Raw genomic sequence first — 72,089 nt, 5'->3', positions numbered from 1 at the left:
TGATTTATCTTGTACAACAACATTTATGCTTCTTGGTAACATACTTTCCTTGCTTTTGTTGTTATATGTTCATTTATGTTTCATTTTTCATTATGTGTAATTCACTTTTCTTCCCTATTTGCTTGGAACATGGGTCTATTAGCTTCCTAAGATGAGGTAGAATACACTCAATTGAAGGTTCTTGTACTTTCTCTTTTCTAGTAGTTTATTTTTGAGATGTACATCTTTTTCATTTCTATCTTGTTGGGTGAATGAGATTGAAGCTAGTTAGAGTGTTGGCATTCTTTGTCATCTACTTTTGGTGTTTTAATTTTAATGTTATTGGGTTGACTTGTTCTACCTTGATTTATCTCATAGAACAATCTTGATGCTTCTTGGTAACTTACTTTCCTTGTTTCTGTTGTTATATGTTCATTTACGTTTCCTTTTCCATTATGTGTAATTAAATTTGCTTCCCTATTTGTTTGGAACATGTGTCTATTAGCTTCGTAAGATGAGGTAGAATACACAAAATTGAAGGTTGTTGTACTTGCTCTTTTCAAGTAGTAGTTTCTTTTTTAGATGTACATATTTTTCATTTTTATTTTTTTGGGTGCATGAGATTGAAGCTAATTAGAGTGTTGGCATTGCTTTGTCATCTATTTTTGGTGTTTTAATTTTAATGTTAGTGTTCTAATTTTAATAAGGCCACATAGATATTGAATTTATTAGAATAAAATTGGGTCTATCATTTTTCATTTTTTTTTCTTTAACTATAGTTTTTAAAGAAGCATATAAATAGACCCATGTATGGCATATAAATAAACATGTATTATAACTTTAATAAACAAAATTTATAACAAGGCATGAATAAGTGTTAAATTTTCAAGAATGAAAATAAAAATAAATTAAGAAATACTTTCAAATTTGGATGATTTGAAGCTAAGTTGAATTAGAAATATTTTTATCTATGGAATGAACATAAAAATAAATTAATAAATACTTTAAACCTTCAGTTGAGTTGAAGCTAAGTTGAATGAATTAGAGGATTCGACTTAGAGATTTGTAGTTGAGTTCAATTAGAGATCTCTAGTTGTTTTCTTCTTACAACTTTCTAACCATCCAACCAAGTAGAAACAACGTTTCTTGCTACCTAGCCTTCCAACAAATTTGTCTAAACAATAATCCTTTGAACAACCTAACAATACCTCTATAAATATATTAAATTCGTTTTATTGAATTTGTTTTTTACAGGGATCAGAAAACCCATTAATCATGGTTGAAAAATGGACATTACGCATAGAAATTTCTTGTTATCCTAATCCAGGGCAAGCAATGATTACTTATTTTCTATGCAATATTGTGATGAACAAATTCCTCCAAAGGAAAAGGAATGTACTTGGAAGAACTAAAAACAATGAAGCATATTATATTGCATTGATAGAAGGCTTACGAAAAGCTAAGGAGTATGGATCCAATGGAATTGTAGTCTTCACCAATTCTGAACTTGTGTGCAACCAGATGAAAGGTGTGTACTAAATTAAAAAGGAGAGGTTAAAACAACTGCATGGAGAAGAAAAAAATATTGTGAGTCAATTTCAATCATTTAGCATACGACATTGTGCAAATGTTAATAGGATGTCTAGCGGTCTATTGTATGGGGCAATGCCAAATCAAGATTTGTGTGTGAAAGATGAATTACTATTAAGAAGTTCTCCATCAATATTTATTGATCGACATTATAAGATATTTTTGTTATGTGTGTGTTTTTTAGTTATTAATGTGTCATTTTTAATGACCATGTGTTTTTTTCAATTCTATACCAAGTGTGCCCCCACTATGTAAGCACAACATGATTAAATTGACATATTTTAGAAAATTTTGTATTAATTTTCAAAATGTGCATGCTTCAACATTTGTGTTTGTAGTCTTGACTATATTTTAAATGAAGAGCTTCAGATAGTTACATTAATTTTCTGAATTCTTAAGATCTTAAAATGCATGATGTAATTTCAAGGGTTAAATCAATTAAATGCATGAGGTAAATTCAAAGGTTATCTCAATTTTCTGAATTCTTAATCTTTTTAAATAACATTTTTAAAAAGAATTGTAAATCCACGAGGTAACTTTTTAAATATCATGCATGTATATATATATATATATATATATATATATATCATGGATGAGCATTTGTCACATGATTCTTCTAGGTGAACATCAATAGAGTTTCATGCATCTACTAGAGAAGGAGGTTGAGGTAGTGGATCAAAGAGAATATCAAATGAATCAAGGGAGGTCCATCGTTCACATCGTGGTGTGTGTGTGTGTGTGTGTGTGTAATAAATAAGTAGAATCATATGTATGTGGACATAAATATTGAAAATTGATTTTCTAGTTTTTTAGATGCTTCGCTCACAGTGTTGTCACATAACGATGGTCAACATTCTCCTGGTGGTCATCAATGTTAGGGTGGTCAACATTCTCTGGTTGGTCAACCTTCTCCAGGTGGTCAACATCATTTTTGTAAATTATACATGTATATATTGCATACATGTATGAATACATTTATTCACATGCTTTTATATTTATGTAATTTTATATATTGATCAAGAGGGTGAAAATGTTGGTCCAAGTTGACTTAAATGAAGTTGGACAGGTCAAGAAGAACATCAGACACCAACTACTTTTTATCCATCTGATATTCTGAATGAGCTTCCTTGGTAGACAAACCTCCAACAATGCACATTACAAAAGCGCAAAACTCATTATTCTAAATTGACGAAAGATCTTGGGAATTTGGAGCTCCGTGCAGAGAGTAGAGAAAGCTTAGAAATAGTTACATAGTCTCTAAGATCATTTCATGATGTTTACGAGAAGCTTGGTCCAACCATGAATTCATTTATAAATATGATGAGGCATAGAAAGGAAGCAGTGATGGGTCCTGATAAATGGGTCGAGGTTAATAAAAGGGTTACAAAAGAAGATGTAAAATCTATGTTTAATTTCAAAGAAGGGCCAAAAAGAAAGATGCTCAATGTTGGCTGCGTGGGGCCTGACCGATGTTCAGCGTTAGTTAGCCAAACAAATCCCTACACTAGTGGCCCTTTTGGCATCAGCCCGAGGAGCGTGGACCGAAGTCTCAACCGAAGCAGTATGGGGGGATGTTGGAACCAAGTTTCCGCACCCTAAGATGATCGTGATGTCGGTTTACTCCTTCTGTTCCTACTAAATTCGCACAGGTCGTTAAGTTCTAGGGCTCTGTCTGTCTAGCACTTTATTCCACCCTTCAGTACCTCCGCGAAGGGGTACGATTGACCTTCGCGTAGCCATAACCTTTAGTTCAGGTACTTTCGCACTGCTAGGGTAGTGTATTGTGTAGATTCCCAAATCACCTTAAGTGTCTTACTTATCTTATTAAACGATCACGGTTAGCACCGCATAAACATATATTCTTACTTGCATTCAATTAACCAATGTAATTACATACATTCGTGCATCACATAAGCATTGTAAATGAAATTCATACACAATATGGCAAGATGCATTAACAGGAAGCAAAGATATAGAATTTGTAGAATGCTTCTATTTATAGATATCTTCAGACGATTACAGACTCTATCGACCCTGCGCACACAGCTGCAGGGTTCTGCACACTCAGCTGCAGACTTCCACCCTAGGCCTTTGTGCACTCAGTTGCAGAGCCTCTACCTACACTAAGACCTGAAAATTAGACTTCTCTAAAGACTTCCTCCTTATTTCTCAATACTTCTTCTTCTCTAAAGCTACTTAGAGCTTACTTACTTAGCTCTTTTTATACAATCACATGGTATGTGGAAAATGGGTAGATCTTTACAGCCAACTTTACACTTTACAAAATAAGAGTAGACAACCCTTTATGACTCATGACACCTTCGCGCTCCGCGACCACAAAATGCGAAGACTTTACAATTTTATTTCAAAAATTGACCCAAAACATGGGATTTTAGCCCCAAAACTATCCTTGGGGAATCTCGTTCCCAACAAGCCCCCAACACAAACATCATGACTCACCCTTGAGTCACTCTGTGGGCATGGAGATCTTAGCATGAAGACCTCCCAACTCAACTTGTATGACCGGAACCTCCGCAGTGCATTGTGTAGCTGCCTGCTTTGCTTCTTCAACCATTTGCTCAGTCACTACTCCTGAATTTTCGCCCTAAAACTTTTGCTGATTTTCTTGCATAGTCGCAAGCTTTCCTTCAATAGAGGTCGTAACCACATAAGCCTCATCCAGCCAGGGCTTCAGTCATGCCTTCAGCAGTGCTTCCTTGTGATGCGCTGCATCCACATGTTCTTTCAACTGCTTGGCCTCATGCAACTTTGCCAGCCTCTGTGTGAGCACGGCGGTTCGCGTTGTGCCTTTGACCTCATCATAGCACTACTGCAACTTGTGCGCTTCTTTCTCTAGTCGTTGTACATTAGGGTCCTCCTCCAAGCTCGTCAGGACCTCAAACGACTTCTCAAAAAGTTGTGTACAGTCTGCTACTGCACTGTCAACTGCTGCTATTGCCTTTGTGACAGTGGTTGTACGCTACTCCTTTTCAGCTATAATTCAGTGATCTACAGGTTCAACTCCAACTGAACCCTTACCATTTCTATACGAGTGTCGCGCACCCCTATAGCCAACCTGCGAACATGCACCTCGACTGGTTCTTTCTCGGGAATTGCCAACTCTAGGACCATTTAGGATGCCTCCTCCACAACCTGAAGTATACACTTGTTTTGGTCAGTCGCCTTGGTCATGGCGGTGATGGCAGAGTCTCGTTGTAGTGCCATCTACTCATTGTTAATCCGCTGCTCGCTGATCACCTGTAGAGCGTGGTGCTCACGGGCCCTCAACTCCACAATCACTCCATCCTACAATAGGTGGAGCACCTTGCCATGGAGCACTACCATATTCAACTCTACTCCCTTGAGGGTGCTGACAGTTGGTTTTTTAGATTCAATATCTGTGGTCAATGCTCCATCAGGCAGCACTATCGCGCTGGAGACCTTTGCTCGTAGCATCTCAAGAGTTTTTGAAGTGCTAATGGCAAGGCTGGTGGACACCGTGCCAGTTTGTGATGCGTGGGTCTGTAGCTCCTGTAGACCTATTTGGATGGCCACCAATATTAGTTATTTTTGTTGCTCAAACTGTAGGGCCTCCATGGTGACATCGCGCACCATGTCTCCAATGTCGTTCAAGTCACCCTTTATGAGGGTGATTGGGTCCAAAGACATCTTAGTGGCCTTGGGCTTCTTCCTCGACCCTCCTTTCTCTTGTTCCCTTGGACGCTTGATGCAGGTGGACGTCACCTGTGGGTCCACATTGTGCTGCTCTATCTGCTCGTCCGTCTCTTTCTCTGTCTCGGGTGAAGGAAACCTCGTGCCTTTGTCAGAGCCCTGCTCTGTTCCACCTGTTTGCTTCTCCGTCTTCTAAGCAGCATCATGCTTCACCTGGGCCTTGTTAGTGGCCTCCTTATTTCTCTTTTTAGCTAGCTGCATCATCTTGAGCTTGGCCTCCTCCTTCTTCCGTTGCATGGTGGACTTTCTCCCTCCCACCGCCAAGTCTATTGTAGTGCATAACTCTTCCGGCCAACGATCAAGTACTACGTCAATGGTGTCATATGTTTCTAGGTAAGGCAAGTCATATCATGTCTGCGCAAGGTCCTTTCATGCCCTGATGGACACATGGTGAAAATCGGCCTTAAACTCCACGCAGCCCTGCAAGTTGGCAAACACCGTAGGCAACAACCACGGTTTGTGATTGATGGCCATGCGGATGTTCATCTCCATCAAGATCTATAATATCTTGTTGTCCTTGATGCACTGCACATCCTTGGTCACCCACAGTGAAGCGTACATCACTGCTTCTGGTAGGTCTGGCGCGACCAAAGGGAATTGATTGTCCTCTGGAAACTCCCATGCTACCAGCACAATAGACAGCAAGGGCCATGCATAGTGGAACGTCTTCCTAAGATCCTGTGCCTCGCAGCAGTTTGCAAGGAACTCACTACATAGATAGTCCACCCAATTGAACTGGACTCCTTCGACGCATTGGGCTGCTAGCGTGACGACAGGCGTCGACACCTCATCGGTGCGAGACTTCCTCATCACCTTCCCTACCAAAATTTGTGTAGCCACCTTTACAGCAGGGTCACTAATGCTTGATATGGCATATCCACGCGGCTTCTTCACCAGCTTAAACTTCTCCTTCATGGTCTCTGCAAGGACCTACTCACCACCTTTTCCACCAAACATCATGGCTGGATTTTCTCCTGTGTAGGGAAACCGCGTGATCCTGTGGATCAATCTGTAAGTGATGGGTATTGGCCCCTCCGGCCACAGACACCCATCATGCACCAATCATAGTAGCATCTTGATGACTAAGACTGCAATCGAGGTGTGGTTGTAGTGCGGCACCCATAGCAGGTTGAGAAGACCTGCCTTGTCCACTCCTCTGAGCCACCTCCGTGGCTCCAATGCGGTCATCCCGGTGGTTGCATCGATAATGTGGCACATCAGTTGCCCAGTCGCCAAGTGTGGGAACTTTTCATGGTCAGCCAAGTCCCAGTCTTCGAGTTTTAATAGAGTAACCTGCCCCAAGTGCGGTCCTTCGAAGAAAATCTCATCCAACAACAGAGGGGTTTGCAAGGTTACCTTGCTCTCATCAATATCTTTTGGCACCTTGGTCTTGCCTTTGCACGGAGGGACATACTCAGGAAACCGAGCAATAGGGTCAGCACCCTGGACTTCAAATTCCTCCATGTCTATCACCACATCCTCATCATCCATCGGGATGACTTTGATTTCTTCCTCCTCCAGCTCCAGATTGATGGCTTTTCCCTTTTCCTGTGTGGTGGGCTTGTCCTTCGGTGGGTTTCTTCTTGCCAATGTGTGCACTGGTATTGTAGGCTGCTTGCCCTTCTTGTCCTTCATGCTCTCCTTGGTTGGTGTCAGCTTTGGTCTCAGTGTCCTTGGTGATTTGGGGACTTCTGCTAATACTTTGGCAAGCTCTGGAGCAGCTTCTTCTACCTCCATAACAATTTCCATCACCAACTCCTCTACTATGACTGCTTCGGTGTCCATATCTATTATAGGTGTCAACTTAACGTTATCCAAAAGTGCTTGTGTCATCTCTAGTAAGTTCTCAAACATTGAACTCGCTATCAGAGCCTCGAACAATTCTTAGTTCAAGTGCGCCTAAGAGCTCAACAACTCAATTCTCAAAATGCCAAGTATTTTTTGCTAGGCATCCACCTATAATTTATAGGGCATTTTGAATTCAAATCCAACTGTTCCCCCCACATTCAGTTCATTAATGTCGGATTGGCGACATATTTTCAAGCATTTGACCCATAAATTTGTCTTAAATGTCGTCCACCCGCTCCATTTGGCTGCATTTCTACCGTCAAATCATGAACAGTGACTTTAACAGTCACTTTCCAGCCGACCTACATGATTTCGCCCTAGGTAGCACAGCTCCCTTCGCACTACCATGAATCTTGTGACACTTCCTTGCTTCACACAATCCTCCAATCGTGCTCCCCAACCCGAGTAGTGTCGTTTATAGTCTCGCGCCTCCTTTCAGTTGCCTGGAGCGCTAAGACTGTGCTACCTTCATATAGTCACATGGCCGAACCACCGGTGTATGGCTTCAATCGACTACCATTCACCTTTCCTAGGAAGGGATCTCCATTCAATTTGACCAACTAAACTGATCCTCCATCGGTAATCTCCTTAATGACATAGGGCCCTAACCAATGCATGCTGAATTTTCCTGGAAATTTATCAAACTTGTTCTTATATAATAGAACTAGGTCATTTACCTTAAAGGTGCGTAGCTTAATGTGTCGATCATGTCATGGTTTTTTGCGCTGCTTTTGGACCTATTAGTGAAATCCAGATAGAAATCTCTCTTCCTCAAGCTCAGTCAGCTGCACGAGCCTCTCTTCCAAGGCTCGATGATCCATCATACTTGTGAGTGTAGTTATGCGTAGACTAGGCACAATGTATTCCATGGGCATCACTACTTGAAAACCACATACAAGCCTAAAGGGTGTTTGTCCAGTCAACTTTTTGCATGTCGTCCGATAGGCCCATAGTACTGTGGGTATGCGCAAGTTCCAATCACTTCGATGAGCATTGCAAACCTTGGTCAGTTTGTTCTCCAGCAAATTATTGAATGCTTCCACTGTCCTGTTAGCCTGTGGGTGATAAGGCGTGCTCTTCTGGTGATATACCTGAAGTTCCTCTGTTAGTGCGCTGATTGTCTCATTTAGAAAGTGTGTACCACGATCACTCATCAAAATCTTGGGACACCCAAATCACATCAGTACATACTCAAAGAGGAACTTTGCAACAGTCGCACCTATCTAATCCTTTACAGGTTGTGCCTCCACCCATCGAGTCAAATACTCCGTCGTGGTGATACTGTACCTCGCTCCCATCTTCTTTCCTTGGGGCTGAATGAGTCCCACAAAATCTATTGCCCATTTCTCAAAGGGTTGTAACATCATCTATGGATTCATATGCAGCTCATCCTTCCGCGACAGCCTGCCAGTCCTTTGACACACATCACACGCTTTGCAATACGCTTTTGAATCCTCATGGAGGGTTGGCCACCACAATCCTGCGTGTAGAATCTTCTGCGCATTCCCTCTCCCTGCATAAAGTCGTCCCGTGGTGCCCCCATGAGCATCCGCAAGGATACTACTCCTTTCAAACTTCGGTACATATCATCACAATATCTCATCAGACCCCATTTTATACAGATGCTCGGAAATGATAGAAAAGTCTACTGCACACACCACTAACTCCTTCTTCTACTGGACGGTGTAACCTTTCGAGGCAGTTCTTGTCATTAGGAAGTGTATGATATCTTCAAAATGACCATCCGCGACATGCACTGCAAATAGCTACGTGTCAGGCAATCCCTCCTCCAAATTAGTGGGCTCTTCCCCTGTTTCAATGCACAACAGATGGTTTGGTCCCACACTCAGTCATCCAAGCTTCACAATAACATCAAAATCATACTCCTGGAACAATAACAATCACCCGCAGATTCTCCCCCCCCCCCACCAACACAGGCTTATTGACCAAGTATTTCATTGCGGAATGATCCGTATAAATCTTAAAATGGCCACCCAGCAAATAGTGTCTAAACTTTTGTAGCGCATATACCATGGCTAACCCTTCGCTCTCGGTGGTGGAATAGTTCTTCTCCACCTTGGATAACCTTCTTCTTACGAACGCTATAGGATGGTCCAAATCTGCTCCACCAGCCTGTGTCAGTACCATTCCCAGTGCTATACATGACGAGTCGACATGTACATAAAACTCCTTCTTCCAATCCAGGAAGACTAAAATCAGCGCGGTGACCATATTTTCTTTCAATACATCCAAGCTTTTCTTACAATCCTCATTCCAACAGAATGTGACATCCTTTTTCAACAACTTCTCCATAGGCGCGGTGATCTGGGCATAGCCTTTGATAAACTTTATGTAATATCCAGTATGTCCTAGGGTAGCGCACAGCTGTTTCACACTCCTCGGTGCTTCTAAGTTAAGTATCATCACGATCTTTGCGGGATCTACCATCAGTCCTTGTCTACAAACCACATGACCCAGCAGGGTCCCAAAAGGAACACAAAATAGGCATTTCTTCAGATTGAGCGCGATCTAGTATCTTCAACAGGTATCTAGCATTAGGCACAAACTTGCCACATGGAATTTCACTAGCCCAAACACAGTCTAGTCATCAAAGTACACTTCCAGGAACTTATGAATAAATTCCTTGAACGCAGCAATGACTACGCGCAAAAAAATCGCAGGCACATTCTTCAATCCAAAAGGCATTACAGTGTACTAAAAACACCCCCACTCAGTCGTGAAGGTCATCTTGCTCCTATCCTCCGGCACGATTTTGATCTAAAGGTAACTAGAGAACCCATCAATGAAGGAATATGATTCCTAGCCACTTACATTGTCTAACACTTCATCAGTGAACGGAGTCGGGAAAGGATCATGTACACAAGCATCATTCAACTTCCTGAGATCTACACATATCCTTATTTCATCCTTCTGCTTCTTTTCCTGTACCACCATTGGGCTTACCCAATCAGATTCTTCTATGGGCTTAATGATGCCTACCATGAGCATCTTGTCTAGCTCTAGGCAGACCTTCTCCTTATACTTCGGATTGAGACCGTAAGGCCTTTCCTTAACTGGTTTTGCGTCGGGCTTCAACGTGATCTTCATAACACCTAGGTCTCCTATTATCCATTTTAGATCTGTAAACTTGTTAGGGAACAAATCCTAGTATTCACAGAGCAATTCAGTGACCTTATCCACCATCGTGTCATCCCAGTAATCTCCAATCTTCGCGAATTTGGGCTTTGCCTCCATACCAATATTTACCTGTTTCATTTTTAGTGGCGCGGTTATATCAGGATTATCAATCTGTGGTCCCCCAACCTCGCGGTGACCTTCTATTTTAGGGATGTTAATCTTTCGTGGATCCTCATCTTCTTCTTTAGCGGTCACGTTATAACATTCCAGCGCGTGACTCAACTAGTAGTCGAATCGGGTTAAATCAGGTCCAAAGGATCCTACGGTATCCTAAATATTGCTACTTTTACTTCTTGTAGCACCTCGTCAATATAGTCAAACCCGTCTTCAAAGCTGAATGTCATTATGAATCCTTCGCGCAGAATATCCCATTCAACTGTACCATGATGAATCTCTATTTCTAGGTACCAGTTCATCGGGATGATATCCAGGGTGTGACAGAACAAGTGCACCCATTCAAGTGGGGCTTCGCTCCATAAGCTTCGGCCCACTTGGCCAAGTGTGTACGCGGATCGTCCTTCCCGTCATACTTGTCTGTCATTCATACCTTTGGCTTCCCAATGCATGTTCTCATCATCCTCCTACATTTGTGTTAATCATCAAAGATACCCTTGTGCGTAACCCACCATCTTGCGAGCGTAGAACGCAGTGCCCAGTCCAAAGCCTGGAAGCGCTGCTTCTCTGGTACCTCCCTCTCAAATGCATCCAAAAATATATCTACATCATTCAGGCCATCATAAGTGGGCAGATTTCTTACCTCTGATGACACACAGCATAGCGACCGGGTCATCATGTTACAGCTCAGTGTGGTTACTTCATGTAACCGATTCTGTCAGCGCTCTAATTCTTCATCAAATTCCGAGGTGCAGGAACTCTCGTGATCCCATGTAATTCATCCATCCATTGTTGGATTCACCCAATATTGTTCTTGCACTGTTATCTTATACATACAGTCCATATCATCATCGCTTTCATAGTCGCATACTAGTTCAATGTAGCACGATCCCTCAGCACGATCTAGGGGGTACTATTACATAGAGCAGTTTCTTCTCAAATATCATCTTTCGCTTCTTTAGGTTGATTACCCCGTTCATATCAGTAGCCTAATCAATACCAAGCAGCGCAGGGTAGGGGTTGTTTTCATCCACAATTTCTATTACCTAAAGTCACCCAACGTGCTTTTGCCTTCAATATCTATAGTCACCCCTTGCAACCACCCCATGGGGATGATCTTTTGCCGATTTTCCATGCTTAACTAAATCGGAGATCACTACAAAGCGTCTTCCCATATGTTCCAAAGTCTGCTTTGGTAGGGCGTTCGTGTCTGACCCCAGATCCAAAATAACCTGATCCATCTCATATTCTCATATCTATGTGGTCAGCCTCATCTCTCGTCCTGTCCTTGTTTTATGCTTACAAATCTTTCATACCATGCGTAGTTTACTCGGAGTATTTCCGACGCATCTATTTATAAGCTCCTATAATCCCTTCACAGCCTTGCTATCACGCAACAACTTCATGCATGTCTCTAGGAAGGTTGTAAGCATATAAGGGTCCATGTCCTAATCAGGCTTATCCTTGCTCCTTGAGGTGGAGGCCTTAGCGAAGCTCTTCTTTGCTTCCATGTATGTTTCGCGTGCATGCTCCAAATCAAATTCAACTTCCTTCACCGAAGCTTTGCGAACCCATGCGTTGTCTTCGGGTTGTTTCCCCTTATCATCCCCCGTTGCAATTCCACTTTGGAGCACTATATTCACATTCGGATCCTCTTCACGTGGCTCAGACCACATCATATAAAGGTTGTGAGTCGGCTAAGGTGGTAGCGCCCCTTTGTCGTGTATCCTCACTATCAGCATAGAACAGTCCTCTGTTTGATGATCAAACAGAGTGCAATATTTGCACAACGGACATGTTGAGTTAGTGCAGTCGCGGGTGTAGTGTCCTGGTCCTCCGCAATTGTAGCAGATTAGCTATCCTCGACCTCTGCCAGGTCCTCATCTGCCTCGGCCTCGTTTTCACCCCTGAAAGGGGGTCATGTTTCTACCTGAACCCTATAAGCAAGCATTCTATCCATAATTAATTCACAGCTTCTGCAGTTGCACTCATCATGCCCTAACGACCTACAGAAGTTGTAGAACAGTTGTTGTGGTGTTTGTACAAACTTTTGCAGTAAATGATAGTTATTTTTCGTATGTTTTCCTGCTACCTAACATATAGCGAACCACAACGCAGGCCCCGTGCTCAATCCTGCTTAAGCTTCCAGCCTTAAAAGCATCGGTCCTCCTCCTAAAATATAGTTCGCAAAGACTGAGAAATGGTCTTTGTCATGCCCCTGACTTTTACATTTCAAACACCATACCTCTTTGTGCACCTCCAGCCGAACTGTTCTATCCTATTTCAAACTTTGCATTTCAAGGAAAAGATTTTGCAACTACGCATGGATCTGTTGAACGCCTAGATTCAGATCCTGCATCGATATTTCAAGTAGTCTCATTTCAATCTCCAAGGCCTCTTCCTGAGTCATTATCTTCTGTTGTGCAGTACAACCCTTAGGTGTCGCAGGAGAAAAGCCACGAACCATTCGTAGTTTTGTCCATCTGTTAAGTTCATATTAGCTTCACGGATTTTACACTTAAACCTCTTAACTAATTCCCAAGGTGTCTCACCTAGTTTCATCGTGAATTCCTTGAACCCCATAATCGACTGTGCCTCGGATTTAGGCCTATTGAATTCTTTATTCAACATAGTCTGGATGTCCACCACCCCAACGTTTGGGTTATCATTAGAGTACTTGATGTACCAGGTTATTGCGCAATCCTACAAAGCACTAACCAATGTTACCTTCCTCATGTGATAATCTGTGACACCCTGAGCTTCCCATACAGCTTTCACGACGAACTAGAACTGGTCTGGGTCCTCATTTCCCAAGCCTTTGAACAAAGGCAGCTTCAATGAATTTTCCATGCTGAACTGCAGTGGAGGCGGTGGTGGTATGGGTGAAATCGTAGGTGATGGTGGTGAAGTTGGAGTTGGTGTGGGTGGAGGTGGCAGTCGTGGGAATCCTTGTCTTATTCACTGAATTTCACTTCGCAAAGAAGCCTGCGCTACTCCCTCTTCGTCACCCAATGGAGTTAAAATCAATGGACTATATTCAGGACCCTTTCTCCCTTCGTTCCTGTAAGTCTTTCTGCTTCGCGTAGCTCCAAACATCAAGGTAGCTACATAACCCATTTTTCGCACAATAACATCTTAATCCAGGTATTCAAAGACTTCAAGTACTTACCTCGCGAACCTTTGAAAAAGCGTCACTCCACCTCATTGTAGCTAACTGAGGTATCGACCGCGAATTCAGTCACAAATCCTCCTATGATGCGATCGAGCCAATGATCGACAGCACGGGCGATCTTATCCTCAGAGGCTTCCAGTCTCTGTACTAACTCCGGGGTCCAAACAATAGGACCGTCAAGTCTCCACCTTCCTTGGCTATCCGCTAGCTTCACGATCCACTCGTATAGCTCAACCGGAAAGGAACAGAAAAATATCTCATGGATCTCTATATATAGGTACATGTCCAACCATTGTTCCTTTGTCAGTCATGGATTTCTATTCTCCTGCACCATGAATTCATGGATCTTCCTATCCAACCAGTCTTCGATCTCTTTCTTAGTCTGATTCTAGTGATACGACATCACACATCTCTTATGTAGATTCTGGTCCCGACAACGGAACCATTTGTTGGCTGCGCGGGACCTGACCCAGGTTCAACGTTGGTTAGCCAAACAAATCCCCACACTACTGGCCCTTTTGGCATCAGCCCGCAAAGTGCGGACCGAAGTCTCACCCGAAGCAGTATGGGGGGATGCTGGAACCAAGTTTTTGCACCCTAAGGTGGTCGTGATGTCGATTTATTACTTTTGTTCCTACTTTCACACAGGTCGTTAAGTTCTAGGGCTCTGTCTGTCTAGCCCTTTATTCCACCCTTCGGTACCTCCACAAAAGGGTACGATTGACCTTCACGTGGCCCTAACCTTCAGTTCAGGTACTTTCGCACTGCTAGGGCAGCGTATTGTGTAGATTCCTGAATTACCTTAAGTGTCTTACTTATCTTATTAAACGATCACGATTAGCGCCGCGTAAACAAATATTCTTACTTGCATTCAATTAACCAACGTAATTACATACATTCGCGCATCACATAAGCATTGTAAATGAAATTCATACACAATATGACAAGATGCATTAACAGGAAACAAAGACACAGAATTTGTAGAATGCTTCTCTTTATTGATACCTTCAGGCGATTACAGACTCTATCTAGCCTGCGCACACAGCTATAGGGGTCAGTGCACTCAGCTGCGGACTTCCACCCTAGGCCTCTATGCACTCAGCTGTAGAGCCTCTACCTACACTAAGACTTGAAACTTAGACTTCTCTGAAGACTTCCTCCTTATCGCTCAAGACTTCTTCTCTAAAGCTACTTAGAGCTTACTTACTTAGATCTTTTTATATAATCCCATGGTCCACGAACCATGGGTAGATCTTTACAGCCAACTTTACACTTTACAAAATAACGGAAAACAACCCTTTATGACTCATGACACCTTTGCGTTTCGCGACCACAAAATGCGGAGAATTTACAACTTTATTACCAAACTTGACCCAAAACATGGGCTTTTAGCCCCAAAACTGTCCTTAGGGGATCCCATTCCCAACACTCAAGGTGCAATATTTCAAGCACCCTGATATATCTTTCCATTTGTATGATAGGTTCCTTGCAGCGTATGGAAAGATTTCATGGAATGATGAGGTTCTAGTTTATTTTGAAAAATTATTTTATGCAAAAAAAATATGGGTATGAAACCCGATTATAATGACCTTTCATCCAAATATGATGGTACTGGGAAAGGTCGGTTATATAATCGTAAGGGTGCATTACATGATACTGAATTGCCTCGCCCTTGGCCACCTTTTGTATGCCAATCTGCTCGTCTGGTAACTTTGCGGTCAAAGATGTATGCCACTTCTCAAATTAGTCGAGAAGGAAGGGATGTCATTATAGACAACATACAGATTGCATTGACCAGAATTGATATTGGTCTAAATTGGCAAAGAGCATGAGTTGATGCATGCGCTATTTTTTACATAAAACAGATGAGGAGATAGATAATATGAATATTGAGGAGCTTAAAGCATATGCAAAGGCTTGTCGTAATGTTTGGCAAGACTTAATTGTTCATGAAGAAGAGGGTGTAGGATCAGTATGTGTCAATGGTCAGGGTTGATATTTTAATGTAATTTGTAATGTATGTGTTAATGTCGATTCACATACATTTTGTTATTTTTTTCATATATAATCTAACAGAAATGTATCATATGTTCACCATTTGCAGTTAACTCGTTTATTGAATGAAAATTTTTATAATGTCACGGTCCCATGTTTCTAATGAAGATATTTTGAGAGATGTTAGTTTTTTTAAGAGTTCATGTTGATATAGTTATTATTCTACTTTTATTAAATATCGGTATATTGTGACCTGACATATTTTTAAAATAAATAATTATGTATATATAATTAAATGTTAACAGATTCTGATTCTGACCGATGTTTTGGACATAGCGCCACCCTCTTCCTCCCTATTAGGAGATGTGCCACAAGTATTGAATATTTCACTTATGTTTTGTTATAAATTGAAGTGCAAGTTTCATTAAAAAATGATTTATATATTTATCTTATAATTTTAAAATTTTGGAATTTTAGGTTTGGGGAGATGATTTCCATTGTCCAGGACCTTAGTGATGGAGTCGAAAATGGGGATAGGATCATCTAAACAATTTGAAAAATTTGTGTAATGATTTTTTTAATATTGTAAGTTTATGCATTTTCATACATGCAATTTAAAATTTCTAATATATACATGTACATGTATTGTACAGGGCATCCAGGAGGGCGCAATGCAATATGAACACCAAAAGGGCACAATGGAGGACGAACACCATGAGGTATTGTATGGAATTTGAAATTTTTTGTAATTTTGTTTTGATGATTTTACATTCTCACTTAATTTTAAAACATTAAATTTAATTAAAGTATATAATCTTATGTATATATGCAATTGCACATGTTGTGCAGGGCACCCATGATTCAGAGGAGAGCACAAGGGGGTTGATAGATCATATATTTGAGTGAGATTGTCTACATTGATGCAATTTTTTATTTGTTAGTTTTTTAATGTTATATTTAATTTTATCATGATATAAATGTTGGAGATATTTAAAGTAAAACTCTTTATTATGAATTGATGCATCTTATTATTTGACAACTTTTTATTATATATTTTAACATTTTGGACGTATTTTAAATGTTGAACTCTTTATTATGATTTAATACATGCTAATTTTGGAGTTTATGTATATTTTGCATGGTACAATTTGCATGATGTATGGTTTTATGCTTAAACCTTGGTTTTATAGGAATTTACAGGGTAAGTTCCTAAGAAAGAACACCAAAGGACACCGCTCATAAACAGATCGCAGATTAATACACCAGTACTTTTGACGTGGTTAAAACCCTCAAAGAGGGAAACAGTCCACGGCCTGAGCCAACGCGGCCACTTCAGGCAATTTATTAATAAAAGAATGAAAATTTACATAAGCTTCTATCATGAACGGTTAACCTACAAATGACCCTCCATGCTCTTTAAATAGAGATCATGGACCAATCGGGTGTTAAGCCACGGATCAAGTGTCGGTAATACCGAGGAGAGAATGAACCGTCGGATCACTACATATCGTGACCGTCGGATTCTAAGTTACAAAATGTACATAGTAAAGAAACACACTTTACCTAACTCTATACTAGACCAAGTTATACTTAACTATTTCCTATGTGTTGGAATATCCTAACATCCCCCCTTAAGAACAACTTGGGATAGGATTGAAGGATTTACAAATATGACACAATAGGAGAAGGAAGGAGGCACTAGAGCCTATCCCCCCTTAGTGACAACTTCCTAAACTCCAACCATAAATCGAAGTTTAGTGAACTTCGCCTCTGTGAGAGCCTTTGTAAAGATGTCTGCAACTTGATCATCTGTTGAACAATATTGCACTTCAAGAACATGGTCATGAATGAGCTTTCTGATGAAGTGCATGTGCAGTTCAATTTGTTTGTTGCGCTGACGTTGGACTAGATCTTTGCATAGCTGAATGGCACTTTGATTATCACACCAAAGTGTAGTCGGATGCTGTTGTTGAAAGCCAAACTCTGACAGGATCTGACGAAGCCACAAGGCTTCCTTACTAGCTTCTACAGCACCACGATACTCTGCTTTTGTTGAAGAAAGAGAAATGGCACATTGTTTCTTGCAAGCCCATGTAATAGGTCCTGAACCAAGAGTGAACACATAACCTGCAGTAGACTTCCGATCATCAGGGTCACCAACCCAATCGAAATCAGTGAAACCAACCAATAGAGGAGATGCTTCGGCACTGTAATGAATCCCAAATTGAACTGTACCTCGAACATAACGAAGTATTCTTTTAGCTGCTTTCCAATGACTTTCACGTGGGTTTTGCATAAACCGAGCAACAAGGCCAACAGCAAAGGAAAGGTCAGGACGAGTATGGGTTAGATACAAAAGTTTTCCTACAAGTTGACGGTATAAGGTAGCATCAACTTCAGGAGAAGTACAAGTGACTGAAAGTTTAACTCCATACTAAAAGGGAGAAGGGGCTGGCTTACAGTCTTCCATGTGAAAATGGCGTAGAATATCACAGGCATACTTGGACTGGGAAAGGGAAATACCTTCCTTGGATTGCAAGACTTGAAGACCAAGAAAATAATGTAAGTGTCGTAAGTCTGTCATTTCAAACTTCTTTTTAAGGCTGGACTTTACATGGTTGATAAGGTTGGGATCACTACCAGTCAGGATAAGATCATCAACATAAAGAACAAGAATGATAAGAGACTTGCCCACTTTCTTGGTGTAGACAGTATTGTCAGAATGACACCTAGAAAAGCCATTTTCTAAAAGAAAGTTATCCATTTTGGCATACCAAGCTCGAGGAGCTTGCTTGAGACCATAAAGGGATTTCTTAAGCCGACATAAAAGGCTGGAGTTTGTTTGTATAAAGCCAATAGGTTGTTCCATATAGATTTCTTCATGCAAGTCCCCATGCAAGAAGGCAGATTTAACATCCATCTGATGGGCTTCCCATTTGAAAGAGGCAGCAAGGGAAAGAACAAGGTGGATATAGTTCATTTTGGCAACAGGGGAGAAGGTTTCAGTGTAGTCAATGCCTTCAACTTGTGAAAAACCCTTAGCAACAAGACGAGATTTATGTTTATCAACTTTCCCATCTGGTCCATACTTGGTTCTATAAACCCATTTGCATCTAACAAGTTTTCGTCCCTTTGGTAGAGGAACAAGATCCCATGTATCATTTGCCAATAATGAATGATATTCTTCATTCATAGCTGCTTCCCAATCTGGATGGCCTGAAGCTTTTGCAAAGGTGTCAGGATCATAATTCACTGAAGCTTGAGCCAGTGAAGAAGAGGCTCTCTTGAACTGAGAACGTGTACATCGATGATCTGTAGGATCACCAGCAAGATCACCTACTGCATCCCGAGTAGCACGGACCCATTTTGGAAGCTGAGGAGCTGAAGGAGGATCCTGAGAAGGTGGGGGAGGATTGTCATCCTCGCTTTCATCATCTGAAGAAGAAATATTTTCAAAAGTAGAAGAGATAGGAAGAGGTGGCACATCCGCCGAACTAGGCTCGTAGGCCGATATATTTTCAGCAAACTTTACATCTCTTCTAATGATAACATTCTTGGACTTAAGTGGAATAAGTCTATATCCTTTGACATCTTCAGAATATCCAACAAAAATACATTTTTCACTCTTAAGTTCTAAAGCTTTATGTTTCTCATCGGGAATATGGGCCCATGCTTCACTTCCAAAAACACGAAAGTGACTTACATCTGGTTTGATTGAGCTCCATGCTTCTTCTGGAGTGATATTCTTTAAAACCTTAGTAGGAGTGCGATTTATTATGTAATTTGCACAGTTAATTGTGTCTGCCCAATAATTAAGACTAAGTCCTTTAGATTGAAGCATACAATTAGCCATTTCCTTTAAGGTGCAATTCTTCCTTTCAGCTACACCATTTTGTTGTGGAGTATATGGAACAGTATGTTGCATTTGAATTCCATGCTCAGTGAAAAAGTTGATGAAGTTGTTTTTAACATATTCTCCGCCATTATCAGATCTTAGCTTAAGAATTTGATGTCCAGATTGTTTTTCAACAAAGGCCTTAAAGGCCAAGAACATGTTAAATACTTCACTCTTGACTTTTAAGAAGTATACCCAAGTGTGTCTGGAGAAATCATCAATGAAAGTTAAGAAATACTTGTAGCCAGAGAAGGAAACAACTGGAAGTGGACCACATAAATCACTATTCACAAGCTGTAAAGGGGCTGAGGCGTGCCAAGAGGCACGTTTTTCAAAACTGTCCTGATGATGTTTTCCGAGTACACATCCGGAACAAACACCATCTCTGCAAGATACCATTGGAAGACCTGTCACCATATTTTCTTTACATAGATTCTGAAGAGAGTGTTAGTTTAAGTGACCAAATCGCTCATGCCAAAGTTTGCTCACTTCATCATTATGAGCAACAAATACTGAGGGAAGATTTGATGACCCAAAGTTGTGAAACTTATACAACCTTGTAGAATCATCAGCAATGCCAGTAGCTAAAATCTGTCTAGGATCTCTTAGGTCCTTATTACAACATCGTGAGCTGAAAATTCAACGATTTTACCTTCACCTGAATGGGTTATCTGAAATACAGATAGAAGGTTGCAGGATAAGGTTGGAACACATAATACATCATTAAACTGACCATTGTCTATATGAACAGTTCCAGTCCCTACAACACTAAGAGATCTATCATCACCAACATATATATTTTTGGTGTTACAATCATTTAAAGAAGAAAACATGGCTTTGTTTTTGGCCATGTGATAAGAAGCTCCAGAATCAATGAGCCACTCATGAGAATGAGAAGAAGAAGATACATTTAGTTCATAGCCAGACCGAGATGCTTGACAACCACATGCAGAAAGTTCCATTCCTGAAGATGAAGTTGAAGTTGAAGAGTGCTCCAAATGGATGTTATGCTTCTTCATTACTGCTTCCAAGGCTTCCAACTTCTTAAAGCATTTGGATTCTAAGTGGCCATCTCGATTACAAAAGTTGCAATGTCTATCAGTCTTCTTCCCTTTGTTTTTATTTGTCTTATCATTTTGTTGAAATGATTTTTCATTTTGAGGCTGAAATTGCTTAGGACCCTTGTTTGGTTTAGGACCATTCTTTTTAGGATACAACTTCTTAGGATTCTTTGGATTTGGTTGCTGCTGGGCGGCTAACACTTTCTTAGAAGAGTTTCCAAGATTAAGAAGACCAAGGTGTAAGAGTTTTTCTTGTTCTCTTATTAAAGAATCACAAAAAGAATCAAAGGAAGGGGATTTGTAGTCTTGTCCTTGAGAAATGAAGGCTTCTCTTGTAGAATGGAAGGTGGAAACAAACATAGAGTAGGCTGGTCCCAACTTAGTAAGAATGGAATAGATAAGGTTACTATCTTCTTTCTTAACCTTAACACCTTCTAAGAGAAGTCTAAGGGTCTTGAACTTGGACAAAAAATCTTCAATGCAAGAAAAATTATTGGGGTCCAATGTAAGCAACTCATTTTCAAGTTGATGGGCTCTAAGTTCATTTTTAATTCCAAAGACTTTAGTAATCTATTTCATTGCTTCATTAGGAGCATCAAGTTCTGCAATATGGAATCTAACATCTGGAGAAATAGACATCCCTATCAACCCACGTGCTTGGTCTTGCCTATTTTCCCATTTAGCTGCCTTATCTTCATCTTTCGGTTTGGTTTCTTGGCCTGTGGCTATTCTGTAGAGACCTTTACTTCTAATTAAATCCACAATGTAGGACCACCATTGGAAGTAGTTGGTGTTGTCAAGAATAACTTGGCATGGAATTTCCATTTTAATAGAAATTGAAGCTATAGATGTTGAAAATAAGTGTTCCAATGAAAAGATCTTGAAAAATTAGGCTGTTTAAAAAAAAAACGGTTCTGAAAACGATTTCCGGATGAAGAAGTTATGGCTTTTTGAAGAAAATTTGATGAAGTCGCTGACGAAGTGCAGGAATGTGCAGAAATGAAAAATCCACCCCCACAAAATGGAGACTTAAACCCAAGACCTCTACTCTCATAAATTAGCTTTGGACCAAGTGAGCTATACAAAAAGTTTGAGAGAGAGAGAGAGAGGGGTTGAAGCTTTGGGTTGCGTGCTTGCTTTGAGAAAGCTCTTTTTCCCTACAAAACAAAAAAACACAAAACCCAACACGGAAATACAAAAAAAATGAACCTTGTGGCTCAAAGTTAGCTTTACCCAGAAACTAAATATTTTTCTCAATGTTTCTGAATTTCCGAGATCACACTAAGGCGCAGCGGAAAAGAGCATACGCATGAGAAAAATCCTTCCTTTCTGTTTCTGATTTGCCCAGATCGCACAGAGTCGCGGGGCAAAGAGCATACGCAGAAATGAAAGGTATAGATCCGGTAATAAAAAAGGCTAAATAAACCGAAACCGAAATGAACAGAGAGAAAATAACTGTAAACTGCAAATAAACACTGTATACCTCCAGATCTTAAAAATGACGCAGCTAGGGCTACCGGAAACCTTTTCGCATGAAACGAAAGGAGTTCCTCACTGGAACAGATGCTCCCAACACAATAGAGCAGTCCTCTCGGCCTGAAAGCAGTCAGAAACAGTAGATCTAGGAAACAGTAGTCGGATGCAGTTCTACCAGCTTCAGATTTGGATCACCAATGGACGCGGCCCTCAAATAGCTCTGATACCATGTAGGAATTTACAGGGTAAGTTCCTCAGACAGAACACCAAAGGACACTGCTCACAAACAGATCGCAGATTAATACACCAGTACTTTTGACGTGGTTAAAACCCTCAAAGAGGGAAACAGTCCACGGCTTGAGCCAACGCGGCCAGTTCAGGCAATTTATTAATAAAAGAATGAAAATTTACATAAGCTTCTCTCATGAACGGTTAACCTACAAATGACCCTCCATGCTCTTTAAATAGAGATCATGGACCAATCGAGTGTTAAGCCACGGATCAAGTGTCGGTAATACCAAGGACAGAATGAACCGTCGGATCACTACATATCGTGACCGTCGGATTGTAAGTTATAAAATGTACATAGTAAAGAAACACACTTTACCTAACTCTATAATAGACCAAGTTATACTTAACTATTTCCTATGTGTCCGAATATCCTAACAGGTTTTACATGTTTAAGTTCATGAATATGTAGTGTAATGAAATTAAATTTGCATTTAGTTGGTACTTTTGCATTCAATCATTCTTATACCTATAATGTTAGTAGATGATTCTTAGGTTTTGTTTAAAGTTGTTTTGTCTTGACTTATTTAAAATGAATCTATTAAAATTGCAAATTGCAAAAATGTGGTCTACATTTTGTATCTGAATGAATCAAGTATAATTTGATGTAGATGTCTAAAACAATGATAACTTAAAATTGCGTTATAAAATATAGTAATGTACATTTTTCATTCATGTATAGAAAGGCTACTATGGATGTCGATTTATGGATGTCAGTTGATAGTTAACTTTTAATATAGATTTGTTTGAATGCACATTTACATAAGTTAGATAAAATTACATTATAAAACATGGCCCACAATTTGCATAATGCATGCATGGCTTGATGTTTTTAAATGTTTTACATATTTGCATTTAGTTGGTACATTTTGCATTTAATCATTCCTATAATGTTAGTAGATGATTCTTAGGTTTTTTTTTTTAAGTTGTTTTGTCTTGACTTATTTAAAATGAATCTATTAAAATTGCAAATTACAAAATGTGGTTTTCATTTTTCATTTGAATGAATCAAGTATAATTTGATGTAGATGTCTAAAACAATGATAACTTAAAATTGCATTATAAAATATGGTACATGTACATTTTGCATTCATGTATAGAAAGGCTACTATGGATGTCAGTTGATAGTTAACTTTTAATATAAATTTGTTTGAATGCACATTTACATAAGTTAGATAAAATTGCATTATAAAACATGGCCCACAATTTGCATGATGCATGCATGGTTTGATGCTTTTAAATGTTTTACATATTTGCATTTAGTTGGTACATTTTGCATTCAATCATTCCTATAATGTTAGTAGATGATTCTTAGGTTTTGTTTAAAGTTGTTTTGTCTTGACTTATTTAAAATGAATCTATTAAAATTGCAAATTACAAAATGTGGTCTACATTTTTCATTTGAATGAATCAAGTATAATTCGATGTAGATGTCTAAAACAATGATAACTTAAAATTTCATTATAAAATATGGTACATGTACATTTTGCATTCATGTATAGAAAGGCTACTATGGATGTCGGTTGATAGTTAAATTTTAATATAAAGTTGTTTGAATGCACATTTACATAAGTTAGATAAAATTGCATTATAAAACATGGCCCACAATTTGCATGATGCATGCATGACTTGATGCTTTTAAATGTTTTACATATTTTCATTTAGTTGGTACATTTTTCATTCAATCATTCCTATAATGTTAGTAGATGATTCTTAGGTTTTCTTTAAAGTTGTTTTGTCTTGACTTATTTAAAATGAATCTATTAAAATTGTAAAAATTACAAAATGTGGTCTACATTTTGCATTTGAATGAATCAAGTATAATTTGATGTAGATGTCTAAAACAATGATAACAATTTGCATGATGCATGTGCATGGTTTGATTCTTTTAAAGGTTTTACATATAATTTAAGTTCATGAATATGTAGAAATGAAAGTAAATTTGCATTTAGTTGGTACATTTTGCATTCAATCATTCTTATAATGTTAGTAAATGATTCTTAGTAAATGACTCAACCAACCACAATCACAACTTAACAGAGAAGTAACAGCGCTCGGCTCAACCAACCACAATCACAAATTAATAGAGTAGTAACAATGCAATATACATCACAAATTAACAAAGAAGTAAATCCCCAATACATGTATACATAACAAGCAATATACATATAACTTTGTAACTCAATACAAGACCCAATGATTATCGCTTTCACATCATCACATTCTTAAGAATGTACAACTTAAGAGTGCACAAAAAGAAATGTTGACAATGTACTTGAACTCTAAGTTCTCAAAGATGAATCCAAGTAGAAGAAATTGTTGGGCAGTTCAATTAAAAAAATTCTAATGGAATGCCATCTTCAATGATCCGTTCATGGTCAACTTTTGACATTCTCCATTTTTTAACTTTCAATTGTTTTTTTATTGAACTTCTATCAACTTTATGCGCTGCACACACCAAGTGACTATATTGACAACTTATGGCATCAGGTTGATAGTCTTGAAAGTAAACATTACTCTCATTTTGGTGAGTTTCTTGGAAAAAATAACCTTTTAGTATAATAGACCCTCTTTCATATATAAACCGTTATCATCATAGTCTTCCAATAACTTCATTTTTCGTTCAGTGCATTGTATCAAATAATACTTGACATTTTCTACGTTGTTAGTGGGTGCAACTACAATGAAAAAATCTCCTACATAATAAAACAAGTGTAAATTCATATCATAATTTAAATGAAATTAACTTTATCAATATGGACTTGATTTTATTATCTATTTCTAGAGCTCTATATTTTAACTATTATCTAGATACTTATACACATTGATTTTAAAAACATAAAACATATATATATTGAAATCAATTGAAATGTTACCTTCTCTAACAAGATCAAAAACTCGATCACCTTAGTCTCCTCTGATTCTATCTCTTCGAAGCTTGGAACTAACATTTTCCCCTTTGTATTTAGTTTTGTATGTTGCCAAGGTTTTACATGCATATTTTTTTCACAAATATCATTCGATTGTGCGTCCTCTATGCAAAGAGGACAAAAACAAGAATATTTTCTTTTATCAAATACAAATGCATTTCGGTAATCCTTTGTTTTAATTGAATGAAATTTTTTAGTCCCTTTTATTGTTTCAGCTTCATATGTAATCGATCTATCTACATCTTCGACTCCAATATTCGAAAAAAACCTATAGTAAATTCAAACAATATTTTAAATATGTTTTTTAAAATACAATTTATATATGTTCAAGATAATCATTGTCATATTGTTTAAACTATATAATTTATAAATGTTTAAAATTAGAAAATCAATAAAAAATATCATATATTAAAACTATATACATGTTAATTTGTACATATATGTACATACCTTCATACCTCCCATTATGGGTTAGTCTGATAGCTTAGTGCAACATACACCATTGAACAACATGTTCAGCTGAGACAAGCCTGTCTACAGAGTGGTCCATTTGATATCTTCAAAGTGCTCGTTTTATACATGCCCTTGCACCATCATGTTCTCCTTTTCTTATGAAAACAACACAACCAAAAGAATGATCATGCAGATTTGAATTGACCTGCGCATCCATCTGACCATATCCAATGTTCATTGAATTTTATTCCATGACCTTGTTATGCTCTTAACCTGCAAGACGATACCGAAATACAGAATATGCGAAGAAATATACCCAAAACATAGAATAGTGAGAACCAACAACAAGTATTTTATTATTCAGAAAGCAATGTTCACTTGCCTCTTCGAGGGGGCAACCTCCAATAGAGCAGAGCTCGATTACAAAATAAGACACGATGCTCCTCGCAGGGAGTCTCTATCCTTTATATATGAATCATACATGAAATACCATGGATCAATACCATGGTTCTTATTAATACCATCTATCTAATACCATGGCCCATTTGCAACTAACTGTGGTCCCGTCATTAATTGCTGGTTAACCACTTACAATTATTAATATGGGCTTTATTGACTCCTTACTTAACTATAACTATGACTCGATCCTACTACATGAATAAGGGGGTTAGGGTGGGACCCTAACATGCCCTCCCCCTTAAGAATAGCCTTGTCCTCAAGGCTGAAGCTGCGGAAACTGCTAAAGAATAGTGGTTGGTTCCCAGGTTGCATCTTCCAGAGGGGTGTCTTTCCACTTCACGAGGACTTCCCTGTCATGCGGCCACGCAAGTGCCGTTCTCATGTGTCTAGGACCTGTTCAGGTTGGAGCCAGATTGACCCTTCTTCATCCAATTCAGGTAGACTGGTTTGAATTTCTGCAATTGTTCCCAATCGCTTTCTTGAGGCATGAGACATGGAAAAATGGATGGATTTTTGCAGTGGGTGGCAAAGCTAGCTTGTAGGCCACTTCTCCAATGCGCTGAAGTACTTGATATGGTCCGTAGAATTTTGGAGATAGTTTATGACAACCCTTGTCTTTGAGTGAAGTTTGCTTATATGGTTGCAACCTCAAAAATACCTGATCCCCTTCTTGAAATTGGCACTCTGAGCAATGCTGATCTACCTGTTGCTTCATGCGGTTTTGAGCTTGATGAAGATTCTCTCTAAGATGGGCGAGCATGGTTGTGCGGTTTTGTAGGAGTTGATCCACTGCTTGTACCTTGGAGCACCCCTTGATATAAGAAGTAGGGGAAGGAGGGAGTTGACCATAAACTGCTTCATAGGGAGTCACTTTGGTGGTGGCATGATAGTTGGTGTTATACCACCATTCAGCTAGAGGCAACCATTGTACCCATAGATGTTGCTTTTCTGAAGTGAAACACCTAAGGTAGGTTTCCAGACATTTGTTGACGGCCTCAGTTTGACCATCCGTTTGTGGATGATAGGAAGTACTGAGTTTTAGTTGGGTGCCTTGTAGCCTGAAGAGTTCCTGCCAAAATTTACTGGTGAAGATCGGGTCACGATCAGACACAATAGAAGTGGGCATGCCATGCAATTTGAAGATCTCATCCATGAAAGATTGAGCGACCAAAGTCGGTGTAAACGAGTGGGGTAGGGCATAGAAATGAGCATACTTAGAAAGTCGGTCCACAACCACCATGATGACTGACTTGTTTCCCGACTTTGGAAGACCTGTAATGAAATCCATAGAAACCTTCGTCCATATAGATGTCGGGATGGGCAATGGTTGTAATGTGCCTGGTGCTTTGATTGTCTCCCCTTTGTGGCGTTGACAGACATCGCATTCTGCTACAAAGTAAGGATGTCCTTTTTCATGCCTGTCCAAAAAAATGATCTTCTAGTGTGAGCATATGTCTTCTGAAAGCCTAAATGTCCTGCAGTGGGGGATCAGTGCAATTCTGCCAAAATGCGGCTTTTGAGGGTGGATGTTGGTGATATTATGACTCTATCCTTGTAGCGAAGAATCTCATCCTGCCACAAGTAGCCCTTGGTGGAATTTGGATCCGCCTGCAATTGAGTAATGAGTTGGGAGAGCCCGGGATGTGAAAACCATTCCCTGCGAGCCTCTTCAATCCATTCTGGAATGGGAAGGGAAATTGCGAGCAGGGTACTTTCCTCATCAAATTGGCGAGATAATGCATCTGCTACACTATTTTCGCGCCCTTTCTTGTAAATGATCTCATAATCATATCCTAGCATTTTGGCGAGCGATTTATTTTTTTGTGGGGAGGATATGCGTTGCTCCAAAAAATATTTAAGACTGTGATGGTCTGTGCGGATTTGGAAACGTCACCCCAGTAAGTAAGGTCGCCAGGCATCTATTGCATGTAAGATGGCCATCATTTCTTTCTCATAGGTAGATTGTCCCAGATTCCTCCCACTTAGTTGTTGGTTTGTGAAGGCCAAGGGTCGACCTTCCTGCATTAAGACCGCCCCAATACCCATACCTGAAGCATCACATTCAATGACAAAAGATTTGGTGAAATCAGGTAGTGCTAAGACTGGAGTGGAACACATGGCATTTTTTAGAGCTGTAAATGCCTATTGTGCATCATCATTCCAGAAGAATGAATTTTTCTTGAGGAGTTGAGTGAGGGGCTTCGCAATGCGACCATAATTGCGGAAAAATTTGCGATAATAGCCTGTGAGACCCAAAAATCCTCCCAGGCTCTTCAAGGTCTTAGGTTGAGGCCAATCCTGCATTGCCTGGATCTTTTTGGGGTCCACCTTGACACCTTCACGCCCCACAATGTGGCCCAAATACTCAACTTCTTCCATGCCAAAATAAAATGTGGACATCTTAACAAATAATTTATGCTTGTGGAGCAGTTGCAAGAGCAGATCTACATGCTGAAGATGTGCGGCCCAAGTGAAACTATAGATGAGGATGTCATCGAAGAAGACAAGGACAAATTTCCTAAGATATGGTTTGAGAAGGTGGTTCATAAGGCTCTGAAAAGTAGATGGGGCATTACAAAGATCGAATGGCATGACCAGGAACTCATAATGGCCTTCATGAGTTCTGAAAGCAGTCTTTAGAATGTCAACTTCCTTCCTGCGAATTTGGTGGTAGCCTGAGCAAAGATCCAACTTAGTGAAGAATTGAGCCCCATTGAGTTCATCCAGCAAATCATCAACAACCGGGATGGGAAATTTGTCTTTGACTGTCAACTTATTGAGGGCCCTGAAGTCTGGGCACATCCGCCATTCCCCATCTTTCCTGAGCACCATGACCACCGGTGATGAATAAGGACTAATGTTGGGACGAATGGCACCTGCTTCCAAAAGTTCCTTGATTATTTTTTCTATTTCATTCTTTTGGGTGAATGGATATCTGTATGGGCGCACATTTGGTGGTTGGGCCCCTGGAACCAAGTTGATGCTATGATCATGTTCCCCTCACGAAGGTGGAAGCTCATGAGGCTTGTTAAAGACTGGCAGATGGTTATTGAAAATCTGTTGCATCTAAGGATGAATCGGCAGAGAATTGGGTTCGACGGCCTGGATGGCATTAAATTGAGCGATAACGCCACGATGGCTCTCTTTTAGTAATTTTTCCATCCTATGTGAGCTGATGATAGAGGGAGCTCCCGCCTGGAGTCCACGGAGGGTATGTGTGGAGTTGTTCTGCTTAAAGCTCATATATAACTCCTGAAAATCCATTGTGATTGGCCCAAGACTGCGAAGCCATTCAACACCGAGGACAATGTCGCACCCTCCCATGTGTATGGCAAACATGTGGGTCTTCAACTGATAATCCCCATTTGAAGTTTGACATTTTCATAGCGGCCATCACATTTCATTGTTCCCCCATCCGCAATTTGGACTTGGAAGTTAGAAACTGCTCATACAAAACAACGCACTACTTCCACGACTTTTTGATGGATGAAATTATGTGTACTTCCACTATCAATCAAGACTACTACTGGGCGATGTTTAATAAAACCTCTGATTTTGAGAGTTTGAGGTGAATAAATCCCTGCCAAAGCATGCAGCGAAATAACTGGTTCGTCAAGGACATTGTCCTTCTAGTTGTCCTCTTCTACCTCCTCCGGTTCCTCAAGTGGTGGGTCTTCCTCCGATGAGTTGTAATTAGTGGCATCAATTTGAAAAAATTTAGGCTCCTTGCATTTATGACCTGGGGAGTATTTTTCATCACAATAGTAACATAATCCCTGTTTTCTTCTTTCGGCCATTTCTGCAGGTGACACCTTTTGAAACTTAAGTTTTTGAGTCGTGCTGTGAGCCTGTGGGGGGCGACCCTTGGCGGAGAAATTTGGGCGAATGGACTGGGCTGCTAACGCACGTTCCATGTTACGAGCTACCTTGCAAGCCTCCGACCATGTGGGAGGGTGGTGTAGTCGAACGTTGGCTTGTATGGCCTCTTTAAGACCGTTGATAAAACATTCCATGTAGAACGCATCTGAGAGATCCCTAGTGCGGAAAGCTAAGGCTTCAAAGGCTGTAACATATTCATACATTGTGCCAGTCTGTCGAAGCTTAGTGAGACGACCCAAAAAAGAAGATTCCTGGTCAAAGCGCTCTGTAAGAGCTTTTTTGAAGGTGGCCCAATTCATAAAACTTCCATTGCAACGTTGATGCCATTCCCACCATTACGATCTTTCATTGTCCAAGTACATGCTCCCCACCATAAGCTGAGTCTCATTATCTAAGATGTTATTCAGATTGAAATACTGCTCCATTTGTGCTATCCATGCGGCCGGGTGAGAACCATCAAATTTATGCATATCCATCTTGGGACATCGCGGACGGGATTGTTGGTGGGTGCCCCAGAGGTGAAGAGAGCGGCTAGACTAACCCTCACTATGTCCATTGCCAATATATGCCTCCTCGCGGGCTTCCTCCTTGCCTTTAGAGAGTGTGTCAGTTAGTCTGTCAAGCTGAGCTTGGATGGCTTGCAAGGATTGTTCAAGTTTGTCGATCTTCTCACTGGCCATTGTTTGAGCTCTAGTTTCTACCATGCACTGATCCTATGTACTTGAAATTTGGGATCGCCTGAAATTTTTTTCACTAACAATTGAATGGTACCACCTTGCTCAGCTCGTCGTCCTGATTCTTATGGGCTAGATCACCAATAAGCGCCCCGAGGTGTCGCATAATATGATTGAAATTCCACATGATAACAACAACAAGTGTCACGTACAATGATAGGTTTAACATACCATGGTTTTTGTTGCACAAAAGTACTGATTGAGACATTAATTCCATGATTCTCTTCTATTAACTTATTGAACAACTCTATCTGAGTGGTGTCCAAGATATGTTTTGCATGTTCTTCATACTTATTTTGTGTTATTCTTCACCACATCACATCCTTTTCTTTTGGTGAAACACATGAATTTTTTATCCAATATTCATATATTATTTTTTTAACATCTTCTCCAAGTCTATCTTTGTATGGTTTCCTAAAAACAATTGTCCAATAAGTGAGCTCATCATTTACATATATTTGTAATCGAAATTTCATATGTTTGTGCAATGTTTTTCATGAAGTCCCTAATATTTTTGCCACAGCTTTTACCAAACGATTTTCTTTAGTACTTGATGAAACCACTGCCATTTGTATTTCTCTACGTGCAGCTACATAGTTTTTCTTTCTAGATCTTCCAATTTTTTGTAGAGCACTATTTATATTTTGAATCACATTTTCCTTCACCTTTTTATCTTTCGTTGATTTTCGAATACCCAATAGAGTTGTAGTGTCTTTTAATTTCTTTGATGTTAAGAGACTTCCCAAAATTTGAGCTTGAAATTTCAAACTTTCATCTTTGAAGAACTTCTCAATAATGACCTTAACACGATATCGTACAATATGGTCAGCTTTTTTATTTCCATATATGTCAGTGCCAACATTTTCTAACATATCATCATCGATATTGATTTCATCTGTACATATGAAAATTAAATGTAAATGGGTATAAATATTCATTAAATAATAAAATTAAAAAATAGAGTTTGCATAAAAATGAAATTAATAAATATGTCTAATTTCAATAATACACATGATATATATATATATATATATATATATATATAGATATAGATATAGATATAGATATAGATATAGATATAGATATATATATATACTTGATGATGATTCAACTTCCTCATTTGAACCTCTTTCAACATCATCAATTATTGATTTATTATCTTTTTCACTTTGTCTTTCAACATTTTCAATCTCATCATCAATGTTATGAGGAATATCTTACTCTATTTACATTGCAAAATATTTTTCAATTTAATTCATCAATTAAAAATTAAATTTCACAATACACTAGTTAAATTTTAAATATCATTTATAATATTTACATTTACATACTTGCTTCAACTTCTAGTTGAGATTGATTTTCCCTTTCAATATTTACGCTTTCTTCCTTCTTTCTTTTGTAATAGTTTCTCCCCTAATCTGTGCGAGCCTCAATGTCTCTTTCTCGATCATATTTTCTCTTGTAATTTCTTTGATTTCCTGTGATAATTCAATCTATGTAGTTTTTTAAAATCCAACCCAAAAATGTCAATTTCAAAAATCCTAAAAAAAATAAAATTCAATTTCAAAAGTTAGACCAAAAAACTCATTTTAAAAATTCAACACAAAAGAGTTACTTAAAAAAAAAACTCACTTTAAAAATTCAGCCAAAAAATTTTACTTTCAAAAAACCTCACTTTAAAAATCCAGCGCAAAAAGGTCACTTTAAAAAGTAAGCCTAAAAGACTTACTTTAAAAATTAAGCCCAAAAAAATTACTTTAAAAATTAAGCCAAAAAATCTCAATTTAAAAATTCAACCCAAATGACTTACTTTAAAAATTAAACTAAAAAAATCTCACTTAAAAAATTTAGCCCAAAAGACTTACTTTAAAAATTAAGTCCAAGAATTTTCCTCCAAAAAGTTCAACCCAAAAAACTTACTTTCAAAATTAACTCCAAAAAATTCAGCCGAGAAGATTTACCTTAAAAGTTCACTCCAAATGAGGAAATTGTGCAAAAATGAAGTTTTAGCTCCATTTATTTATATCGTTTCGGGTGAAACATTTTTTCAAAGGGTCGCATCATTTTATTTTTCAGCCGAACTTTTAAATATAATTCGACCGAACTATTTTTCCATTTATTTTAACGGGCGTCGTCAACAAACACAATTTCAGCCGAATGTAATTTTAATTCATCGAACCGTTTTAACCTGCAAGTCTGCAACAGCTCGGCTCTAGTCACCTTTTTCCAATTTCGGAATGCTTAAACTCCATCAAATTTGGTGAATTTACTATTGGAACAAAAACTAGAATTTGCATAATTGAATCTACTTTCAGTAGATATAAATTTTATGGAATTTCATAGAAATTTGTTAATTTTAATTAATTTTCTAAAAAGTAGTGTGCAAAAAATTTCTGAAGGTCATTATGATTCAGTGAAATAAAAAATCTGTATCTTCCAAAATATATATATATATATATATATATATATATATATATAATTTATGGTTCATTACATTGGTTTGTCTTCTGTAATGGGTAGTTTTTAAATTTTTTAATTTATAACTAATATGTTGAGAAAATTGATATGGTTCATCTTTTGTAATGGGTAGTTTTTAGATTTTTAATTTATAACTAATATGTTGAGAAATTTGACATTCAGCTAAACATCTTCAAAATTTGCAGTTTTTTCATATTGATTCAATTCAAAAAATTCTAGTAATTATGATGTGCATCAATTGGTTTCGTAAATATAATGATATCGAAGTAGAGTCTGTCTGGATTGCTACAACACATTTTTTTTTCAAAAAGGCAAAGTTAACAAATAATACACTAGTGCTCAAAAACATGATGTGTTATGAATCCCTTGATTTTTAAAGAACACACAATCAAACAATTGCTAAGTTGACATATCAAATGTGAATAAAAAAATTCCAAAAAATAAGTAATAGAAAGCTAATAAAATTTCTGACAAGTTTTCTTTTTATTGTAAAATGAAATTCTAAACAGAAAAATTGCTTTGGCTTGCCGAAAGTTGAAAAACTTCTAAAAATTATATTTTTTTCTCAAAAAAGGGCAAAAAGTGTAACCCAACTTCACATTTTCACCCTTAAGCACAAGAATTATATTCAATCTCAACCAATTAATAAGCACATAACTCACAGTCCAAAATTTATGTTCATTTACGTCTCCCACACAGAAATACCTTCTAGCTCACACAGATTGAAGGTACAGACAGGTTTGCAACTTTAGAATTGTAGTTACACATAGTTATATATATATATATATATATATATATATATATATATATATAGCTTCTCCAACTTATTTCTAAAAAATGAAAACTCACTCTTAAATTAAACATTTAAAATTTCTAAACAAAATTTTCCCCAACTTTACCATGTGACAATCCCATCACATTGGCAAGCTCTTATCCAATCTTCATCAAATTTCATGCTCGGCCTATGCATTTGCATAACAATCTTTCATTTACTTTACATGTTTACCAAGTGTTACTCACATTTACTTAATGTATTATATATGATGACTTACATAGGCCTAAGAGGCCCCTACAATAGGGATTCACCAATAGTAATGGCCCTATGAGTTGGTTCTTCCAATTTTTCCACTCTAAAAGCATTGAGATGTGTGATATATAATATAATGATCCAACTCAACTATCAACTATTGAGATGTGTGATATATAATATCAACTCAAGTAGAGCCTAAAACTACCACATTGATCAAGTCAAAATAGTTATTGGTCAACCGAAAACTAACACATTATTTGAGCGATAATGGTTAAACTAAACCAACAAAACCACTAGATACGGTGGTGAAACATTAAAGAATAAAATAATCGAAAAGCCCAAACTTAGATCTACTCTCATACTTTTTACGTTGCACCTAAAAGGGGGAAATATCAATGATGATATTTATTATTCATGTTTCAAATTCCTATAAGTTAAAATTCAATCAAAATTTGGGAATTCTATCATGGTCATTGGTCCACTCAACAAGGCATCTACAATTCAATCAATCAATATAATCACATTAACATATTTGGGAAGGTCTAGCATGGAAACTAGAATTCGCTAATTTATTTTCAACATTTCATTGGCATGTTCTTCGACACTTGATTGTGTCTAATTTAGAGAGTCATTTGAAATGATATTATTCATTCATTGAAATCATAATGGTGATCTTATTTTTTCACCAATTCATATAATAAGCCAAATTCTTCTAGCCAAATTACTTGTCAAATGTACACTTTCAAAACTTCTCTCTCTTTCAACTTAAATTAGAGATGAACCATTCAACATCTAAATTTCATGATTTTTCAAGAATATCTTCATCGAAGCTCAGTTTATAAAATTTCAATTTGAAGATTGAAAATGATACCAATTTTCACACTAACTCACGTTACCTTATTGATATAGTTATTTAGAATTATGATTAAGTAGGAATGCTACATTATGAATCCCTAGATAATCACAAAACCTAAAATCGCCCCTTTATGACTTATCATCCTTATTTATTGACAAATATCAATGAAATCTAAAATTAAAAGTGATAATATAAATACAATATATATTAATATCAATCAATTAATACATACATTGAAAATAACTTAAAACATTTATGCTCATCTTATTATACTTTATTATGGAAAAACATATTGTGATTATTTCTTTTACTTTTTTTCTTTTTCTTTTTTCAAAAAGACTTCACTTTTAGTTAATTGTTCCAAATAAAACATTTTTATTATTTATTGACAAATATCAATGAAATCTAAAATTAAAAGTAATAATATACATACAATATATATTAATATCATTCACTTAATACATACATTGAAAATGACTTAAAACATTTATGTTCCTCTTATTATACTTGCCTATGGAAAAACATATTGTGATTATTTTTTTTTTTCTTTTTCTTTTTCAAAAAGACTTCACTTTTAGTTAATTGTTCCAAATAAAACATTTTTATTATAGTTTTATAAAAAATTCTAAAATGTATGTGTTAAATTAAATATTTCATCATTTTAAAATTAGTTTCGAACTTTTTAAAATAGTATATTCCAATTTCTGAGTGGATAAATAAAATGATATGACTGATTTTATGCATTTTCAGATGAATAAAACTAATTGTTCCAAATAAAACATTTTTATTATAGTTTTATAAAAAATTCTAAAATGTATGTGTTAAATTAAATATTTCATCATTTTAAAATTAGTTTCGAACTTTTTAAAATAGTATATTCCAATTTCTGAGTGGATAAATAAAATGATATGACTGATTTTATGCATTTTCAGATGAATAAAACTAATTTTAAAAAATAAATGTTAAGTACAAGTAGCATTAAACGTTTTATTCATGCTTAAAATAACCTAATTTTGTTATCATGGCAGTCTCCATAGTTGCATCAACTATCAACTGTTCAACATGGAAATTTTGTATTCCTATACTCATTTATATGATGATGATCATGCTTAAAATAACCTAATTTTGTTATCATGGAAGTCTCCATAGTTGCATCAACTATCAACCGTTCAACATGGAAATTTTGTAATCCTATACTCATTTATCTGATGATGATAATCTATACAACCACATGGCAATGTTGTATTCCGATACTCATTTATATGATGATGATAATCTATACAACCACATGGCTAGTGGAGTACCTTACATTCAACCTTATTCGGATTCTCATGATTTTGTTTCTTATGGACATAATATGTTGGAAGATGATCAATAATTCCAACAATCCATGGATCGTACGATGATAAACTATACAACCACATGGCTAGTGGAGTACCTTATATTCAACCTTATTCGGATTCTCATGATTTTGTTTCTTATGGACATAATATGTGGGAATATGATCATTAATTCCAACCATCCATGGATCGTCACAATAAAATGGATTTGGAGGCTCTTTTTTCGATTAGAAAGGCCACCCCATCCAATCCATATGGGTCGTTATCCAAATGGTATGTTTGTGGCTTAGCCTTCGTTGTAGACATCAAACTACTTAAAGAGCGGTGGACATATTACCCCTTGGATTACAATGGGAAGGTACCATTTCCCGTGGCAACCTCTCCTTATTAGACACGTTGAATCATTTTTAGCAATAATTTGATGGAGGAATTCCACCCAAATTCGACTCGCTTAAATTAGCATTGTGGATACATGACATCATTTATAACTATATGACATCATAAATAACTATATCTATGGGACACATTCTAGAATCAATGGATCAACCTTGCATTTAACACTTTGATAGAGGCCATACCAAAATCGCTTAGTTGTCTTCTCAAGTTAGAATATATAAACTTGAGCAGCAATCTTTATCTAAAATCCCAAAAATAATTGAAACTCAAAACCTCTTTGATTATTAATCCTCTTAATAAAATTTACCACTTTACCAAGTTGATATTTATCTAACCTATGCTCATGTTCATAATAAAAGGCATGACACGCTAATGTTCTAGAGCACATTCACTGGTTATGAAATTATTTAGATGTCCCTATGAAACATATCAATTCATTGATTTTTTTTTTTTAAGAGGTAGATTTGCAATAATACAATTCTTAATTAAAGGAGGATGGGTAAAGGAGGATGGTTAAGTAAATGTGTGCTGAATTTTAAATATTAAATTGATACATAAAAATGGTTTGAGATATTTATATTCAATGTTTTTTACTATATTTTTAATATATAATAAAATTATTACTTAATAGTAGTTATATTTGAAAGTAAGTTTATAAAATATTAATTAACTAAATTTATGAAATATTAGTTATATATAGATAGTTAAAATATTTAATGTTAAAATAGAGAGAATTTATCTTAATTTAATTTTTCAAATTAATAATGGGGACAATCATTGTTGGTTGCTATTTGCTAATGCAGGTTTTCTCATCATTGTTAATTAAAAGAAACTAAAACACCTGGAATTGTTTGGTTGATGGTCTTTAAGAGGGAATGCTTTCACTCCTCCCAAAGGCCTTTTGGGTCATGGGCCATTAGCTTGTTTTGTTAAGTAGGAGCAAGACAAACTCTTAGCCAAACAAAATTAGTTATAAAAGATATATATATATATATATATATATATATATATATATATATATATATATATATATATATATATATATAGATAAACTCTTAGCCAAACAAAAACAATTTTAAAGAATATGTATATTAGTCTTCTTTTCTATTTGTCCTTTAGAACATATAGACTAGACTCATATAAACAATTTTTGGTTTCAATAGAAATCTTGTTTAATTTTTCTTCCCTAAGAAAAAAAAAAATTTCAAGGCATTTTTTTAAATAAATAAATTAATAAATCAAACTTGTTGTCTTATTTGTTTTTTCTTCTCCCAAAAAAAATGAAGTTTTCAAAACATTTTTAAAATAAATAAATAAAAGTTGTTGCATACACTCTTATTCTTATTACTTAAAAAGTATAATCCCATTAAAATATTTTTTTATTTTTTCTCTAATAAATATTTAAACTATTTAACATCAACTCAAACATAGTAGTTTTGATTCTTTGGCAAGCCTAATCCTCTTGACCATGAATGATAATGGACAATGTAACAAATTTGAGGATATCTAATGACTATTTTGGAACTTCTACTATTATAAACCTCCTCTTTTGACAAAATTCAAATCTTGATTTTTTTTATATATATATATATATATATATATATATATATATTTGATATTCTTATTTTTATCTTAAAATATTACCTATTAAATTAACTTTAAGTATAAAACTTTTATATTATAATATATTGTAAAATATAATATTAATAAAAATATTGAAATTAACATTTTCAACCAAATTAATATTAAAATAAAATAATGAAGTGATAGGTCTAAGATTATTCTTAACTCAAGGAACAATTGTTTGTTACTATATTTGAAGTTAATATTCTTACTTTTATCTTAAAATATTACCTATTAAATTAACTTTAAGTATAAAACTTTTATATTATAATATATTGTAAAATATAATATTAATAAAAATATTGAAATTAACATTTTCAACCAAATTAATATTAAAATAAAATAATGAAGTGATAGGTCTAAGATTATTTTTAACTCAAGGAACAATTGTTTGTTACTATACTTGAAGTTTTGGTATTTTTTTTAATAATCATGGAGAAATCTGCAGTTTTCTAATATTTGAATTTTGTCAAAAGATGAGATTTATAATAGTAGAAGTTCCAAAATAGTCATTAGGTATGCTCAAATTTGTTACATTGTCCATTAACATGCATAGTCAAGAGGATTAGACTTGCCTAAGGAATCAAAACTACTATGCTTGAGTTGATATTAAATAGTTTTAGCAATTTATTAATTATAGAGAAAACAAAAAATTTATTTTAATGGGATTATACTTTTTAAGTAATAAAAATAAGACTGTATGCAACAATTTTTATTTATTAATTTGTTTATTTTAAATATGTTTTGAAAATTTCATGTTTTTTCAAAGAAGAAAAAACAAACAAGACAACCTTTGATTTATTAATTTATTTATTTAAAAAAAAAAAAATTGAAAATTTCATTTTTTTTTTCAAGGAAGAAAAAACAAACCAGAGAAAATTGTTTACATGAGTCTGTATGTTTTAAAGGACAAATCATGTATTGTATACTGAAAAACAAGACTCAAAACTATCGTCTACTAAAAATACATAATATATATCTCAAATATATTGAGATGTTCCAAAAGAAAGTTCATTGGAGAAGTATCACATAGTTTGACAAAAAGGATTAACTAAATAAAGTCTCCTCACATTCTAAAACCAAAAGCCACAATGTTTTGTCAAATGAAAGATCACAAAATCGGGAACGTGCCTGAACTATGGACTGCATCCTGAATGAAAACTTTCAAATGCATAACGCCCATCTGACAGTGGAGCCCCTACTTGGATAGACAATCTACCATAGAATTTTGAACCTTGTATATGTGAGAAAACTAGATCTCTTTGAAGTATGACTTCAACTCTTTTATCCCACATTTCCACTTGTATAGAAGTGGCGGGACAAAATCCGAGCAACCACTAACCTAGTCAATTTTAACTTTGGAATCAGTGAAAACAAACAATGTGTTGGGACCTATCTTTTTGGCACAAAATATAAGTCCCCATAGAGTAGTGACTTATGCCAATGAATTTGCTCCAGGACCACAAGTCCAGCTGAAGTGAATATTTACATTCCCTTGAAGTGTGATGTGAACTTCGTATCCACTGCCTAGTGTATTCACTGCTCCATCAAAGAAACTAGCTGGTAGATTGTTCATATAGTTGATGGAATAGAAATGTTTGCGATGTGTTTTACTTGGTGAAGGACCATATTCATCAAAAGAAGCACATATCAAAAGACTAATTCTCAAAGATAATAACATTCCGACAACACCATATACCCCAAAAAAATGAAGAAAGGGACACTTCTAAGATATTTATATTTAGATTGCCAATCCTAAATGCAAAATTTAATTGAAGAATAACCCCAAGAAACCGAAATGGAAAAGAGATGCATTTGCTTGAGCCCTGTGGTCACCCAAAGTGTACAGCTAAGGTGCAACATTCATAGTAGGGGTTGTCACCCTAATCCCTACTCACTTCATTCTAGCTCTCTCCTAGACAAGCTAAGGGGGGTAGTTTAGCTTGTCTAGGAGAGAGCTAGAACAGAGTGAGTAGGCATTAGGGTGACAACCCCTACTCTAAGCATTGTGCCTTAGGTGTACACTTTGGGTGACAACAAGTCCCTGCAAAGGCAACACCTGCCAAGTCCTAGGAAACCTCTTATGCAAAGATTATGCCAAGTAAAGATTTTGCTCTTCAACACGAGTGAACCAGAGATCTTAATTTTCAATGGCATATTCCATTTCCAAATTGACTTCCTAGGAAACCTCTTATGCAAAGATTATCCCAAGTAATTATTTTGTTCTTTAACAAGAGCAAACCACAGATCTTAATTTTCAATGGCATATTCCATTTCCAAATTGACTTGAACCAAGATAACGATACATAAATTAGAGGATTGAAAGAGATGTAATTTAAAATTTCCTTCACCTAGATTTTACCATGAACCAATCTGCCACCCCATAGAAGAGAGTTGGAAACTATTTGGATTGTGATGCCAGCTATTTTTAAAACTTCATTTACACATATGACATTGTTAATAGTTATTAACACCCTAAGTTTGGAGTATGCCCTAAAGTGTTTTTCATTGGCTAAGAACTCATCTTCCTAAAATGTAAAGAAATAAGGAAACCTAACCCTTATGGACTACCAATGGGGTAATACGAGGGGATGTGATTTTCCTTCAATAATAATGAAGAGTCAACTTACATTTGCTTATAACAGTCAATCATAATTTGTGGCTACCTCTGTTATGACAACCAAGTCATAATATTTATTAACACCTAAATTTATTCAATTCTACTTTAAATTTTAAATACATGAAATGAAGACTTTTTTTTTTTTTTTGGCTTTTAAATTAGCTGTATCAAAATATTTCTAAGACAAACAAATACATACAGCTTTTCTGCTAATTTCAGCGTTGTACTCTCTATTTCTTATCACAGTTGAGGTGTGATAGCAACTTACCACAGTGAGAGGAGTAATGTACCAACTCTATTAAGTTTCGAACATGCTTCGCATGTGAAAGCGCTGAGTTTTGTTTTACCAATCTGTATGGTGAATCACGGTGGCTGTGCGATCATTTAAGACGACCAACCCTATACAGATGTCACGTGTGCAAGCATTCAACTCGAAATAAAACTGTGTCGTGTGACTTAATAAAGTTTTTCCATAGCCGCCCACGTGACGGGCTTCCATTCTGCAGTAATTTTGACTTGTTTTTTTATTTTTTTTTTGTAACAAAATATTCGCGGTAAAGGTCACAGGATTCCAAACACCTACCATTCCAAATTCCATAATCCAGTGGCCACCCCTTATGGCCAGGAAGCCCTTGAAAGGCCCGCAGCGTTGAGCGAGAGCTCGGGTGGGGAAGGGCAGGTGGTGGGGTAGTTGCAGCTAACCCTTATGGACACCAAAGCTGGTCCTCCACCCGGACTGGTGCAACCCACACACACACTCACAAGCAAAATGAATGGAAACAAAATCCGAGGTTCGTTGGGGCCATGGGATTTATTTAAACCCCTGCCAGGATTCAAGGATCCTCGAATTCTCCGGAAGGATCCTCTCGCACAGTTGACAACGTTTTCTTGTATTTGTAGCGTTCGGCACGATCGGGGAAAAACGATGGCATGCGCTACTGATGTTGCACGTCAGTTTCTGCCATGCGTCCAACCCGTGCCGCCCGGCATGGGAGGAGAGACCGCCCGGTCGATCAACCTCACCTGCAATGGCCTCTCCCCGCCTCAACCGCAGTACAACGCCGAGAACAACCATGATCAGGACACCACGGTTGCCACAAGGGTTCTCATCATTGGCGCCACCGGGTTCATCGGTCGGTTTGTTGCAGAGGCCAGTGTGAAATCCGGGCGCCCGACTTATGCCCTTGTGCGCCCGACAACATTAAGTTCCAAGCCCAAGGTCGTTCAGTCTCTGGTGGATTCGGGCATTCAAGTTGTTTATGTAAGCAACACACGCTTTTCCTTTTTGCATTTTCCACTGAGCTCAGCTCAAATGTATATTTGATTTCTTGTTGGTTCTTCATTTATATTATATATAGTATACGCCGGGGCTTCATGTAAAATTCGTAACATTATGATAATTAAATTCCACTAAGATCAATGTACGTTTGGAAACAGGGATGCCTACATGATCACAATTCTTTGGTGAAAGCCATCAGGCAGGTTGACGTTGTTATTTGTACTGTTGGTGGAGACCAAATTCTTGATCAGCTCAAGATTGTGGATGCCATCAAGGAAGTTGGCACTGTCAAGGTAAATAAAATGAACCAGCACAGATTAGTCATCTAAATTCAGATGTGATATGCACCAGGATCATGGTACTAGTTTAGCATCCTACATGGGTTATGTGGGTTTATAGGAAAAGAGAGTTTATGGGTTATGTATGTTTATAGGAACAGAGAGTTTGTTTGTAGGTTTATAGGAACAGAGAGTTTGTTTGTAGTATGTTTGTTTGTTGACTTTTAGAACCAGCAAGTGCGGTAATCACTTGGTAAATCAATAGGACATAGATGATGAGTCACAATTGTTTTGCTCAAAAAGCTGACAAAAAAAATTGACAAAAAAAAATATTTTGTGATGGATCCTAAAATATTATATCAAAAATTGTGGATCTCACAAAATCCTTAACTCTGTAGTTTGCTGCATTTAAATAAGAATGAAAGTAACTCTGTAGTTTGCTGCATTTAAATAAGAATGAAAGATATATTTAAATTTAAATAGTAAACACATAGAACTCTACATTGGTGGTTGTTGAGATTTAAATAAATAAAATATTTATAATTCTAACTAGGTAAGTAAGAATGAAAAATATATCCAAGATTTGAATAGTTAACACATAGAAGTCCACATTGGTGGTTGTTGAGCTTTAAATAAATATAAAATATTTATAATTTTAACTCTAATTTGTTTAGAATTAAATAAGAATGAGAGATATATTCAAGATTTGAATAGTTTAACACACAAAAGTCCACACTGGAGGTTGTTTAGCTTTAAATAATTACAAAATAAATGTTTTTAAGGTCAACAGGTCTTGAGTAGTATTTTAATTCTTTGTAATGAAATAAAACTAAAAATATTTTCATATTTTTTTGTTAAGAGGATAAATATTAAGTTACATGTATATTTATAGTTAGACACAAATGAAAAATATATTTAAGATGCCAATATGAGGTATTAAATGTAAGAAAAAATATCAAATTATTATTTTACATTTAAAGCTTATTTTTATAATTTTATATAAAAAATATTAGTTTATTGAATATGAAAAGATAGATAGCAACATCACTTTTTGATAAATTAAGAAAAATATATTGAAAAATTAAAATACTTTATATAATATTATTTTTTTTCAATTAAAAAATTTAGTTTTAAAATTTATTATTGAAAATTAATAATATAGCTCTTTAAAGTATAAAAAAATAACCGTCTTTTCATATATTCTCAATTAAATAGAATATAAATCTATACAAATATATTTTATTAAATATCTCAACTTTAATATATATTAAATTTAAAAATTTTAATTACAGAAAGTTTAAATAATTTGGTTGACTTAATATAAAATCAAATTATCTATAGTAAATAAACAAATAAAAATTAATTAATAATTATATTTAAAACATTTTAAAACTTAAAATAAAGTTAACCCTATAAAATTAGTAACCTAAAGCACAAATATTCTCACCCTCTTTTTCCAATGCATTGATTACCTAAAGCACAAATATCCTCACCCTCTTTCTCCAATACATTGATTAATTCTTTATTATAGAATCAATCCCAAAAATACCATTTTTTCCCATACATTTTCTTCTGGAAACAATCCCAAGAAAAGTTGAAATAATGTACAGAAGTAGATTTACAGTTGTTTGACTAGAAGCAGGGTAGATTTATTCAGTTTGAACTTTCTTCTGGAAACAATCCCAAGAAAAGTTGAAATAATGTACAGAAGTAGATTTACAGTTGTTTGACTAGAAGCAGGGTAGATTTATTCAGTTGTTCAAAGTTTGTCATAGTTGACATGACGATTTCTTTTTTGGCAGAGATACAGTTGTGCGAAGATTTGCAGCTTTTCAGAGATTGTGATAGTTGACATGATCAAATTTTTTTTGCAGAGATTTCTTCCTTCAGAGTTTGGACACGATGTAGACCGAGCAGATCCCGTAGAGCCTGCTCTTAGTTTTTACATAGAAAAGAGAAAAGTCCGGCGTGCAGTGGAGGAAGCAAAGATTCCTTACACATACATCTGCTGCAACTCCATAGCTGGCTGGCCATACTATTATCACACACATCCAACTGAGCTCCCCCCACCAAAGGAACAGTTTGAGATCTATGGGGATGGAAGCGTTAAAGGTATTGCCTGGTTTTCTTGATTTCATTAACCTAAATGTTTCTATTCAAGGTGGGGGAGATTTATAATTGTATTTAATTACCCTTTCAGCTTTTTTCGTTACTGGGGACGATATTGGCGCGTATACCATGAAAGCTGTGGATGACCCTCGTACTCTGAACAAGTCTATTCATTTCAGACCACCAAAGAATTTTCTCAACTTAAACGAACTCGCAGACATGTGGGAGAATAAGATTAACACAACCCTGCCAAGAGTATCTGTCTCAGCAGAAGATCTCGTTAGGATAGCTAAGGGTATATTTTCTCTCTTTCGGATTTCGGCAATATTGCAAAATTTAAAGCTAGGTCATTTTTTTTTATCTAGTTTTTGTCTGGAATTTTTATCTATCGAATTCCAAAATATTTTTGTACTGTGTCCAGATGTCAGTCAAATTCCATAATATTTTTGGACTATGCTACGTATATAAACCTTTTTGACATGTTACCAGTAACACTACACTAATCATGATTGAATTATTTGTTAGTGTATTGTGTTTTTTTGGAAGATAAGCCTTTTTGGCATGTTACTATCAACACTACACTAATAATGGTTGAATTATTTGTTAGTATACCACCATTGTTTGTTAGTATATTGTTTTTCTCATTTGCAGCAAACTTCAGTTTAGGATGAAGAAAGGACTATCTTAATTGCAATAACAGATATTTGAAATTTGATAATGATTGAATTATTAGATATTATTTTTTTGGGATTCAATTGTGTTAAGAAATTCATTTATTTATGACCACTTTCATGAGAGGTAGTCGTAATTAACTAATTTCTCATGATTTTTGAATAATACGCTTAATACTCATTACATCAAGTGATACTCACAGAGATGAAGAATTAAATTATTTGTTAATATATTGTTTTTTTAGTACTATGCTATGTAAATAAGCCTTTTTGGCATGTTACTAGCAACAGTACACTAATAATGGTTGAATTATTTGTTACTCTACAACCATTATTTGTTAGTATATTGTTTTTCTCATTTGCAGCAAAGTTCAGTTTAGGATGGAATAAAGGACTATCTTAATTGCAATAACAGATATTTGAAACTTGATGAACAGGAATGAATTTCACTCTGGCAAACTTCAATTGCCCTATATTGATTGATTTATTTTTATCTTGCAGCAAACTTGATGCCTTCCAGCATCGTGGCTGCTCTCACGCACGACATCTTTATCAATGGATGCCAATTCAAGTTCCCAATACAGGAACCCCACCATGTGGAAGCCTGCGAGCTCTATCCCGACATGAAATACACCACGATGGAAGATTTTTTCCAGGGCTACCTCTGAGCAGCAGCCCATCAGAACATATTTTAAGCATATTCTTCTCTCTTTTATGGTCTCTATGTATTCTATTACCAGCCGCCTGTATTTATGCCGATCTGTCAGAAATCCGATCGGCAGCTCCAATAATCCATCGCAAGATGGCGACCGCCTCGACTCTGCACTGCGCTTTGATTTTATCTTGAGGGTAGGTACCCCGTGGACCGTGGAGGTGCCACCCAGATGTAGTCTCTGTTAGGTGAGATTCCATTCCTATTTCTGTTAGGTGAGAAATCATCTCATTCTGTCGATGTTTCCCATTTCGGTGTAATGTAATAAATTGTCTCGGTTGCTCAAGGCGACTTTTAACAGTCCTCACTGGAAACTCTAGCAGCATTGCATTTCCTGCTGTCACATTAGGGTTCCCTAGGGTTTGTGTCGCATCGTCACGGGAGAACGTTAGCATCTCGTTTAATTTAAAAAGAACTGGTAATATAAGTGGTGGTGGCCGCCCTTCCATTTAATTGAATTCAAGAGTCAGCGAAACTCAGCATGTATTTCGCAATTTATTGTCTAGAGTCGACTAATTTTTAATGCGGTTTGTCCATTGCTCTCTCTTCTTTTTATAGGTTGCTTTCATAGATTTCTCATGGAAATTATTTTAATATGTTGTTAACGAGCAGGAGCATTTTTATTCATAATTAATACCTATTTATTTATAATTAATACCATCGTCACTTTTTTTATTTAAATGTCTCACCTGCATGTTTCATTCAACTCTTTTATTTAAATGTCTCCCTTGCATGTTCCATTTAACTTTTTTATTTAAATATTTCTAGTCTATATTCCATTTTTTTTATGATTACTTTAAAAGTTTATAAAGATGTATATGATGTATTCAATCTATTTTTTTGTAGATTTGAATTTGTGATCTCTTACTACAAATAGATATAAATATGTGAAAGCATTTGTGATCTCTTACAACAAATAGATATAATATGTGAAAGCATAGTGTTATATCAAAAATTGCACTCAATCAAGACTAAAAAATGGCAACAACTATGATGAAATTATACTTTACAAAAGCATGTAATAAAGTGAATCAATTATATAATAGATTGTCATTACTTTAATTGGATATGGGTTTGCAAATTGTAAAATGTATAATGGGATGTTTGTCACTAACATCCTTTGTTATTTTGATTGACTAGTCACTCTTTTGTTTTTTCAAAGACAATGTCAAGTATGTCCTTTGTCCCTTTTAAGAATTTCTTTCAATTGTTGAAAACTTAAATATGTTGTTGAAAGATGCAAGGAGGAGAAGCCCAATAACAAAAGGGATAAAAACTTTAAATTTTGTAGTTATTTTTTATTTTCTATTTCTACATGATTTCTACATTATCTTCTAATATTTAGTCAATGGTCCATTAGAAAAATATGAAGCATAAAGGAGACAATATATGTTTATTACAAAGTTATAGGTATGGAGGTAAATTTAATGAATCCATAATGTCGTTCAATAATGTGAAGGAAAACGTGAAAGTTCAAGTTATAATATGCTCAATATGCTCCCCATGAACCATCTTGACTAGACTAAAGTACCTGGGTTTTAAATTAAAGCCAAATGACTGCATGTATGTTGATTGGCTATGCTTATTCAATGAAATTGAAGCTGGAATCTCTATCTACTACTAATTAATGGTTGTCTAAAAAAGGAAAACTAGTGTTGGTAATGACTATTTTAGAAAGTATTCCTATGTACTACACACATCTCCAAAAGTACTCTAACTAAAATAAGAAAAAGGTGTTTTAGTTTATTATTTATTGGAAATGGGGAAAAAAGAAACTCCATTAAGCAAATGAACCAGAGTGCACAATCTAAACGAAACACAAAGATGAAGTTTGAAAAATATATATATAATTTTAATATAATCTTCATCCAAAAAATATTTGGAAATTAATCTAAAATATAAAAACTACAAAAATAAAATTAAAATTAAAATATTTAAAAATAATATTTATAAAAAGATTAGTAAGTAATATTTATAGAAAATTAGTTGAGAAAGAAAAAACACACGCACACAAATCTTCAAAGAGTCTTATTAAAATATTTTATTTATTATATTAAAATATTTTATTTACTAGAAAACAATCAAATAAAAATGATAATAAATTTAAAATTAAAACAATTTTTAAAATTTATTGTAAAAAAAAAAATCAAAGTATCATAAACATTAACATATAAATGTTACCCTATATAATTTTTTCCATTAAACTGTACTTTAATCTTTTCACTAAGAAAACTACTTTTCACTTAAAAAAACAAACACAAAATGTACTCCAAAATATATTTTAATAATAGAAATATTTGTTTGGTTTAAATAATAGACCAAATATCATAACTTTGATAAAAATACTAAATAAACACATCATGTGAATATGTGCAAGCCTAATGCTATGAAGCTCGCAGTAAAAATGATATAATCACAGTGGTAAAAAAATGAGTATAAAAGAGTATATAACCAAATTAGCATTTATACAAAACTGGGAAAACCCCATAAAGAATAAAAAGTCTCACGATGAAAGAAGCGGGATAATACCTGAAAATCAAAATCTTTAGTAGTGGCCAGCGAAATTTTAACATTGGATAATGCCCCATGTTCCTCCTTGTGGGAGCATGGTTGATGTTGCAAGTCATTATGGTGCTTCTCATACCATATAAAATATTATGGTGTCAAACGTATTGGTTTAGGCTTCTTTTACCCCTACAATGAAATATAAAGACAATATGAACGTATAGTGGGATCACATATATAAGCTATAACAATAAAATATATAGATTTTACTTTATTCAACATTAAATTCTTACGGAAAGTATAATAATTTATTATATATAGTTTTAGTAATGGTTAAGGAGATATTGGTATTTTTTTATATTATTTTTTTTTTTTTCAAAAAGTGAAAAAACCTATCAAACTCAGTTTGTCAAACCAACAGTGAGGACAACCATCTCTGGCTGCTATCCGCAAATGTCAGTTGACACATCACTGTTATCAAGGAAAACCACGCCACCTGAAATAACCCTCTGGTGGTCCGTAAGGGAGCAGGCTTTCACTCCTGCCAGATGCCTCTGGGTCTTGGGCCGTTAACCTGTTTCCTTACGTCCGAGGAAGACGAGCTCTTAGCCAAGCAGAAGCAGTTTTAGGACATACTCCAGGCCCATTTTTTTTATATTATTTTTATTGACATTATTTTTTTATTTTTTAATTAGAGGTAAAATTATTTTTTATTAATTAAGGGCTTATTTTCTAGAATATAAAAGAATACGTTTATGGTTAAAGTTCATATATATTTGATAATAGTAAAAGTTTAACTTTTTATAGATTACGAGTAAGTTATTTTAGGGGTATGATTTTCTTTTAATGATAGTGATAAGTCAACTTACATTAGTAAATAAAGCTAATGATTATTGTCTTCATTGCAAGTTAACAACTGAGGTATGATAAGTTTTGACATCTTTATTAAAAAATACTTGAAAAATAATAATTTACATTTCCTAGTCAAATATATTATCAAGTGAGTACTCCACTATAAATAGTACCAGCATAGATTCATCTTCACTGTGTATCTACCAAGTGCTGAGAGGGATCAAATCTTTTTTCACTCTATGCTAGTTTGCATATCAGGATATTTGATCCCTCTCGGCCCTTAATAGATCCAGAGTAAAGATGGATCTATGTTGGTTTAATTCCCCACTTTAAATAAACTACATTCCACTAGAATACCATGGGTCAATACCATGTGCCATCTTTATTTTTATTAATATTAATATTAGGGTTAATAATGTTTTTTTGCATGGTATTAATAATAATTTGGCCCATGGTATTTGGCCCATAGGCTTCACCTAAATAAAACCTCATTTTTGAGTGTTTGTAAATATAAAGTGAATTATGGAGTAAATATAAAAAAATGTTTTATTTATTTACCATACCTCTGGTTTATTTATATTTTTATTAATTGACCATATCTCTTTTATAAAGATGGTATTTGGCCAATAGGCTTCACTTAAATAAACCTTTTTTTCGAGTTTTTGTAAATATAAAGAGGTTTATGGACTAAATATAAAAAGTGGTTTTATTTATTTACCATACCTCTACTTTACTCTTATTTTTATTTATTTACGATAGGATTATGGACTAAATATAAAAAGCGGTTTTATTTATTTACCATACCTCTAGTTTATTTTTATTTTTATTTATTTACAATACCTTTGGAGTAAGTATAAAATTTGGAGTAAGTATAAAAGAGGTTTTATTTATTTACCATACCTCCAGTATATTTATATTTTTATTTATTTACCATATTTTTTTAGTGTCCATAAAGCTCTTTATATTTTAAATCTATATTGTGTTTATACATAATAATAATTAGATTGATTTCTAAATAGGGCAGACATTAAATTAAAAATGTTAAATGTATACATTTACATTTAAGTTTACGTTTACATTTACATTTATGTTTACGTTTACATGTTTATGTGAGATCTACCCCCATACTGGGCTGTGGAGGGCCTCTCCGCGCAACAATTTTTGTTAGATATTATACACTAGTTATGTCATCCTACCAACTACCGATAGATTATTTCAAGTGGCATACTTGAAGTTATCTATATTCATGGATAATAGTAAATATTATCTTCACTACTAATTGACAACTAAATTCATTTAAATTTTGTGAAAAAAAATCAACTCAAATCTATTAAAAATAAGCTGACCACATGAAAGTATCATTAAAAGCTACAATCATGCTTTCTAGTTAATTTTGTTTAAAACCCGACAAAATTTGTTAAGATCACAAGTTTGAATTGTGGAGTCTATAAAATCTAAATGGTCCAATAATTCTTGGAAGTATTGAATTCATTTATCCATTCAAAAACACATTTAAAAAATAAAATATATCTCAATCTTAACTTCCACTCAAAAAAACTAAAACATAAAACAATTATAGATTATGTGTAGCACAACTGTGCCACAAACATCATTAGATAACATGGTCTAAAAACCTAGGCACAAAATCAAAAGCTTTGTCTAACTATTAAAAGTTTTAGAATTTTTAGTCAGAATTCTTAACAAAAAATTGTTTGTTAAATCTTATTTAGTGTTTTTCAAACTTACATTTTGACTATATAGATTCCACATTTATATAGATTCCGCATTCTCAAAAATTACTGGGACACTTGTTATTCAAGCAAATCGCTACCAAATTTTAAAACAAATTAAATCAATAAATGAACAAAAAAACACTTTGAATAAAATACACTCTGCGGAGGCAATCATGCACCCATAGGTTTATTAATTACGGAAATGAAATCTCACCAAATCTTCCTCGATTTGGCCGGATCTTTCAGCCAGGTTTCGCCATCCGACTACTCCATATCACACGGCCAATCTTGCCATTGATTATTGAAATTAAAACTGCCGATAGCCCGTCTGTATCGGCACAACACAGGCGTCTGTAACGGCAGAATAAGGTTGGTCGATGGGCCCTCTGTGTACTGAAGTGGCCCATGGGCTGGCACAACACAGACGTCTGTAACGGCATAATTTGACCGCTAAATTATGATAAATTTTCTCACTATTTACAAAAAAATTGAAAGCCCATTTATTGTTAGAGATATAATATCTATATTATTAAAAAAACAGACTATGTAAATAACTATTCATTTAAAATATTCTTTTATGATAAAAAAAAACATCCAGTTGAAATTTATGGTAATCTGAAATTCATATCTTTGAACTAATTTAATAAACAAAATTTTGTTTTAACAAAATCCTGTAGTTATAATTAATATCTTTAAATTACATTTAGATTTCATTCCTTGAATTTCCAAAATTACATTCCCAAAATCAATGTAATATGGTGCCTCTCTCTTCTGGAAATTTCATTCTCCACCCTTTCAATTTCCTCACAAATATGCGAACAAACTTGTTCTAAACCACTTACCAATGCCAGCCTCATAAACTAGACATTCTCCACACTTTCAACTTCCTCACAAATATGTCCAAAAAAAAAAAAAAAACTTGTTCTAAACCACTTACCAATGCCAGCCACATAAACTAGACCATCCAAGCCTACCACTATGGTCAAGGTGAGAAAGAGCGTGGACTAAAATGGATAGCACAAAAAACAATGGAAAATAAAGAGGGCATCGAATCACATAGAAAAAATTCTCTTATCCAAAAAAGTTTCTTTCTTCCCCTCAAAATAATATATTGAAGTGGCCTTGATCCCGGTGCTTGTCGCTTTATTTTGCGAGTAGGTTTCACTCTACGTAGATTGAACGGAATGTACCAACCCTCTTGAACAACCAATAGGGGAGGCACACACAGCTGGATTGTTTTTTCCATTATTCTCTCTAACTCCTCTTTGTTGATGACTTTCACCTGACTATTGGCCTGAGGATGATAAGGAGTGGATAGTTTATGTCTGATTTGAATTTTCCTAATTAATTTTTTAATCAAATTGGAAAAGTGAATTAGATGCTTTGATTTAAAAACTCAATAATGAAAATAATGAAATAAAATTATCCATTTGACTTTTCACTTAATCCTCATATACATTTTTATAATTATGAAAACAAAAGTTTATACTATATGTCTAGCTATTTATTTCATAGCAAGAAATGACGGTATCAAATTGGAAGTGAATTGGATGCCTTGATCTAAAAACTCAATAATGAAAATAATAAAATAAAATTATCCATTTGACTTTTGACTTAGTCCTCACATGCATTTTTATAATTATGAAAACAAAAACCTATGCTATATGCCTAGTTATTCATTCCATAGCAGGAAATGACGGTCGAGTGCATACTCCAAGCTACTTTTAAGTGCAGTCCCTAAATATTAATTAGGAGAAACTAAGAATCTTACTATGAATTTTATTATGTTGTGGAGGTTGTATGCATGGCTTTGTGCCAAGCTATTCTGATAGAGCATATTCCAAGCTATTCTTAAGAGCAGTCCCTAAATATTTATTAGGTGAAACTATGAATCTTACTATGTTGTGGAGATTAAATATTTATTAGGTGAAACCATGAATCTTACTATGTTGTGGAGATTGTGTGCATTAAGGAGAATCCATCTACCTAACTATGATAGCAATAGATGGGAGGTTGCAACAATGGACGGTCTACTCTTAAGAGCAGCCCCTAAATATTAATTACGAGAAACCATGAATCCTAGTATGTTGTGGAGATTGTATGCATTAAGGAGAATCCATCTACCCAACTATGATAGCAATAGATGGGAGGTTGTAACAATATGTATCCCATCTTACCTTATTCATGGACTTATTGTTAGTTTTCCTACTAAATATTTAAAATAATTATTTTTTTAAAATCATTTTAGATCTAAAATAATTGGTAATTTTAAAATAAAATAAAAAAATACAATTTTTTTTAAATTTTTATTGAAGTGAGTCTTTCCCTTATGTATAGGAGTTTATGGACATTTTTCATATCAAATAATTTAATACAATTATTTATTTAAATCAATGTAGATCTAAAGAATTTATAGCTTGTAATTTCAAATTAAAGAAAATTTGTAATTTGTAATTTCAAATTAAAGAAAATATACCTTATCTTATCCTCCTCATTGAAGCAAGTTTTTTCCTCATTGAGAAAGTTGCTATGATTAAGTATCTAATGTATAAAAAGAGGTCAAACAACATGGAAGACGAGCATTTTCACAATTGCTTCAAATTCTAGCCAAAATAACTTTCAAATCAAGTGAGGCTCCAATGAGAATACCCTAGGTTAACTAGACCATTGAGGCTCCAATAAAGATAATATTAAAAATATGATTACCTCTAAATTTAAAGAGAAATCATGGTGCGATAAGAAGTTAGAAAAAAGAAAGAAATTAAAATATTATAAGAAGGGGATCGATCCAAAGTTTCAAAAATATCTCTTTATCTTTCAAACTAGTGTGAAAAAAAAAACATTGCTAAAATAAGATCAAATTCTCATTAATTCTATGGTAAAATGAAGAGTTTTATCAATTCCCAAAACTCCTTAGAATGAAAAAGCCCTTTACCCCTGAGGTGAATGTGCTTGTTACTCAAGCACATGTGAGAAGGAGGCGGGAACTGAGCGAAAACGAGCGGGAGGAAAAACCAGGCTTGGTATCGATCACAAAGGTTGTCCGCCATGAAAGAACGTACAGGGGGGAGCGCCACTCCCTCCTTCAAGCAGGCGGTGGTTGGCAGGGGGAAAAGCCCATGGAAAATGAAAGAGAGTCTTCAAAAGGGAAAGAGAGAAGCAATGAAGAAGAGCAAGAGGAAACCAAAGCAAGGGAGCATGATGAAGCAGTGGAGAATGTGGAAGACATCAGGGAGCAAAGCACTAAAGACAAAGCACACATGGGACCCTGCAAACCCAAAGCGGCGGTTATTCCCATAATTATTTTAAATGACCCAGTGCTGCAGGAGCACAGGGAGCACATGCAAACATATGCAATCATTTGTAAATTCATGGGGCTATGGCCCACTGAAAAAGCTTTACAAATGTGGATCAAATACCACTGGAAACCAAAAGGCAGCATTGACCTACATCTTGGATCCAAGGGTTTTTTCACTGTAGTTTTTGCTAACATTGAAGACAAAGACAAAGTGTTTGAAGGAGGCCCCTACTTCTTTGCGGCTGCAGGCCTCTATATGAGGCCGTGGATCATGAACTTTGTTCCGGAACGCGAAACGTTCACCTCAGTCCCAGTCTGGGTAAGACTCTATTCCTTACCCCTCGATTACTGGCAAATGGAATCACTATCAGCAATAGGAAACAAGTTAGGGCATTTTGTCAAAGTATCAGAGGCCACAAGAAGGGGAAAGTATACCTCCTTTGCAAGAATATGTGTGGAGATGGATCTCTCTGGAGCGTTGCCAGATGAGGTTATTCTGGAAGTGTTTGATGAGGAATGGACACAAACGGTAGATTACGAACACATTCCTTTCAGATGTCGCAAATGTCACGAGCATGGACATCTGGTTAGAGAATGCCCCCTCAATAAGGTAGAGGAGAAAAGTAAAGCTAATGCAACGAAGGATCCAGAGAGCTTCTTCAAGGTAGTAAACAAAAGCAAAGGGAACAAAAGAGGACCAAGAACAAGCAAAGCTAAAGAGCAGCCTGATAACCAGAATAGATTCCAAACCCTTGAAACAAAAGAAGATCCTACAGATACTGATAAAACAGAAGCGGGAAACACAGTGGAGGAGGAGAAAGAAAAAGAAAAGGAGCAAATACAAGAGAATGACAATATGAAAGAACTTATTATGAGTAATGTTGAACAGGCGATGGATTTTGACATGACCCAAAGTGAGACAGAAATGGAGGACCATGATCTCCAGGAAATCCTGGAGAAAGAAAACCTAGATTTAGAAAGTTTTTTGAATCAAGGAACCAAAGAAGGGCTAGACTCATTACCTGCAGAGGAGTTCAACAGAGTTCAGTAGTTGTTTTTATGGAGGACCCAAATGAAAGGGGTGAACAGACTCAATCACAAAGAAAGACAAGGCAATGAAGGAGTGAAGACGATGAAAAATATGGCAGGACTAGCACCCAGAATCCCTGGCAAGAAAAGGGGTAGGAAGAAGCAGAATGAGCTGTTGATGGAATGCAGAAAGCTGATGATAGATTCAGGTAAGATGAAAGACCTATCCAGTTACTCCTTTACTAATCTTTAATTATGAAGTTCACTTCTTGGAATATCAGAGGTCTAGGTAGCAGAAGAAAACAAAGGTTGTTGAGTAATAGAATGAAACAAGCATCTCCGGATGTGATTTTCATACAGGAGACCAAATGTTCCATTCAAAAGATAAGAGATATGCATAGTAAATGGCTCAATAAATTTGAGTTTCTGGAAGTCAAGGCAGAGAATACGGCAGGAGGGATTCTCACTCTATGGAATCCACAAAAGATTGACCTGATAGATGCGGAGGCATCAAGAGATTACCTATCTGCAATCTTTCAACCAGTAGGAGTTAAGGAAACCTATCTGGTCACTAATGTCTATGGCCCACAGAGAATGGAGGCTAAACTAAAGCTTCTTAATTCTCTGGAGACTCTCAGAAATAGACATGCAGGTATACCCTGGATCTTAGGGGGAGACTTCAACATGATTAGATCAATCACGGAAAAAAAAGGGGGAACCAGAGTTCTAGGCAAAGATTCTGTGGCTTTTCAGACCTTTATTGATGAAATGAAACTGGTGGACATTGAAATGCACAATGGCATCTTTACTTGGAACAACAAAAGAGGAGGAGAGTCTCAAGTAGCCTCCAAATTAGACAGATTCATAATCTCAGAAGATCTTATGCTTAATGACAAGGAAATGATGGCTGGAGTGCTACCCTATGGGGGTTCTGATCATTGGCCGATACAAATGGAGTTGCAGGGTTTTGGTAAACCCAGAAACAGACCTTTTAGATTTGAAAACATCTGGCTCTCCCACCCAGATTTCATCAGCAATGTAACCAAGTGGTGGGAAGAAGATTTAAATATTCAGGGTTCCAAAATGTTCATCCTTCAGAAAAGATTAAAACATATCAAGCTAAAGCTCAAGGATTGGAACAAAACTGTATTCGGCAATATCTTTGAGGAAAAAAAGATGATTGAGAGTAAACTGCAGGAACTTAACCAAGGCCTTATTAAAGAAGGCCATGACAAAGCTAGACAGGATCAAGCTACCAAATATCAGCAGCAATGGGAGCAATTATGTTGTCAAGAGGAAATTTTTTGGAAACAAAAATCTAGAATTCAATGGCTAAAGGAAGGAGAACGCAACACCATATTTTTTCACAAATCCACCATGGCCAATCGAGCACATAATAGAATTGCTATGATTAAGGATGAAAGAGGAAACAATCTCAACTCTCATGAAGAAATAGAGGCAGTGTTTCTCCAGCACTTCAGAAACATAGCTCAGGAAACCTGTTATGACAGAGATCAATATATCCAGAAAATCACCAAGAACATTCCCAGGATAGTCTCTAGAGAGGACAATGTTAACCTTTACAGGCCTGTGATGGAAGAGGAGGTTAGTGGGGTTCTCAAAGAAATGCAAATGGGTAAAGCACCGGGCCCGGATGGTTTCAATGTCGATTTCTTTAAAGCTTGCTGGAATATTGTCAAACTGGATATTTTGCAGGTAGTTGAAGACTCAAGGCAGCATAGAACCATTTTGAAAGCTCTGAATTCCTCCTTTATAGCCCTGATCCCTAAACAGGAGCAGGCTCAAACCCCAGATAGGTTCAGGCCAATAGCCCTATGCAATGTAGTTTACAAGATAATATCAAAGGTGGTAGCAAACAGGCTCAAACCCCTCCTACCTGCTTTAGTTTCGGGGGAGCAAGCAGGATATGTGGAAGGTAGGCAAATTCTTAATAATATTATCCAGGCTCATGAAGTGGTGCACTCGCTGACTAGTAAGAAAAAAGCAGGTATGATCATGCAACTTGACATCGCCAAAGCTTATGATAAACTGAATTGGAACTATATCAGGAAGGTTCTTATCGCTTTTGGGTTTGATCACAATTGGGTAAGATGGATCCTGGCTTTGATCACCTCTTCTAGTTTTTCAATTCTTGTCAATGGCTCTCCCTCGGAGACTTTCACCCCGTCCAGAGGACTCAGGCAGGGTGATCCCCTTTCTCCCTTTCTTTTCATTCTAATGATGGAAGGTCTAGGCAGAGCCATAAAGGAAGCAAAGGATGCGGGTAAGGTCAGGGGCTTACAACTCTCTGACAATGGTCAAGCCTTAACCCATCAACAATTTGTCGATGATACCATGCTGCAAGGAATACCTACTATTAAAGAAGCTCTCGCCTACAAACAAATCCTCAAGGACTTTGCCAAGGCTTCTGGCTTGGAAGTTAATCTTTCCAAATCTAAAATCTTTTTCTTTAATACTCATATTGCTATTCAGAGGAACATTTCCAGAATTTTGGGCTTCCAAAGAGATTCTCTCCCCTCGAAATACCTGGGGGTGCCTTTAACTGCTAAACCACTTCATAAAAGTATTTGGGAACCGGTCATAAGCAAGCTGCATGAAAAAACCAAGAAATGGACCATAAGATCTTTAAATTTGGTGGGCAGATTAGTCCTCACAAAGGTTGTGCTTCAATCAATCCCAGTCTTTATGCTTTCGGCCATCCCTGCTCCCAAAGGTATTCTGGATCAAATGAGAAATATTCAAAGAGACTTCATTTGGGGCAAAGGGGAGGACAAGAAGAAATGGGCCTTGGTTGCCTGGGACAAAATTTGCAAACCCAAAAACCACGGGGGCCTTGGATTAGATGATCCCGAGATTCTTGGTAAGGTTCTAGGGGCTAAACTTTGGTGGAGATGGATAAAGGAACCAGAAGCACAATGGGCCATCACATGGAAGGAAAAATATGCAAGCACTTGGACTATCAATGAATGCATACGGATGGATGGGAACATAAGAGGATCTCATATGTGGAACAAAGCTTGGGATAACAGAAGATTGATTCAAGACCATAGCTTCTGGGAAATTAGAGAGGGAGACTTGGCCTTATTCTGGGAGGACAGATGGCAACAAGAACCCATTCTCTTACAGGAGGACTTGAAGGACCTCAAGGCAGAGACTGATGCCAAGGAGCTCACCCAAGTCAGGGATTTTTGGGATCCAATCAACAATGCAGGGAAGTGGAGAAATTGGTGAAATTTAAACCTCCAAGAGAACAGTCATCTTTCAACCAAAGCTGAAAGACTGAGGAAAATGTTGGAGCAAAGGAAAATCCTAGTTTCTAGTGGGCATGACCAACTGAGGTGGGGCAGCAACAATGAAGGGAACTTCAATCTTAAAGAGGCTAAACTCATTCTCCTTGAGCTCGATCCCCATGCTCCTAATAGGCTCTGGCAAAACCTTTGGAAGCATCTGGGCTGGATGAAAATTAAACTCTTTTTGTGGCTGGTTCTTCAAAGGAAAATCCTGACCTGGGATAATATTAGGAAAAGGGGATTTCTAGGGCCTTCCAGATGCCAGCTCTGTGAAGCCCAAGAGGAGACCATTGAGCATCTTCTCAACAATTGCTCTTTCACCTCTGGATTATGGGATTCTTTTGCAGCTATCTTCCAACACTCTGATAGAGATATGGGAAGCCTTTTCAATACCCTCACCAAATGGAGAAAGAACTTTTTAGATAATGCAGTGCTCGGGTCTGCTTGGGCTCTTACTCCAGGTTTCATTATCTGGAATGTCTGGAAAGAAAGGAACAACAGGATATTCCAGAATGTTAAGAACTCTTCCCAGAACATCTTTGATAGAATCCTAAAACAGATTAAGGAAACGGTTAGTATCAACATCAGAAATCTTCCCTCAAGCCCTCCCTCGGCCTCAGTTTGGAGAATTCTCTGCAGGCTAGACTTGCAGGGACTGGTTCCTCAGGGCTCTGTGAGGATTGGGTCAATGGGGGACCCAGAACTTGATTTCTGGCATCCTCCACCAAAGGGCTTTCTCAAATTCAACATCGATGGGGCCTCCAAAGGTAATCCAGGCAAGGCAGGCCATGGAGGGGTGTTAAGAGACGACAAAGGAGAGATTCATTTCATCTTTTATGGAAACTTAGGAAAAACTACCAACAACATGGCAGAGGTAATGGCCATGGAGCAAAGTCTCGAGTTCCTGGTTCAGGAAAATCGGCAAAACACTATCATTGAAGCGGACTCCGAAATCGTCATCAACTCTGTCAGAAGAATAAGCTGGGGAACAAGACCGGAAAAAGCCTCTTCAAATTGGAGGCTTATTCAAGTCTTCCAACGAATTCATAATCATCTACAGAGCTTGAGAACAGTTAGATTTGCACATGTGAGAAGAAAGGCCAACAAGCTAGCGGATTTGCTAGCTAACCAAGGAGTTGTCTGCACAAATAACAAGGTTGTAATGAAATGGTGCGATCTCCCTAACAACAGGCTAAAAACGGACTGTCAGAACCAAGCTATTGAAGACAATACTATGTTCCTTAAGAGAGCTATGGAGACGGGTATGGTCAACCAGCAGGGGTCGGCTCAACAACATGCTCACAATGGGGTTTATTGATTCTGGTTTGGATAAGATTACCGGGGTTTCCCGTTGTTCTACAGTGGTATTGACAAGGAGGATTGTGCTTCACGGGAAGCCGACAGGGGGAGCTATATGCCTAACGCTTCGGATCTTGATAGGTCTGAGCGGCATACGTCGGGGAGCAGAGGATCCCTGTCAACTGAGAAACCAGTGTTGCCATTTCCCGGTCTTTCTTTCCGCAACTTGCGTGGTTTCCCGTTGTTCACGGCCTACTCGAGTGGTAAGTGGTTTCTTCTTTTTGGGAGCGATCCCACTCAGATGGTGCCATGTGGCGTCGAGGTCAGGAGGATTACCACCGTGATCACAAGCTATCTTCCGCGTAGGATGGTGGGTGCGATATTGTGCTCCACCGTCAGATCTCGTTATGGTGTTTCAACGGTGCGGATTGACCAGCTATGGACGAGCCGGTTTATTTTTCCGGTCTTTCTTTTTCCAATGCATGGTTTTCCGTTGATCGTGGCTCGCTCGAGTGGTAAGTGGTTTCAGATTTTTGGGAGCAATCACACTCCAGAGGTGACATGTGGCGTTGGGGTCGGGCGGTATACCACCGTGATCGCACGCTATCTTCCGCGTATTTTGGTTGGTGCGATATTTTTCTCCACCGTCAGATCTCTTCGGGGTGTTTCAACGGTGCAGATGGATTGGCTTTTGGCGGGCTGTTTGCTCCGGCGGCTTGGTTCTTTCACCGTTTGTTGGTTTGGTATCGTCCCATGGTTGAATCTTTTAGTGGACGAGACTGTCTTTCGGTGTCGGTGTTCTTCGGAGGATCCGAGGTTCTCTTATCGGGCCTCAAAACCCATTTCTTTGCTTTTGGGCGAGTTTCTGGCAATTTCTGATGCTTTTTTAGGGGTTTATTCTCGATCCATTTCTGGCAATTTCTTTGGAAGTTCGTTTTGTATTGGGTCTGGGAAGTTGCAAAGTTGTGTAGCAGTCGTCCTTTCTCTCAGATTCTAAGAATTTTGTACAACTCACTGTATTATATTTGTTATTAATGAATAGTAGGTCCGATTCTTGCATTAGCAAAAAAAGAAAAAGTCATTTACCCATCTTTTAGATCAATTTAATTTAACAACAAAAACTAAGATCAATTTAATTTAACAAAAAAAACTAGCATTTTTTTCACATGTCGGAAAACCTATCATAACTCAGTTGTCAAACCAGCGGTGAAGACAACCATCTCTAGCTAGGCTGACTCATCTCCGTTATTCAAGGAAAACCACACCTAGAATACCTGTTGGAGGTTCGTAAGGGGGCGAGATGCCTCTGGGCCTTAGGTTGTTAACCTATTTCTTTACCTCACAAGAAAATGAACTAGCTCTTAGCCAAGCAAAAGCACTTTAAAGACATACTCCATACCCAAAAGAATAACAATCTTACTCATCATATTTTTTATATAAAATATATATTTTTATAATATAAAAAATATTAAAACATTATAAAAATTTACATTCATCTTAATAACAATAAATTTATTAAAATAATCTAAATTTACTTTGAATAAATACATTTTCACTTATATTTAATCATATAAATCTATATATTGTAAAAGGTTAATCTACAATATTATATTCAAATGTAAGATGTATTTTTCGTTCTTGTTTAAGAAAAAATAAAATGTAAGATATGTATTTCAGTCTTGTTTAATTATAAATAAGTATTATACTTTAGGTTCATCTCAGGCTAATAAGTAAGCGGAAATATTTTATTTTATTTTATTTTTTTATTTTTTTCAAAAGGTGGAAAAACCTATCAAACTCAGTTTGTCAAACCAACAGTGAGGACAACCATCTCTGGTTGCTATCCGCGAATGTCAGTTGACACATCACTGTTATCAAGGAAAACCACGCCACCTGAAATAACCCGCTGGTGGTCCATAAGGGAGCAGACTTTCACTCCTGCCAGATGCCTCTGGGTCTTAGGCCGTTAACCTGTTTCCTTACGTCCGAGGAAGACGAGCTCTTAACCAAGCAGAAGCAGTTTTAGGGCATACTCCAGGCCCAGGAAATATTGTTTTTAGTTAAAGGGAAATTTTTATTTAGTAAGATTTTTTGTATATTTTTTTATTTGTATTTAAGAAAAATAAATACCATCACAAATAATTATATATGACCATCTTTTTCATTATGAACTGTGAAAGGAATCTTTTCATTCAAAAGTATCAAATGCTTAAATGTGTTTTTATACTGCAACTTATTAACAAATCAATCAATAAATGTGTAAACTTTTTATTAAAAAAAATAATAATTATACATATATGACTGTCTTCCATTCTAAACTGTGAAGGGAATCTCTCAATAACTAATCAAGGAAACTCTCAATTCAAAAGTATCAAATTCTTGAGTGTTTTTTGATGCTAACACTCATTAACTATTCCATCAACGAGTGTATAAACTACTGGAATCTTAAATATATCTCTCACTCTGATTTAAATATAATAAACTATTACATATTCATAATGGTCTTCAGCAAATCAGAATAAAATAAACACTCAAATAAGTTTCCGGACTCATATCACAATCCCGGAGAATATCACACTTAAATTTAGATGGCTAGTCGGTGCTCGGGTATTTGCCTTCATGGTACCAACTTCGTTGTTGATGGCGTACATGATTTTGAGTTGATTAAGAGTTATATTTTTATTAAAAAATAAGTTTAGATGTGCGGAAAAAACAAATAAAAAAATAATTAATTATTATATAAGAAAATGACTTGTAAGTAATTTATTTGGACTATTTATTATTAAAGTTGTTTGAACCAATATTTTAACAGAATTGTCGACCAGTCAAATAATCACCCATAAAAATAAAAACTCAAAAAATTAAAAAATATATGGTAGAAAAAAAATGAGTAGTAAATGAGGAAAATAAAGTTATTAATTAATAATAATAAAAATAATATTTGGAAAAACTATAGAAGAATTATTTAAAATTTAATTATTAATAATAAAGTGTTTTTAGACGACTTGAATTGTATAAGACTTTTTTTATTTTTTATTTTTAGGCTTTTTGATATGTTGAACTTTTCATTTTCTTTTAGGTTTTTTGATACTTGAACCGTATACAATTTTTTTCATTTTCCTTTAGGTTTTTTTTTATACATAATTCCCTTATGGCTTTTGCATAAATGGATACATTTTTATAGTTTGCAATAGGAATTTACAAAGAAATTGCAATTGGAAACATAGTATATAGAATACATATGGATAATATTTTTTTATTATATATATTTGTGCTCAATATCAACACATTTATATACTTGGCCTATCTAACTAATTCCAAATATGGATGTGGATTGAGACATTCTCTCAACAAAATCTCAAGCCAACTCTAAACTTAGCACATTGCATTAATGGAAGCAATATCTCCAAGTCCTCCCGTAATGCTTACATGCCAAATAGTAAAATCATAAATTACAGTAATAATATTGATCTTTGTCTAGTTGGTCTTCATTAGCACTTATACCCACTCTGGAATTTCATAGACAACACTCTTTCTTCAACCACCACAACTTTGAGCTTTCCACTTGATCTCCATTTAAAATATAACCTTTTTTCTGACCATCATTGACGTACTTGTAATTATTAACAATATTAACATACTTCATTATGCCAAAATACATAGCTCGCTGATGCAGGAGCATCTGGCTGACAGGACGAGATAAAAGGGAGGCTGTTTGGTCTCTGAAGGGGACGGAGGAGTAAATTTGTTGAAGGGATAATGTGTTTGTTTTTTTTTACTTTTATTTGACTAAGTTGTCTAAGTTAAGTAAATGAACAATAGGAATTAGAATCAGTGTTTTAAACAACTAATTTTGTCATTGTAATAACGCTGAACGACAAAGAAAAAGTTTTGTAACAAAACTGATGTAACTAACCAGACATAACCAACAGTGGTTGGAAAAACTGACAGTTATCTAACAGTTGTTAAAAGCGTAACAGAACACAGTGTGGGGTTCGATTTTTTGGGTAATGAAAAGAAGAGATTATTACAAAATTCTGTGCACTCTAGCCTCTCTGGTGTTCCTGAATTGTTTGAATTGTTTATACAATATAGCATCCATTTTATGTACAGTGCAGGTCTGTGTATGACATAATTTATAGGTGTATGGTTATCTGTGAATTGAACTACGCTGGTCCAACAAGAGAATAAAGTCTGGACAGAACACAAAGGAGCTCCCAGGACGTGTGGCGAAAGACAGCTTACAGTCTTCAAAGTAACCTACCGGCGGAATTACAAAGACCCGACCCAAACTAAATGACAAGCGAATAATTAATCACAGGCATTGCCAGGTATGCACAACAAACAAATATTCATAGCTTCATGCGTTTAAATTAAGACAGAAGAGAAAATAGAATTTCCTGTGCATTCATTCACATATATTGTTCAAAACCAAAACCGTTCAACAGTTACAAAATCCGTGCCAAATTCTTTGACAAGTTGGGGCAAGATACCACACGGGTTTAGAAACCCTCGACTCAATTACAGACAACAGACTAAGGAAGAGCAATTGTAAAGTCTACAGCCGAGACTGTAACCGTCAGCGGCCCAACAAGCCATTGACACACAGACTTGACAAACCCCAACCAAACGTTGAACGAAAAGCAACCAAAGCATAGAAATGTTGCTACCTGTGACAAGCTGGAACCACCAAACCGCCAGGCCTCGAATCACTTCGAGTAGCCAACCAAACTGCCAGGCCCCGAATCCTTTCGAGGAACCATACCTGTAGTCACAAACAGTGTCACAAATATAAGAAACGGATAGCGAAGAGGGACGAGGCGTATAACAGAGCAACGTCAAATAACCGTAAGCATTTACCTGATATTGGCAAGCCGTGGCCAAAGCAGTTCCACCAGAACACCCTGCTCACAAAGGAGTCGATACATTAGCCAACTGAGAGAAAGAAACGCAAATGCTGATAGCATGGAACCAGAAAAACATACCTTGTGAGTGACGAAGGCGCCAGGGGAAGTTGATACCATATTCTGCCCGAAAATGAGGAGGGATGAACAGAACCCTGAAGACTGTCATCTGAAGTAGCTCCAACCAGTAACCGAACCCAATGACAGAGGAAAAGAAATCACAGGCATCAATATCGCTTGTTACAGGAAGCGCAGAGACACAATCGCAGACCACAGACATACAGATAGCAGTCAAAAACAAGAACGGACCAAGGGAAGACAGGACCTTACCGAGTCGACATTGTTATCACCAGACGAGAAGGAGCGACGTTTGGGTAACATCCTGAGCCAGAGAACGAACAGCAGAACCCCAGATCGAAACCTCCAGAAACCACCGAGAATGCAGAGCATACAGGAACCAAAAGAAATGTGCAAGCGAATGACCAAGTGAGGGTTTGATCGCCCATACCAAGGCGGGTCGAGACATCCGAGGGAGGACAGTTGTCAAGCAACCGAGGGCAGAGGTACCAATCATCTGTGCAGGTACAAAGGACTAAAACAGTATCAATAAATTCAACCGCCGGTGAATCGACTTATATCCAAAAAAAATCTGTTGTTCATTATTAACTGCCACGTAATTCTCGCATTGATATTCGTGGGAGAAGGATTATGTGGGCTGGACCCATCAAGTGGTATCAGAGCAGGAAGTTGAAAGAATCGGGATATGGAGGTTCAGAGACGAGGACGTGGAAGAGGTGTGCGCAGAGCAGCCGATGAGGGCTTGAGGGAAGAAATAAGGACCCTTACTGCTCGCTTAGAGGCAGTGGAGGCAGGAAGGAGAAGAGACCCAGAACTTGGGGATGACAGCGAGGAGGAGGCAGTAGCTGCTACAGATGGATCAGATGAAGAAGCCCCAGAGATAAAACTATTGAGATCGGTATTGCTAGCCAGCAGCAAACCCAAACCGGAGATTCCTAACTATGATGGCAGTCTGTCCGCAGATGTTCTGCTGGACTGGATAAGTGAGTTAGATAAGTATTTTGAGAACGAAGAGATCAGTGAGGACAAAAGAGTCAGATTTGTTGCAACCAAATTAAAGGGACACGCCACCTTATGGTGGGATAGTGTCCAGGCAGACAGAAGGAGAATGAACAAGCTATCGATAAAGAAGTGGCCAAGGATGGTGGCAAAGTTGAAAGGCAGATTCCTGCCTAAAGATTATCAGGTTGAGCTTTACCGACGGGTACAAAACTTAAGACAGAAGGGTATGACCATAAAGGAATACACAGAAGAGTTTTATCGTGTAAACCTGAGAGCTGGTTATACTGATGATACTCCAGAGAAGACAGCACAATACGTGAACGATTTGAGGTTGGAAATACTAGATGAGATCAGTATTCTTTCTCCGCAGAACATAGAAGAAGCCTTTCAAAGTGCTGTAAAGGCTGAAGAAAAGATTAACAGGAAACAGAATAATAGGAGAGGATGGGGAAATGGTAGAGGACGAGGACAGTCCTATGGCAGAGGGAGAACTGCCAGTAACAGTGAAGAGGGCAACAGCTCCAGGGCTTCAGGAACAGCAGAGAAGGGAGATAGCACGAGAGGAGGTTGGCCATATCAGCGGGGAAGAGGAAATGGCCGAGGAAGGGGAGCTAACTTCCAGTGCTACAGGTGCCACAAGTGGGGGCATAGATCCTTCGAATGCCCGGAAGCAGAGCAAGCTGGCCAGAGGGGAACATTTGTTGCACAGCCTGAGGAAGTTGAGGCACCGCCCCAGGAAGTAGAAAATGTGGCAGAAACAGGAGAGGCTTTGGTTCTGAATAAGGTGCTATTGAAGCCAGCCAAGGAAACTGCCGAGCAGACCCAACGGAAGGCACTGTTCCAGACAGTTTGCAAATCACATGGGAAGTGCTATAAATTGATCATAGACAGTGGAAGTACAGACAATTTGGTAGCCACCGAGATGGTGGAGAAGCTGGGATTGAGGCGACTTAAGCACCCTACACCTTACAAGGTGTCATGGTTGCAGAAAGGCCACCAGCTATTAGTTGATGAACAGTGCGAGGTTGAATTTCACATTGGCAAGTACCAGGACAAGGTTGTCTGCGATATCATGCCAATGGACGTGTGCCACATACTGCTGGGGAGACCGTGGTAGTATGATCAGAAGGTGGTACACGATGGGAAGACGAATTGTTACAAATTTGTGAAAGATGGAGTCAAGCATACGCTTGTACCCATCAAAGAGGAGGACACAGTAGAAGCGAGTGGAACAAAGGCCTTATTAGTAGGTGGAAAACAGTTTATTAAACAGATTGAGGAGAACGAAGTGAATTATGTTGTCGTGAGGAGAACTAAGACTGTATTGCTGCATACAGAAATGTCTGAATTGCCTGCGGAGATTCAGGGGATGTTAGAGGAATTCAAGGACATTGTAGTTGATGACTTACCGGACAAGCTACCTCCCAAGAGGAGCATCAGCCATCATATCGATTTCATACCCGGAGCAAGCCTACCAAATAAAGCAGCGTATCGAATGAGCCCGAAGGATAACGAAGAGATTCGCAAACAGGTGCAAGAGCTGCTGGACAAGGGACTGATCAGAGAAAGCTTGAGCCCTTGTGCAGTGCCAACAGTACTCGCACCCAAGAAGGGTGGAGAATGGTGGATGTGTACAGACTCACGAGCTATTAATAAAATCACCATTCGATACAGGTTTCCCTTACCCAGAATGGATGATATGATGGATTGTCTCAGTGGGGCAACTTATTTCACGAAGATTGATCTGAAGAGTGGTTATCATCAGATCAGGATCAGAGAAGGAGACAAGTGGAAGACAACCTTCAAAACCAATGAAGGGTTGTACGAGTGGCTAGTCATGCTGTTCGGTTTGAGTAACGCTCCTAGTACTTTTATGAGGTTGATGAATGAAATGTTGAAAGAGTTTATCGGTAAGTTTGTGATAGTATATCTTGATGATATTTTGATTTTCAGCAGAACGAAAGAAGAGCACCTTCAACATGTTCGAAGAGTGCTAGAGAAGTTACAGCAGAACAAACTGCTGATAAACCTGAAGAAATGTACTTTCCTGCAGAAAGAACTAGTTTATTTGGGCTTTGTAATCGCAGAAAATGAATTGAAGATGGATCCAGAAAAGATCGCAGCGATCGTCAATTGGTCGTCACCGAAGAGCTTGTTTGAGGTACATAGCTTTCACGGGTTGGCGAGTTTTTACCGCAAGTTTATAAGGAATTTTAGTGAAATCTGCGCGCCGATGCTAGACACCATCAAAAAGGCCAGTCAACCTTTTTGTTGGACCAAAGTAGCAGAGAACAGTTTCCAGCTTTTGAAGTGGAAGATTACAGAGAGGCCGATTTTAAGGCTACCAGATTTTAATAAGCTTTTCCAGGTTCGATGCGATGCAAGTGGGACAGCCATTGGCGTTGTGCTCAGTCAGGAAGATAAACCTGTGGCATTCTTTAGTGAGAAATTGAATGAGAGCAGGCAGAAATATTCCTCATATGACAAGGAATTTTATGCCGTGGTCCAAGCCTTAAAGCATTGGAGACACTACCTGCTGGGAAGTGAGTTTGTGTTATTTTCTGATAATTCAGCGCTGCAATATATAATGCAACAGCACAAATTGAACCATAAGCATGCCAAATGGGTGGAGTATCTACAGAGTTTCACCTTCGTGCTAAAACACATCAGTGGGCAAGCCAATAAGGTGGCAGACGCCCTGAGCAGAAGAGCTTTTCTCTTAAAGGAAAGTAAAATACAAGTGATGGGATTCGAACACTTAAAAGACTTGTACCAGGCCGACACAGACTTTAAGGAAGCCTTTGAAGCCTGTCAGAATCCCGTACTGAGAAATACAAGTCCATGGTTGGACTACAACTTGCAGGAAGGACTATTATTCAGAGGAGGACAGTTATGTATCCCGGACTATTCGATGAGGGAAAATATTATACGGGAGAAACATAGTGGGGGTCTAGCTGGTCATTTTGGCATAGACAAGACTTTGGAGCAGCTCAGACACTTTTATTACTGGCCCAGAATGCGCAGGGATGTACAACGGTATGTGAACAGGTGTAAAGTATGCCAACTAGCGAAGGGACATAGTCAAAATACTGGACTTTACACACCACTACCTGTTCCAAGCAGGCCGTGGGACTCAATCAGCATCGACTTTGTCTTGGGATTGCCCAAAGCACAGCAAGGATATGACTCAGTGATGGTGGTGGTAGACAGATTTTCAAAAATGGCGCATTTTATTCCGTGTCAAAAAACTAGTGATGCCACTCATGTAGCTCACCTGTTTTTCACAGAGATTGTTAGATTACACAGCCTACCCAGATCTATTATTTTTGACAGGGACGTAAAATTCACAGGACACTTTTGGCGCACCCTGTGGAAAAAGTTGGACACACAGTTGAACTTCAGTTCTGCATATCATCCACAGACTGATGGACAAATGGAAGTGGTGAACAGGAGTTTGGGAAATTTGTTACGGAGTTTGACTGGGGAAAATTCACGGTTATGGGATCGTGCTCTCGCTCAGGCAGAATTCGCTTATAACGATTCGCCAAATCGTAGCACCGGACACAGTCCATTTCAAATCTTATACGGCATGCATCCTCGAGGGATACATGAACTGCGAGATTTGGGAAAGTTGGAGTGGAGGAGTGCTGACGGAGAAGACTTTGCAGAAGCGATGAGTGAACTACATGAACGGGTGAAGCTAAAGTTGCAGGACAACGTGCAGAAATACAAACAACAAGCATATTTAAAGCGACGGGAAGTCCAATTCAATATAGGTGACGAAGTCCTTGCACACTTACGCAAAGAACGGTTTCCTAAAGGCGCGTATAACAAACTGAAATTTAAAAAGATTGGTCCCTGTAAAATTTTGCGCAAGTTCTCAGCCAACGCTTATGAAATTCAGCTGCCACCTGATATAGGCATATCACCTATTTTCAATGTGGCAGACCTGTTCCCATATACTGCCAACTCAGAGGACGACAGTGTGGTACGACCAGAATGGGACAACCAAGTTGGAGACGGTTTTTGGATGAGAAACATGCCTTCGGTTCAGCCCCATGAGATCGAGAAGATTCTCGATACCCAGGTAGCCAAGAAGACTTGCAGGAAGGAGTATCTATGATACCTCGTCAAGTGGAAGAACCGTCCAATCGAGGACAGTTCGTGGCTCGATGCGGCGTAGATACAGAAGGCTGGTTATTCTGTGGAGGAGCTCATGGAATGGAGCCATGACTTTTTCTTACCCCGGGAGCCTGATGCAGGAGCATCTGGCTGACAAGACGAGATAAAAGGAAGGCTGTTTGGTCTCTGAAGGGGACGGAGGAGTAAATTTGCTGAAGGGATAATGTGTTTGTTTTTTTTTACTTTTATTTGACTAAGTTGTCTAAGTTAAGTAAATGAACAGTAATTAGGAACAGTAGGAATTATAATTAATTAGAATCGGTGTTTTAAACAGCTAATTTTGTCTTTGTAATAATGCTGAACGACAAAGAAAAAGTTCTGTAACAAAACTGATGTAACTAACCAGACATAACCAACAACGGTTGGAAAAACTAACAGTTATCTAACAGTTGTTAAAAGCGGAACAGAACACAGTGTGGGGTTCGATTTTCTGGGTAATGAAAAGAAGAGATTATTACAAAATTCTGTGCACTCTAGCCTCTCCGGCGTTCCTGAATTGTTCGAATTGTTTATACAATATAGCATCCATTTTTATGTACAGTGCAGGTCTGTGTATGACATAATTTATAGGTGTATGGTTATATGTGAATTGAACTACGCTGGTCCAACGAGAGAATAAATTCTGGACGGAACACAAAGGAGCTCCCAGGACGTGTGGCGAAAGACAGCTTACAGTCTTCAAAGTAACCTACCGGCAGAATTACAAAGACCCGACCCAAACTAAATGACAAGCGAATAATTAATCACAGGCATTGCCAGGTATGCACAACAAACAAATATTCATAGCTTCATGCGTTTAAATTAAGACAGAAGAGAAAATAGAATTTCTTGTGCATTCATTCACATATTTTGTTCAAAACCAAAACCATTCAACAATTACAAAATTCGTGCCAAATTCCTTGACAAGTTGGGGCAAGATACCACATGGGTTTAGAAACCCTCGACTCAATTACAGACAACAGACTAAGGAAGAGCAACTGTAAAGTCTACAGCTGAGACTGTAACCATCAACGGCCCAACAAGCCATTGACACACAGACTTGACAAACCCCAACCAAACGTTGAACGAAAAGCAACCAAAGCATAGAAACGTTGCTACCCGTGACAAGCTGGAACCACCAAACTGCCAGGCCTCGAATCACTTCGAGTAGCCAACCAAACCGCCAGGCCCCAAATCCTTTCGAGGAACCATACCTGTAGTCACAAACAGTGTCACAAATATAAGAAATGGATAGCGAAGAGGGACGAGGCATATAACAGAGCAACGTCAAATAACCGTAAGCATTTACCTGATATTGGCAAGCCGTGGCCAAAGCAGTTCCACCAGAACACCCTGCTCACAAAGGAGCCGATACATTAGCCAACTGAGAGAAAGAAACGCAAATGTTGATAGCAATGAACCGAAAAAACATACCTTGTGAGTGACGAAGGCGCCAGGAGAAGTTGATACCATATTCTGCCCGAAAACGAGGAGGGATGAACAGAACCTTGAAGACTGTCATCTGAAGCAGCTCCAACCAGTAACCGAACCCAGTGACAGAGGAAAAGAAATCACAAGCATCAATATCGCTTGTTACAGGAAGCGCAGAGACACAATCGCAGACCATAGACATACAGATAGCAGTCAAAAACAAGAACGGACCAGGGGAAGACAGGACCTTACCAAGTCGACATTGTTATCACCAGATGAGAAGGAGCAACG

The 72,089-nt window shown here is 37.0% G+C and overlaps 2 protein-coding genes across 2 annotated transcripts; both read left to right on the top strand.

The window, feature by feature from the left end:
* Positions 1-41,781: 41,781 nt before the first annotated feature.
* On the top strand, positions 41,782-46,731 carry LOC149197800 (phenylcoumaran benzylic ether reductase TP7-like). Its single transcript, XM_089405975.1, has 5 exons — positions 41,782-42,407; positions 42,584-42,718; positions 44,578-44,815; positions 44,904-45,107; positions 45,985-46,731. Exons 1-5 carry the CDS (start codon positions 41,853-41,855, stop codon positions 46,149-46,151), a joined length of 1,299 nt encoding a protein of 432 aa, XP_089262101.1. The 5' UTR covers positions 41,782-41,852; the 3' UTR covers positions 46,152-46,731.
* Positions 46,732-65,889: 19,158 nt separating this feature from the next.
* LOC149197799 (uncharacterized) lies at positions 65,890-69,547 on the top strand. The gene is made up of 6 exons (XM_089408803.1): positions 65,890-66,102; positions 66,298-66,772; positions 66,881-67,179; positions 67,480-67,837; positions 68,780-69,402; positions 69,494-69,547. Exons 1-6 carry the CDS (start codon positions 65,890-65,892, stop codon positions 69,545-69,547), a joined length of 2,022 nt encoding a protein of 673 aa, XP_089264929.1.
* The last annotated feature ends 2,542 nt before the right edge of the window (positions 69,548-72,089 follow it).

This window comes from Pinus tabuliformis, chromosome 2_2 (assembly GCF_031772625.1).
Source record: "Pinus tabuliformis cultivar Carrire ecotype Pingquan chromosome 2_2, CPIR1, whole genome shotgun sequence".
Lineage (NCBI taxonomy): Eukaryota > Viridiplantae > Streptophyta > Pinopsida > Pinales > Pinaceae > Pinus > Pinus tabuliformis.
The sequence above is the reverse complement of the archived record's forward strand: the minus strand, read 5'-3'. Positions and strand labels throughout refer to the sequence as shown.

Coding starts and splice junctions, on each gene's coding strand:
- LOC149197799 (XM_089408803.1), top strand. CDS start 65,890: ATGGAGGTTCAGAGACGAGGACGTGGAAGAGGTGTGCGCAGAGCAGCC. Junction 66,773..66,880: donor GGGAGATAGCACGAGAGGAG/GTTGGCCATATC, acceptor GCCCGGAAGCAG/AGCAAGCTGGCCAGAGGGGA. Junction 69,403..69,493: donor AAGGATATGACTCAGTGATG/GTGGTGGTAGAC, acceptor TGTTTTTCACAG/AGATTGTTAGATTACACAGC.
- LOC149197800 (XM_089405975.1), top strand. CDS start 41,853: ATGGACACCAAAGCTGGTCCTCCACCCGGACTGGTGCAACCCACACAC. Junction 42,408..42,583: donor CGGGCATTCAAGTTGTTTAT/GTAAGCAACACA, acceptor GTTTGGAAACAG/GGATGCCTACATGATCACAA. Junction 44,816..44,903: donor TGGGGATGGAAGCGTTAAAG/GTATTGCCTGGT, acceptor TTACCCTTTCAG/CTTTTTTCGTTACTGGGGAC.